At 43.0% G+C, this 72089-nt stretch overlaps 1 protein-coding gene across 3 annotated transcripts; it reads right to left on the bottom strand.

The window, feature by feature from the left end:
- Positions 1-36015: 36015 nt before the first annotated feature.
- Positions 36016-70482, bottom strand: SP3 (Sp3 transcription factor). Of its 3 annotated transcripts, none has more exons than XM_075284040.1 (7): positions 70217-70482; positions 69860-69984; positions 51953-52042; positions 46155-47490; positions 43839-44031; positions 43508-43704; positions 36016-40494 (listed from the first exon to the last, which is right to left on the bottom strand). In XM_075284040.1, exons 1-7 carry the CDS (start codon positions 70221-70223, stop codon positions 40181-40183), a joined length of 2262 nt encoding a protein of 753 aa, XP_075140141.1. In that variant the 5' UTR covers positions 70224-70482; the 3' UTR covers positions 36016-40180. The 3 variants fall into 3 exon arrangements, with proteins under 3 accessions (XP_075140141.1, XP_075140143.1, XP_075140142.1); XM_075284042.1 differs by having other exon boundaries at positions 46272-47490; XM_075284041.1 differs by lacking the exon at positions 51953-52042 and having other exon boundaries at positions 70217-70481.
- Between the last annotated feature and the right edge of the window lie 1607 nt (positions 70483-72089).

Raw genomic sequence — 72089 nt, 5'->3', positions numbered from 1 at the left:
TAAAAATTGTGGGTGCACGTAACCCCCATATATTCTTTGAATTCCCAGTCAGACAATGGCACTGTATACCAGTATTAAAAATTGTGGGTGCACGTAACCCCCATATATTCTTTGAATTCCCAGTCAGACAATGGCACTATATACCAGTATTAAAAATTGTGGGTGCACATAACCCCCATATATTCTTTGAATTCCCAGTCAGACAATGGCACTGTATAGCAGTATTAAAAATTGTGGGTGCACATAACCCCCATATATTCTTTGAATTCCCAGTGAGACAATGGCACTGTATACCAGTAGCAAAAATTGTGGGTGTATATAGCCCCAATTCTATTGCTAGGGGACTTGCAGGGTATTTCTGAGGTGAAGGTGGGGGGGCACACCGTTGGAACGGGGATTTGGGGTGTATATATGGGGTATACGGGAATACACTGTCAGTGTGTTCCATTCAGGATCCTGGGAAAGCTGGGTTGCGGCGATTGAGCCCGTCAGTGCCACGTTACACTGACAAGCTTCTCCCTGGAATTGAAGTTATATGTAAGCCCAATATATTCTTTGAATTCCCAGTGAGACAATGGCACTATATGGCAGTAGCAAAAATAGTGGGTGTATATAGCCCCAATTCTATTGCTAGGGGACTTGCAGGGTATTTCTGGGGTGAAGGTGGGGGGGCACACCGTTGGAACGGGTATCGGGGGTATATATCGGGTATACGGGAATACACTGACAGTGTATTCCATTCAGGATCCTGGGAAAGCTGGGTTGCGGCGATTGAGCCCGTCAGTGCCACGTTACACTGACAAGCTTCTCCCTGGAATTTAGCTCTTATAAGAGCTGTTGGTTGTCTTCTCCTTCCTATCCTAGCCTGTCCCTGCCTACCCAGAATCTAAGCCCTAGCTAGCTGGACGGAAACCTCCGTCCTCGGTGAATTGCAAGCTCAGAATGACGCGAAGCTGGGCGGCGCTGTTCTTTTAAATTAGAGGTCACATGTTTTCGGCAGCCAATGGGTTTTGCCTACTTTTTTCAACGTCACCGGTGTCGTAGTTCCTGTCCCACCTACCCTGCGCTGTTATTGGAGCAAAAAAGGCGCCAGGGAAGGTGGGAGGGGAATCGAGTAATGGCGCACTTTACCACGCGGTGTTCGATTCGATTCGAACATGCCGAACAGCCTAATATCCGATCGAACATGAGTTCGATAGAACACTGTTCGCTCATCTCTACTCAAAACAACTCTCAAATGATCTGAAAACAAAGATTGTTCAACATAGTTGTTCAGGGGAAGGATACAAAAAGTTGTCTCAGAGATTTAACCTGTCAGTTTCCACTGTGAGGAACATAGTAAGGAAATGGAAGACCACAGGGACAGTTCTTGTTAAGCCCAGAAGTGGCAGGCCAAGAAAAATATCAGAAAGGCAGAGAAGAAGAATGGTGAGAACAGTCAAGGACAATCCACAGACCACCTCCAAAGAGCTGCAGCATCATCTTGCTGCAGATGGTGTCACTGTGCATCGGTCAACTATACAGCGCACTTTGCACAAATAGAAGCTGTATGGGAGAGTGATGAGAAAGAAGCCGTTTCTGCACGTACGCCACAAATAGAGTTGCCTGAGGTATGAAAAAGCACATTTGGACAAGGCAGCTTCATTTTGGAAACAAAAATTGAGTTGTTTGGTTATAAAAAAAGGCGTTATGCATGGCGTCCAAAAAGAAACAGCATTCCAAGAAAAACACATGCTACCCACTGTAAAATTTGGTGGAGGTTCCATCATGCTTTGGGGCTGTGTGGCCAATGCCGGCACCGGGAATCTTGTTAAAGTTGAGAGTCGCATGGATTCCACTCAGTATCAGCAGATTCTTGAGAATAATGTTCAAGAATCAGTGACGAAGTTGAAGTTACGCCGGGGATGGATATTTCAGCAAGACAATGATCCAAAACACGGCTCCAAATCCTCAGGCATTCATGCAGAGGAACAATTACAATGTTCTGGAATGGCCATCCCAGTCCCCAGACCTGAATATCATTGAACATCTGTGGGATGATTTGAAGCGGGCTGTCCATGCTCGGCGACCATCTAACTTAACTGAACTTGAATTGTTTGTCCAAAATACCTTTATCCAGGATCCAGGAACTGATTAAAAGCTACAGGAAGCGACTAGAGGCTGTTATCTTTGCAAAAGGAGGATCTACTAAATATTAATGTCACTTTTCTGTTGAGGTGCCCATACTTTTGCACCGGTCAAATTTTGGTTTAATGCATATTGCACATTTTCTGTTAGTACAATAAACCTCATTTCAATCCTGAAATATTACTGTGTCCATCAGTTATTAGATATATCAAACTGAAATGGCTGCTGCAAACACCAAAATATTTAGAACTAAAAATGATTAAGATTAATAGGGGTGCCCAAACTTTTTCATAGGACTGTATAATGTAAAAGGAATCAATATAGAGTATCTGTCATCTCTCCCGACATGTCGGTCTTAGAAAATACTTGTATTCTGCTTAAGATAACAATTCGGCAGTATCTATCACTAGAACTTCATGTTACTCTTTTACTCTTCCTAGAATTTTTGGAATAAATTGACAAGAGGAATGGTATCGCTCAATTATCAATTTATTCAAAAATTTCTATGATGGATATCAATGGAATGGAACAATGGCCAGTTATGAGACAAAGGTGATCTAGGATTGTTATTACATTGGGTATCCAAGTATGTACTAAAACAGATATGTCAGGAGAGGTGACGGGTTCTCTTTAAAGGGATGTTACATTTACTTTTTTAACCCCTGCATACTCACCTCTCCCCTTAGCTGGGAATCCAATGGAGACTCTGTGTTCAGGTCCCTGATCTGTGTTGATCTTCCCTCATGAGCACGTCCATGTTAACAGATCTGCATGCTGTATCACTTGTGTAGACCGAGGCCCCGAATGGAGACTTTCCATTGCCGAACTTATTGGTGAGTTTGCAGAACTCTGCAGGGGTTAAACAAAATGAGTTGGTACACCCCTTGACGATCATAGGAGTGTATCAGGGAAAGGTTGTGTATGTAGTTCGCAAAGGTCACCGAAGTACAAGTAGAATTTTGCGAATTTCGGAGCACAATTATAATTCTTGTATTTTCTTATTCTTCCATCTCCGCAATCAGCGCCAACACATAAAGGCGAGGATGATATGCTAATCGACTCTATCATTTTATAAAGGGGATTAATTTTCACAGTAATAACACTCCAAATATTTATTTTCATGTGCACAATGTGAAGGGGGCTCAGCCAGGAAAGCTGGATCTGCCAAAGAGTAGAAGATTTTTTTTTTTATGAACAAACGTACTCAGTGGCTTTCAATGGAACATGAAACCAAGCACTTCACTCAGATGTGTGTCAGCTTTCATCAGGGCTCAATACAAGCGGCTTGACTCTTGTGTAGATAAGGTTTCAAGCACTTTCCAGAGAGCCTCTTTATCCAGTAAAAATGAAGACACATTATGGCTGTTATTAAACTATTGTGCCGCAGTAATATGCTGATAACGTGCAGTCAATGAGCAGCCAGCTATTTCACCACGCTTCTTCTGATTGCGTTTCCTTTGTAACAGGATGAGATGTTGCAGATTGCCGAAGGCTTTGAATGTGGGATGTAGGAGGTCACCGATCCTACAAGTACTTTGCACTAAACCGCTTGGCGACAATCTCTTTGTCAGCCTGTGTCCATCAAAACAAAATCATCTTCCAGAAATGTTTGTTCTATTTCAACAGACTTGGGTATGCAGCAATCATTTAGATGTACAGAAACGTTCAACATTTTAAAGTCGGGCGGCCGGGGGAACGTATCAGAAAAACATTCTCGTTTTTTGATCTACCTTTAATATGCTGCCTGGATAAATGGAGTGGTTGAAAGGGGAAGGAGAGTTCACGTCAACGAATTCAAGATAAGGATTTGGAAAGTCTTTGTAAGGATAAGGTCCCACGGGAGGATACGCAACGCTAAAGCGCTGCAGGAAAAACCGCGGCGAGAACGCATTGTGGTTCTTCCCGCAGCGCTTTGAACAGAAAGTTCAGAGTTTTTCTCCACAAACTTTCTTTTACCATTATATCTATTGGGAAAGCCTCCAGCATTTCCGTAAATATAATTGACATGCTGCAATTTCCAAAACTGAACCCGTTTTGGAAATCGCAGCGTGTCCGCGCTGTGGTTTGAAACATAAAGTAGTTATGGGATTCGAATGAATCCCACCCACTTTGCCTGTACTGTATAATGTCGCGATTTTTCCCGCATCGTTTCTGCCGTGGGCAAATCGCTGCGTTTCTGGCCTAAAACTGTTCGATGACGCGACTATCATGTGACCAATAACCAATAGGGTTGAACGATCGGGATCGGAAATGTTCAGATTCCGATCGGCGATCGAGTAAATTTAACAATCCCAATCGGAATTCCAATCACGATCTTTTCGGGTGGGATCGAGATCGGAGGTTATTTCCCACAATGCTTGGCTACTGGCCAATCATTGTGGGAAAAGCTTAGCACCCATAGGAATGAATGGAAGCGGCCGGCCGCTTAACCCCCTGTGTGCCGGCTGCGTCCATTCATTCCTATGGATTTACTGCAGCTTGCCACTCTTCTGCTTTGTCCCTGTTTTACCGTATACTCAGCTGAATATACAGTAAAACAGGGATGAAGCAGAAGAGTGGCAGGCTGCAGTAAATCACTGTGTGCTGCACTGCTCTGAGGACGATGAGGCAAGTTCGTGAGTAGATATATACTACTGTACATTGACTTGTCTATCTACTAGACAAGTCAATGTACAGTAATATCTATCTACTCGCGAACTTTGCTCAACTTACCTGCACAGAAGTGCTGCCGCTGCCCTCTTCTGGTCCGATCCTCTCTCCTTCACATGCCTTCATAGCGCCCTGTAGGACATGCAGGACTTTGTGTCCGGTTTAAAAGAAATGGTTTCGCCGCGGAGAGCATAAAACGCTCACCGGCGCTCACGGTCTGACAGGTTTCCGTCTTTTGTTTGCAGAAGACGGAAACCTGATAACGGAGACCCGAACGCTGGTGTGAACCCAGCATTAGTTGTACTTGCCATGTGACGACTTAGCCCAAATTGGTTTTTATTTTACATGGGTGACGCTGGTGGGTCCACTTTGGCACTACCCGGCAACACAATTATTTATGCCTGTTACCTCCTTAGCTCGCCCGTATTTAATTTGGTTCCTTATTTGTTTTTATCCTCTTCTAGGGTTGAGTGATCAGGATCGGAAAAGATCAGATCTCGATTGGCAATCGAGCAAATTTCACGGTCGCTATCGGGATCAGCTGGAAATTGGAATTTGAAACCCCAAGATCGGCTCCACCCTAAAAGTGACTTTTTCCATACAGAATTTCAATAAAAACTGATTAAACATAAATCCCATCCAGTGTGAACAGAGCTTTTGATTGGAGCTACATAGTGAGACTTTGTATTCGAGAAGCGGCAAAGGGTTGCATGGTGCAGCCTTGGAGCTACTAAAATGCAAAAGGGACATTTGCAAGAGGGCAAACATCACATGAAATCCCTAATAGGTCAACCTAAAACACTGCAACCTCATCTAATGTTGTGACCCTACAAAAAGACACCTCATTTGTGGCCACTACAGCCCTAATGTGTAACAAATGTCCAAATTGTATATCCCAATAACTTCTAATGTTCACAGTCCTTGTCTCTTAGCCTTTACCAGTCTTCATGGTTTCCTCTTTGTCCTTTATTTCTTTTTTTTTTCTTATTGTTCTTGATTTTTTTTTTTATGACAAAGTTTCTTGAAGTACAAACAGGAAAGATGTTACTTCTTGGGGTGAAAGAAAAGTTTTCTCCGGAGGATGTTATAAGGTTGATTACATAAGCCCAGCGCTGGTCCGTAACTATTACTTGTTGGTGATGGTTTCTTTAAAATGCTCATAATTCTGTCAATGACTGGCAGTGGAATTAGTGGGTGCTGGCGCATAATTCTCCTGCGATTGCTGCATTTGAAAGACAATCATTTTTTCCATTTTGTTTCCGATGCCCCCGCACCAGGTAAAAGGTTACTTACCTTTCTAAGAATGTACGCCTGTACGCGCGTAAAGCAAGGATCCCCCAGTCTTCATTATAAACATGCCAAGCTCTGTGGTCATACCGCCTGGACAGCCACTGTCCCGTCTACAATTTAATGATGATTTTAAAATGTCTCTGCTACTCTTGCAGCTGAATTCTTACAGCGTTGCCGGTAAAACTGTTTTTCACACAGTGGGATGTTGTCCCTGACAGCAATTTTCCCCGCTGTCATCCTTTTTATTTTCCTTATACTCCTCTTTTTACCCCTAGTGAGTCCCTTTTATTATGTTGACATTGTATTTTTTACTATGTCCTCTGCATCCCTTTTTGGAGTTTTATAAAACTATTCAACTCTTTACAATCTTTAGGCTCTGGGTAACAATCATATGCTTTATTCCGATAAAGAAAATATAGAAGACTGGTAACATTGGTTGTGCAGCGCCCTGACATCTTACCCCAGGGCTATAAGGTGGAGGAAGATGATGTGTTTGGTGCTATTAGGGTGAAGCGTAAAAAAGGTTATTTGTATATGATATTAATTGTAAAAATTTGAGAACATTGGGAAAAGCGCTGTTATTGTAACTGCAATTAGAGGGAATATATCACCAAAATATCGCTTTGCATTTTTTTTTATTAATTTTTTTATGGTAATTTTTTTTTTTTTTATGTAGGTTGTGAGCCCCATATAGGGCTCACAATGTACTTTTTTTTCCCTATCAGTATGTCTTTGTACAATGGGAAGAAATCCATGCAAACACGGGGAGAACATACAAACTCCTTGCAGATGTTGTCCCTGGCAGGATTTGAAGCAAGGACTCCAGCGCTGCAAGGCTGCAGTGCTAACCACTGAGCCACCCCCATGTTAAACACAATTATTGATGGTTTTATTTTTCAGTTTCCTTGTCATTATCTATATTAAAAAACAAACTAAATCCTGAAATTATGAGTCTACATACTGTAAGGTGGCCAGCAAAGGTAGTCTCCCTATAAGACATAGTGCCCAGTCTGACCACATCAGTGACCTGTACCCTGCTTCACCCTGATGAGAGGCAAGATCCCGGAAACAGCTGTCAGCAAAGAGGTCTCTTTACCTTTTGTAAAACATGTTCAGGTTTAGCTTTAATTCCAGATATGTCTCTAGGTTTCATAGACATCCTGAAGGTGATCCATAGGGAGCGACATTCCAAAAGGTGGCACTAAAATAATTTTTTTTTTCCTTTTCCATCAAGGAAAAATTATTTAAATATTCCTTTCCCGGAATACCAAATATATACACAAACAAATAAAAAAAAAAATTATATATATATATATATATATATATATATATATATATATATATACACTAGAGGGAGGACCCGGCTTCGCACGGGTATATTACATTTTATGTTTGTGTAGTGGCCCCATAAGAAATGTCCAATTTTGCACTGGTGTATTTTGTATGTGGTTTCTGTGTATGTCCATAAGCGTCATGTGGTTATGTGTATCTCATTTTGGATATCAGTGAAAAACCTGTGATCAGTTGTTATGGATACCTGGAGTAAAGCTGTATCTAATCCTTCCCCGTGTAGTACTGTGTTTAGACGCAAGTATCTAATCCTTGTTGGTGTGGTACTGTGTGCAGATGCACATATCTAATCCTCCAGCGTGTGGTACTGTGTGCAGATGTGTGTATCTAATTCTCCCCCGTGTGGCATTGTGTGAAGAGGCACGTATCTAATCCTCCGGTAAGTGAAACTGTGTGCAGACGTGCATATCTAATCTTACGGCATGTGGTACTATGTGCAGACGCGCGTATCTAATCCTCTGGCGTGTGGTACTGTGTGCAGACAGGTGTATCTAATCCTCTGGCGTGAGGTACTGTGTGCAGATGCACCTATCTAATCCTCCCCTGTGTGGTACTGTGTGCTGAGACGCGTACCACATAATTATCTGGCATGTGGTACTGTGTGCAGAGGCATGTATCTAATCCTCCAAAGTGTGGTACTGTGTTCAGACGCACATATCTAATCCTCCCCTGTGTGGTATTGTGTGAAGAGGCGCGTATCTAATCCTACGGCATGTGGAACTGTGTGTAGACGCACGTATCTAATCCTACAGCATGTGGTACTGTATGCAGCCGCGTGTATTTAATCCTATGGCGTGTACAACTGTGTGAAGATGTGCGTATCTAATCATCTGACATGTGGAACTGTATGCAGACGCGCCTATCTAATCCTACAGCATGTGGTACTGTGTGCAGACGTGCTTATCTAATCCTCTGGTGTGTGGAACTGTGTGCAGATGCGCGTATCTAATCCTCCCCTGTGTGGTATTGTGTGATGAGGTGTGTATCTAATCCTACGGCGAGTGGAACTGTGTGTAGACGCGCGTATCTAATCCTACGGCATGTGGTACTGTGTGCAGATGCGCGTATCTAATCCTCTTGCGTGTGGTACTGTGTATTGAGATGCGTATCTAATTCTCTGGCTTGTGGTACTGTGTGCAGAGGCTTGTATCTAATCCTCCAAAGTGTGGTACTGTATGCAGACACACATATCTAATCGTTCCCTGTGTGGTATTGTGTGAAGAGTCGCATATCTAATCCTACATCGTGTGGAACTGTGTGTAGACGCGTGTATCTAATCCTTTGGCGTGTGGTACTGTGTGCAGATGCGCGTATCTAATTCTCCCGTGTGGTACTGTGTGCTGATGTGCGTATCTAATTCTCTGGCTTGTGGTATTGTGTGCAGAGGCATGTATCTAATCCTCCAAAGTGTGGTACTGTATGCAGACACACGTATCTAATCCTCCCGTGTGGTACTGTGTGAAGAGGTGCGTATCTAATCCTACGGCATGTGGAACTGTGTGCAGAAGCGCGTATTTAATCCTCTGGTTTGTGGGACTGTGTGCAGATGCGTGTATCTAATCCTCTGGCGTGTGATACTGTGTGCTGATCTGTGTATCTAATCCTCTGATGCGTGTATCTCAGTTTGGATATCAGTGTTGGGTTGTGTATGTGGAGTGACCATGTGTATTGCAGTTGGAATATGAGTGAAAGACTTGCAGGTTTGTATTGGCTAAGGGGGGGGCATTATGTTTGGAATGCTGTATCTCAGCAACGGTACGTCCGAGCGAGTTGGAGTCTTGTCTTAAACCTTCCCGGATACCTGAAGTATCTCTGTACCAAATTTGGTGAAGATCGGTCCAGTCGTTTGGTTCGCATTAGAGCACAGACAGACAGACAGACAGACAGACAGAAATTCATTTTTATAATATAGGGAGATATACCCCACGTTGCAGAATCGCAGCTTTTTTTTGTAGCAGATTTTGTTGCATTTTTTCGAGCCAAAGCAAAGAATGACTCCATAATAAATGGAGAATATATAGAAAGTTCTTATACTTCTACCTTCTACAGATGAGCGAATAGTATTTGATCGAATAACTCACTCCCATAGGAATGCGTGTAAACGGCCGACCACCAAGGGGGTAAGCGAAGTGAATATTTGATGCACTTAACCCCTTGGTGTTCGGCCGTTTACACGCATTCCTATGGGAGCAAGGTATTCAATCGAATACTATTCGCTCAACACTACTACCTTCTGCTCAATCCACTCTTGACTTTAGCACAAAAAAACGCAGCAAAATCACAAAATCAGCAACAACAAAAAAGCTGCTTTTCCGCAACGTGGAGCTTTAGCCTAAAAGTAATTTCAGGATTTAAATTGTTCATTTTTATCATACAAAACAAATCATTCATGAACTTTTGTATCTGAAGCTTTTCACTTACCTTAAATGCAGACTCAAGGCCATTTGATTCATCAAAAGCCAAGTTCAATATTCTGCTCAAGTGGTGATCAAAGCCATTTATTTGTTGGCGATATTTCATGTAGTCGCTCAGAAAACCCTGAGAATTATTAGCATCAAACAACATGTTGAAGCAGAGGATCACATACAGATAATGATTTGACACAATGAATTATAAGCTATGGACACCTTTAGGCTGGGGCCCCACGTGGTGGAAATGCAGCGGAAAAATGGCAAACCCTGTCCATACATAGGCCCAGTTGACACACAGCGATTTCCAAAACCGACACGGTCTTGGAAATCACAGTATGTCAATTATACCTACAGAAATGCCAGCAGTAAAAACAGTGAGGCGTTTCTGTTGTGGTTTTTATTGCAGTGCTTTTGCCTGCTACATGCCTTAGCCATAGGGGTATTTGTGTTATTAAAATGCATGTATTTTCATTAAAACTCTTACTTTATTTGGATCTTACAGCTTCTATGTTTCACAGCATACCTCCCAACCATCCCGATTTCCGCGGGACATTCACGATTTCGGTGACGTGTCCCGCGGTCCCGGTTGGCAGGAGGTATGTCCCGATTTCAACTCAGATGTGAGTCTGGAGGACGCACATCTTAGTTGAAAATATACGTGACTACAGCATGGAGCTGTCACAGCTCAGCTCTTTGCTTTGCCGTGTCGCTCCAACTAGTGGCTGTGTAGACGCGATGTGATGACATCATATCGCACCTACAACTGTGTTAGCGAGACTGCGGAGAGAGTGGCAGGGAGCGAGGAAAAGGTGAGTGTAAGTGGTTTTTGTGTGTAGACATTGAGGTGGAACATGAAACTGGGGGCAGATGAAGGAGAGGACGGCATGACACTGGGGGCAGAGATGGGGGGACATGAATCTGGGGGCAGAGATGGGGGGACATGAATCTGGGGGCAGAGATGGGGGGACATGAGTCTGGGGGCAGAGATGGGGGGACATGAATCTGGGGGCAGAGTTGGGGGGACATGAATCTGGGGGAAGAGATGGGGGGACATGAATCTGGGGGCAGAGATGGGGGGACATGAATCTGGGGGCAGAGTTGGGGGGACATGAATCTGGGGGCAGAGTTGGGGGGACATGAATCTGGGGGCAGAGATGGAGGGGGGACATGAAACTGGGGGCAGATGAAGGGTGTATATGAAACTGGGAGAGAGATAGAGGGGGGACATATAATTTACGGGTGACTGTAGGAGGATTATACTGTGTGAGGGCACATAGAAAATGAATGAGAATTGGCAGAGTCAACATAAAAGTGGGTGGAGCTAAATTTGACGCAGCGCACTACGCGCGCTGCATATTTTATCCCTCTTTCAGTTCTTCAAAAGTTGGGAGGTATGCAATACATAGCAAACTGCACTATGCCATTTAATAGCAAATACATCAGGCTGGCTATCTAAGAACTTGGTCCCAAGCCCCTTTCTAAGCTTTGCTAATGAATCTTCATAGCTGATTTATGAACAAACCAAAGCTGGACTCTGATTTGGTCATAAATCAGCTTAGAAGAATATTCAAGACAGGAAAAATAACAGAATTCAATTGAATGGCATTCAGCAGCTTGCAATGTACTGTAAACAATAGAAGCTGCAGAGGCCAAATCTGCAAGAATTTCAATCAAACTCTAGTATAAAAACCACTAATTGTAAAAAAAAAAAACCAAACAAACATGCACTTCAGTAACTATTCCTATGAAAATAAAAAATAAATTCAACTCGGGGGTCTCTTCTAGGGCCAGAAAACGTAAAATCAGGGGAAATCACCAAATATCAATAGGGAACCCAGGAGAGGTGAGGTAAGATGACTATGACTGTTGACTTTTCTGCACCTACCCTGGGCCTCAGCACTTCAGTTTGGACTGAATAAAACTCGTGAGAGGACCTCACAAATGTTAGCTAAACAAATCTAGAGAGTTTTGTCTATCTTCACTAGTAATCCCCTGTCTGCAGCTAACCTCCGGATTGGACGTGTTGACATCCAACCTGCCAAATTCATGATTCCAATATCTGTTGTCAGGAAAAAGATGAGCAACCCCAATATATATTAGATATTCAGTTGTTCCTGCCATCAGTCATTAGAAAGTTGAAGAGGTTTTCTGTTTGCTGTTGTTGCATGGAAATATTCTTGCTTAGGCTAAGGCAATAAAAAAAAGTGCTGCAGGAAAAATCATGGCACACATGCATCGCAGTTTTTTTCTGCAGCGCTTTTCACAGAAAGTCCACAGAGGTTTCCTAGGCCGACTTTTTGCTTCAATTATTCCTATAGGGAAACTGCAAGATGAAAATCCAACTGTAGCAATGCGTATTCAGTATTTTTTGCTAGGGATCATTATCTTTTCATTATCATTATCGTGATCTATATTTCTGAAATCTTGTTTGCAAAAATACTTTTAGTATTAAACAGCAAAAACATACTTACTGCATTTCCATAATCCAGGGGGTCGTATTTACTCTCCTGCAACATTCTCCAAATTTCATTTGACTCCTCACTCATGATATGAATTTCTTCACTGAGAATTTTACCTCTGAATCCTCCAATTTCTATTTTCTCCAGTTTCAGGTAATCAATAGCTGCTATGAACAGCTCCTAAGATACATGAAATTAAAAGTATAAGGGTAAAATATAAGCTGCCCCACAAAGGAAGCCATTCCTCTTCTAGGCCGGAGTCCCACGGGACGGAAATACCACAAATCCCATGCCCACTTTGCAGTAAAAACTGCGGTGCAGACATGCATGGGGCGGTTTGTGAAATCACAGCATGTCAATTATAACTACGGAAATGCTAGCGGTTTCCCTACATATATATTTGTATCAGAAAGTCCACAGAGGAAAAATCCATGAACTTTCTGTCTAAAGCACTGTGGGAAGAACCGCGATACGTTGCCACCATGGATTTTCCCACAGCGTTTTTTTTGCTGTGGGACGTCCCATGGGGCCTTATCCCTAAATTGCTTTTAGGCCTACTACACACAACAGACCCTGATGCATGGATTTGTATGGCTGGCTGTGCACAGACATTGTGAGGCTCCTTACCACTGTTCTCAAGGTCACTCAAGGTCAGACTATGGGCCCTGACACTGCAATAGGTTCCAAGATGTCCCATTGTAGCCAACCACTTGTCGCTTTGGGCTGATTCATATATAACATAAGAGATATATATATATATATATATATATATATATATATATATATACAGTCCTATGAAAAAGTTTGGGCACCCCTATTAATCTTAATCATTTTTTGTTCTAAATATTTTGGTGTTTGCAACAGCCATTTCAGTTTGATATATCTAATAACTGATGGACACAGTAATATTTCAGGATTGAAATGAGGTTTATTGTACTAACAGAAAATGTGCAATATGCATTAAACCAAAATTTGACCGATGCAAAAGTATGGGCACCCTTATCATTTTATTAATTTGAATTCCCCTAACTACTTTATACTGACTTACTGAAGCACAAAATTGGTTTTGTAACCTCAGTGAGCTTTGAACTTCATAGCCAGATGTATCCAATCATGAGAAAAGGTATTTAAGGTGGCCAATTGCAAGTTGATCTCCTATTTGAATCTCCTCTGAAGAGTGGCATCATGGGCTACTCAAAACAACTCTCAAATGATCTGAAAACAAAGATTGTTCAACATAGTTGTTCAGGGGAAGGATACAAAAAGTTGTCTCAGAGATTTAACCTGTCAGTTTCCACTGTGAGGAACATAGTAAGGAAATGGAAGACCACAGGGACAGTTCTTGTTAAGCCCAGAAGTGGCAGGCCAAGAAAAATATCAGAAAGGCAGAGAAGAAGAATGGTGAGAACAGTCAAGGACAATCCACAGACACCTCCAAAGAGCTGCAGCATCATCTTGCTGCAGATGGTGTCACTGTGCATCGGTCAACTATACAGCGCACTTTGCACAAATAGAAGCTGTATGGGAGAGTGATGAGAAAGAAGCCGTTTCTGCACGTACGCCACAAATAGAGTTGCCTGAGGTATGAAAAAGCACATTTGGACAAGGCAGCTTCATTTTGGAAACAAAAATTGAGTTGTTTGGTTATAAAAAAGGCGTTATGCATGGCGTCCAAAAAGAAACAGCATTCCAAGAAAAACACATGCTACCCACTGTAAAATTTGGTGGAGGTTCCATCATGCTTTGGGGCTGTGTGGCCAATGCCGGCATCGGGAATCTTGTTAAAGTTGAGGGTCGCATGGATTCCACTCAGTATCAGCAGATTCTTGAGAATAATGTTCAAGAATCAGTGACGAAGTTGAAGTTACGCTGGGGATGGATATTTCAGCAAGACAATGATCCAAAACACCGCTCCAAATCCTCAGGCATTCATGCAGAGGAACAATTACAATGTTCTGGAATGGCCATCCCAGTCCCCAGACCTGAATATCATTGAACATCTGTGGGATGATTTGAAGCGGGCTGTCCATGCTCGGCCACCATCTAACTTAACTGAACTTGAATTGTTTGTCCAAAATACCTTTATCCAGGATCCAGGAACTGATTAAAAGATACAGGAAGCGACTAGAGGCTGTTATCTTTGCAAAAGGAGGATGTACTAAATATTAGTGTCACTTTTCTGTTGAGGTGCCCATACTTTTGCACCGGTCAAATTTTGGTTTAATGCATATTGCGCATTTTCTGTTAGTACAATAAACCTCATTTCAATCCTGAAATATTACTGTGTCCATCAGTTATTAGATATATCAAACTGAAATGGCTGCTGCAAACACCAAAATATTTAGAACTAAAAATGATTAAGATTAATAGGGGTGCCCAAACTTTTTCATAGGACTGTATATATATATATATATATATATATATATATACAGTACAGACCAAAAGTTTGGACACACCTTCTCATTCAAAGAGTTTTCTGTATCTTCATGACTATGAAAATTGTAGATTCACACTGAAGGCATCAAAACTATGAATTATCACATGTGGAATTATAGACTTAACAAAAAAGTGTGAAACAACTGAAAATAGTAGCCACCTTTTGCTTTGATTCCTGATTTGCACACTCTTGGCATTCTCTTGATGAGCTTCAAGAGGTAGTCACCGGAAATGGTTTTCACTTCACAGGTGTGCCCTGCCAGGTTTAATAAGTGGGATTTCTTGCCTTATAAATGGGGTTGGTACCATCAGTTGTGTTGTGCAGAAGTCAGGTGGAAACATAGCTGATAGTCCTACTGAATAGACTGTTAGAATTAGTATTATGGCAAGAAAAAAGCATCTAAGTAAAGAAAAACGAGTGGCCATCATTACTTTAAGAAATGAAGGTCATTCAGTCCGAAAAATTGGGAAAACTTTGAAAGTGTCCCCAAATGCACCTGACAGATCTGGACATGATGCTATGGCACCTATAAATACAGGACTAAGAAGCACTAGGATATAACCAGCAATAACCAGTAGGCTTTATTCAGTTTAGTCCCGCTTTAGCTGTTTTAATATCTGACACTAACACTGCAGTTAACCTATTCAACCCTGAATCCTAAAATGAACATAAAGATTCTGGCTGCAGTCAGCTGTGTGGTCAGTGAGTTTTAAACCACCTACCTCCACACAATTATTTATGAAGGGTGTTTCTATATTTTAACCTTTGGATACTAATAAAGGTTACTTTTAATATTTATATCCTCTTGAGGTGGATTTTGGACTTTTCCACTATTGTGTTTCTTTATCTATTTTGAGGGCAATACCTTATACTGGTCATATATTCTTTTTGCTGTCTCCAAGTGCAGTTGCAAAAACCATCAAGCGCTACAAAGAAACTGACTCACATGAGGACCGCCCCAGGAAAGGAAGACCAAGAGTCACCTCTGCTGCAGAGAATAAGTTCATCCGAGTCACCAGCCTCAGAAATCGCAGGTTAACAGCAGCTCAGATTAGAGACCAGGTCAATGCCACACAGAGTTCTAGCAGCAGACACATCTCTACAACAACTGTTAAGAGGAGACTTTGTGCAGCAGCCGGCCTTCATGGTAAAATAGCTGCTAGAAAAGCACTGCTAAGGACAGACAACAAGCAGAAGAGACTTGTTTGGGCTAAAGAACACAAGGAATGGGACCAGTGGAAATCTGTGCTTTGGTCTGATGAGTCCAAATTTGAGATCTTTGGTTCCAACCACCGTGTCTTTGTGCGACGCAGAAAAGGTGAATGGATGGACTCTACATGCCTGGTTCCCGCCGTGAAGCATGGAGGAGGAGGTGTGATGGTGTGGGGGTGCTTTGCTGGTGGGGATTTATTCAAAATTTAAGGCATACTGAACCAGCATGGCTACCACAGCATCTTGCTATTCCATCTAGTTTACATTTAGTTGGACCATCGTTTATTTTTCAACAAGACAATGACCCCAACACATCTCCAGGCTGTGTAAGGGCTATTTGACCAAGAAGGAGAGTGATGGGGGGCTACACCAGATGACCTGGCCTCTACAGTCACCAGACCTGAACCCAATCCAGATGCTTTGGGGTGAGCTGGACCGCAGAGTGAAGGTAAAAGGATCAACAAGTGCTAAGCATCTCTGGGAACTCCTTCAAGACTATTGGAAGACCATTTCCGGTGACTACCTCTTGAAGATCATCAAGAGAATGCCAAAGCAGTAAGTGTGCAAAGCAGGAATCAAAGCAAAAGGTGGCTACTTTGAAGAACCTAGAATATAAGACAGATTTTAAGTTGTTTCATACTTTTTTGTTAAGTATATAATTCCACATGTGATAATTCATAGTTTTGATGTCTTCACTGTGAATCTACAATCTACAATCATAGTCATGAAAATACAGAAAACTCTTTGAATGAGAAGGTGTGTCCAAACGTTTGGTCTGTACTATATATTGTAAGCCGATGGCTGGTCAGGTAGTGGAGGGGGTGTATATCTCGCCCAGACTACTCAGGTGGGTGAAATGAGAAAACTCCAGGAATGTTTGTTCTCAGCAGACAACTTTCATCTGCTGAGCATTTTGGTAAATGCTCAGTATTGGGCTAGATTTTTAGGAATGACAGGTAGGATTGGTAGTGGGACCTGTCATTCCACCCTCCTCCAGTCCACACTTTGGGGATGTTCCGGCAGCGACTCAGCTGCAGAGAGTCTCCTCGTCAAGGAGGCTTAAGAAGTTGCTCCAGCAGCAACACTTTGGCAGAGCTTGGCTGGAGAGCTGACAGAGAGGTCATATTTTTGGAGCTGTGTCCTGAATGATTCTACTGGCTTTTGGATTTCTGTTATTCTAGGTGAGTTAACCTATTCTATGTTTAGTTAGAGCCTAGCCGGGCACGGATTTATTTTTGTATTGTTTCCTTTGTTGCTGCACTACCTTTTTGAGTGAAAATAAACTGTACCTTTGTTTTGGACTAAAAGAAACTGGACTTGTGTGTCTATGACACCCCACCTAGCAACCCCAGACCCTGACAATATATATATATATATATATATATATATATATATATATATATATATATACATACACACACATATATCATATATACAGTGATAATAACAAACATTACAATGCAATTAAAATTGGACATGTCCCATGTCCTGTATATATTGAGTTTGGGCTCAAGAGATCTTGTTTCTATACTGTACTCCATACATCATTATATTCCTTTGGGAGCTCCAATAGCTCCAAAACACAGCGACCTCTTGGGTATGCCATAATCTTAATTGGATTAAAATTTTATGCTAAGAAACTTTGTATGAAAATCTTTTGGCATACGAAGATATAGAGGTTCCCTGTAAAAGTGTCTGAGTGAAGTATCATGGCTGAAGACAACTTAGTTGGCTTGTTCCTGCAGCCAAATGGAGTGGCGTGATGATCAAGCCCACTGGCGCTCCATTCACTACCTATGGCACTGCCAAAGATAACAAAGCACGGTGTCCAGGAATCTGTGCCATAGAGAATGACTGGAGAGGTAGCGCACATGCTCGGCCTGCCACTCCATTTAGATAAGGGAACAGGACCTCCTTTCTTGTTATCAGTGGGAACCCCATCAGTCAGACGTCTACCAGTCCGCATGATATCCCTTATCCTAACATTAAAGCTTGAACCAACCCCTTTAAAGGCCAACATATGCTCGTGATCACAAGACCATGCCTGATAAGCCCATAACACAAGGTCTTGTAACCATTTTCACCATATCCTACATATCGAAAACCCCGAAAGTATTTTGCGAATATCCTAATCTCTCTACGGTGTCTGTAAATCTATATGAGATATATATGTGTGTAGATACATACAGGGATACAAGTGAATGGAATAATAGTCTCTTGTGCAACAGATAATGGCACAGCACGTGGGTGTTCTTTGCTACTGACCCAGGCTTTATAAAATCAGCCCTCATTTGGACATTAGACTGGCCAACCAATCCTACATAACTTACAGAGCCATGAAAATCAGCCACACTTACAATAATTACTAAAAATGTCCTGGTGCTCCATCATCTCTAACTCATGTCTGTGGCTTAATAGACGTGCTAAGCATCATTAGCACAGTTAGAAATGCCTCCATTTTCATAAATGAATATTCAATGGGTGTGAAAGCCTCCATATGAATATGCAGCAGATGCGCAATGTCAACCTGGGGTTTAGAGATAGCTTTCTGATAACCATGTTAATAACTGGGACCAGCTCAGGCGAGGGATTCAGAGAATATATTACATGTATAACTGTCTGCAAAAACTCTAATCATGACTTACACGTATCGCTATACTGTTTTTAACATAATGGTAGTATCATTAGGATGTTGTGTAAGACTCGGAGAACATGGGCACAATGATGGCTGATATGTATTCAGTGCACAAGGGAAGTGATAGATGAGTCTGCCCCTGGGTATCTGCTGGTGGGTCCCTGCACCGCTTGTGTATTATCCTCCGGGTTCACAACTATCCTAAAGGTGAGTTATAGGCGTATATTATTTATCAACTATCCAATTGATTTCATTTTTGGCTAAGCTGTCTAGAAGGTAGTGAAAAAAGTGTGAACTGCTACACTACACTGTAAGGGCGAGTTCACACGGAGTTAACGGGCGCACATTCTGGCACGCAGGGCCAGCTCCAGGTTTTTATGGGCCCTTGGGCGACAGAGCCTCAGTGGGCCCCCTTGTAAAGGAGGCGGGGGAGTCGAGACACTGTGTGCCTCGGCAAATTTGGCTCCACCCACTTATGTTGACTCTGCCCATTCTCATTAATTTATCATGTGCTCCCACCCAGTATAATCCTCCTACAGTCACCTGTAAATTATATGTCCCCCCCTCCATCTATCCTCCAGTTTCATATACACCCTTCCTCTGCCCCCAGTTTCATGTCCCCCCTCCATCTCTGTCCCCAGTTTCATCACGTTCTCCCCCTTCATCTGCCCCAGTTTCATGTCCCCCGTCTCTGCCCCAGTGTCATGCTGTTCCACCCCCCCATCTGCCCCAGTGTCATGCCCCCCCCTCCATCTCTGTCCCCAGTTTCATGCCATTCTCTCCCCACCCCCTTCATTTTCCCCAGTGTCATGCCGTTCCCCCCCTCCCATTCATTTGCCCCCCAGTTTCATTGGGCCCCTCCATCTCTGTCCCCAGTTTCATGCTGTTCTCTCCCCACCCCCTTCATCTTCCCCAGTGTCATGCCATTCCCCCCCTCCCCCAGTTTCATGGGCCCCCTTCATTATGTTCCACCTTAATAATTAATACAAAAAAAACACTTACACTCACACTTACACTCACCTTCCATCACTCCCCTGCCGCTCCTCTCTCCGCTCTCACTCCGCTCTCACTCCATTCACATAAGCGATTAAAGCAGGAGCTGTGTGTGAGATCAGCTCCTGCTTTAAAGCTGCGGCCCTACTTGCGTCTGTAGGCGCGATGTGATGACGTCATCGCGCCTACACACGCACGCCGGGCCACAGCTTTAAAGCAGGAGCTGATCTCACACACAGCTCCTGCTTTAATCGCTTATGTATTTAATTCAGCTCATCGGCGTCCGTCTGACGCCGATGAGCTGATATTGGGACAGGCAAGTGCTGGGGCGGGCAAGTGCCGGGGGCCCCCCAGAGGCTCTGTGGGCCCCGGCACTTGCCCGACTATGCCGCGCGCTGACGCCGGCCCTGCTGGCACGTATACACGTGTCAGAATGTGAGCGCTCAAAACAGATCCCATTCATTTCAATGTATCGTTACGGGCGTATAACGCGCGTAATTTTGCGGCCGCGCCTGACGAGGCCAGTCTGGTGCCACCAGGATTGCAGGAACCCCCTCGACCTCGAGCTTCTTGAGAACCCAAGGGAGGAGAGGAAGAGGGGGGAAGAGATACAGGAGTTGAAACCCTGCCCATAGAATCACCAGGGCGTTGGCTGTGATTGCCTGGGGATCCCTGGACCTGGCTATGTAATGGGGAACCTTGTGATTTAGCCGGGATGCAAAGAGGTCGACCTCCAGAGAGCCCCACCTGGAGCACAACTGGAGAAACACCCCCTGATAGAGGGACCATTCGCCTGGATCGAGACCCCGCCGGCTGAGAAAGTCTGCGGCCCAATTGCTTATAATATAACAATTCCGGAGCACATTTTATTTTAACTTGTGCCTTTCCTCTGCTATTCCTCTTAGTAATGTATGAATACAGTGACAATTGGGTTGTCAATTCCCTGCACACGTTAACACGGCTGAATAGGTGCATCCAGTACACATCCCTTTGACACATGGAATGGTAATGCCTAGTTGTAAATGTATTCAGATATTTTTAGAAGAAATAACAGGAATGGCACAAAGTTCTAAGAAAAGATGCTCCAGAATTCCTGTCCACACATAAGATGCTGAGTCAGAGTGTCAGTCACATGACACAGCTGAGGACCTGAAGGAAGTGGAAAACTGGAAAACTTACAGATACAGCTACTGACAAGAAAATTACCTACTTTAATAATATGATATCTGTTGTTCTATGTATTCTATAGATGTTACAGAGAAACATCGCATACAAAAAGACATAGCCTACCTCAATGTGTTGTAGTCGTTGTAGGACACTATCAAATCTGAAAAACACCAGGTTGGATGGGAAGTCCCATACTTTTATTCGGTCACAGTTTGCAGCACAGAGGGCCACTTTCTCGACATATAACGTATACGTTTTCTTGAAGCACTTGAACATTTCAGTGGCCATCTGGACTCTTTCCAATCCTTCTTCTAACTCCATTTTAAAGATTTCTTCAGGAAGAAGAAAGTTCTCAGTCTTCCAGATATTTGCAATGATATTTCAGTTAGGAGAAGGGAAAGCAAAATATGAATGATAATTAACATAATAATAATAATAGTAATAATAATAAATAATTAATGAAAAATGTCATATACATTAAGAAGCATACTTATATCGGACATTTATGGTATATCGACTGGCTATGCCATAACTACACAGTCCAGTCATAATAATGTGACCACCGCCTACTTTTTACGCCAACATTAAATAACCAATCGCAGAAGGCACATGTCATCAGCCATCTGGGTGCACTGATCATTGTGGAAGGCACGATGGATCAACACAAGTATGCATCTATCCTAGCGGACCATGTTCACCCCTACATGCGAAATGTCTTTCCTCAGGATGATGGCATCTACCAGCAGGACAATGTGACGTGTCATAAAGCTCGCAGTGTACGTGCATGGTTTGAGAAGCACCAGAATGAGTTTACCGTACTCCCTTGGCCAGCAAATTCCCCCGGACTTGAACACAATTGAGAATCTGTGGGACCACCTCGATCAGGTTGTTTACGTCATGGATGCTCAACCGCGTAATCAAGCGCAGCTGACCACGGCACTGGAGTCGGCATGGCTCAACATCCCAGTGAACATCATCACAACATCCCCTCTCTTCCTGCACGTCTCACAGCGGTCCGCTCTGCCAATGGTGGTTATTCTGGATTTTGACAGGTGGTCTGGTAGATGCAGATCCCATCTCTGGACCTCCACATATTTCCAGATCAGGGTTCCTCATCCCTGTCCCACTTAGTAAGGTGATTGTTGTGTAAACCTCTCTCAATTCACTTCTAAAGGAGCTTTAAAAATAGCTGACTAAGCATGTTTGGCTATTTTTGGAGCTCCCACAGAGGGGAACATAGAGATACCCGCATGTGCAGCTACCTCTTCTTTTACAGCTGATGCTTTACCAGGCCCCATAGACATTGGACAACCACTATTTTATCCCAACAAAGGGACTTGCATCTATTTACAGTACATCCTGTAGATAGTAGTGTTGGTGGTAGGCACATATAGGAGGATACAAAATGGAGAGTGGCCACCTAAACCCTATGGAGGTATAGTAACAATTGAGCAAACACATTGCTGGCTCTCAAATTCAAGTCACCTCTACCTGCTCTTGGTTGCCATGTTGGGTCAGGGGATCTCATTGACCCAATAGATGGGTGGGCCTAGTCTGCATTATATGCCACTGGCAGACTCTAATATATTCCAAGCAGTTCACAAATGGTTAACTTAAACTCTACATTAAAATCCATTGAGGCATATGAGGACTGATAGGATATGAAACAACGGCTTTATGTAAATTGTATACGACCTGCTGTGTATACTGTGAATACAATGTGTATAATGGGCAGGTAAGGAATTATTTCAATAACTGCAAAACAGAGACGAGAACGATGATTGAATCTCTCCCTTGCCAAGTCTGTTATATACTATACAATTAATATGTTATTTGATATAACCATATCACTCAATCTTTTATATTATACATATATATATATATATATATATATATATATATATGTACACTCAGTCGCTAAAAGTCACGGGAAGGCATGTCCCAGTGCCGGTTGTGTTGGATATGACGCTCAAACAGTGTGGCGCGATGCGGCCTATGGCGCTAGTGTCGCCAGGATATCTGAGCAGTCTGATGCAGACAGGTGTCTCGTGAACATGGCAGCACGTCGCGAGTTAAGTGATTTGAATGTGGAATGATAATCGGTGCAAGACGCATGTGGCATAACATTTTGTGGATTACCCGGGAATTTGGGTTTCCGAGGTCAGCAGTGTCTCGGGTGGACCTGCAATATCACAGAGACAAAGTTGGCAGCCACGTAAAATGGAGAACCGGTCGGCCATGAGTGTTCGATGAACGGACGACACGTCACCTCCGCATAGTCGTACGGGGCTCTGCACAGTTTACTGTGGGTTATGTCACCACTGATTTGAATGTGGGGTGCCAGGACCCCATTTCAACCAGGACTGCATGCTGAGAACTGCACCGCATAGGCTTAAACAGTCAACGCCTGACCCGTGTCCCTTTGCTGATGCCGCAACACAGAGCTCAGTGTTTTCTTACCCGATCAATGAGAAGGTTGCAGAATTCTTGCAAGAGAACAATGATGCGTTGAGGGCTGCAGTACTGATGGCAATTGGTCCATATAAGAAAGATGGAATGAAAGAGAGGCCTGAAGAAGTCTTCTATGTCTGGGAAGTTAGATTCCTCCAAATGGGCAATGTAAAATTTTAAAGGCCGTAGATACAGCTCGATTTCTTGAGCTTCAGAAAGTGCTAAAGGAAACAATATCATATCAGTAGGTAAATGGTAAAAACAAAATACCTACTTTGAAATTATTTTTTTAGCGATTTAAAGGGAATCTGTCACTAAAAACTCAATATCAAACTAGCCAAATTACATTGCAAGAGACTTTATGCTGAGCACCATCACACACTGACATAGTCCAATAGTTACAAGCTCCTTTAAAAAGCTGTTTCTTGAAATTTACAAATTTCATCTGCAATGGGGGCATTTCTGTATTCCGGTTTAAAATACAGAGGCTCTGACACCCCCCGTTGCCCTTGAGCCTCATTTGCATTTTTCCAAAAATACCTTTACAAGGAATTGGTGCATCATTGGACTATGTAAAGGTAAGATGGTGCTCAGCATAATGTCACCTACAAAGCACCGTGGCTGGTTTGGTATTGAGTTTCATGGTGATAGACTCCCTTTGTAGGGAATCTGTTTAAAGGATAAGTTCACCCTTGTCATAATTTTTCTTATTTCGCCAACGCATGTGAAATTCAAAATTTTAAAATTTTGCCAAAGGACCTAATTAAAACTATCTTGCAGTTTTGTTAATACATTGAATGCAACTCTAAGCATCTCCATGGTAAGAGACAATGACTGACATCTTACAAACCCTGTATAATTCAGTCCTACAGATGTACTTTTGTCTTGGTAACCTACTTTTAGTACGTTAGCGTAAAGTTGTAAACAGATGGATGTAAGAATGGCTGCAGGTTAAGATTATACTGGGTCTGTTTGTTATTTTTTACCATGGAGATGCATAGGTCAGCACAGAGCTGTCAAACCAAAATTTTAATTAACACCTAATGCATAGTTAATTAATGGAGTTGTCGTATTTTAGCAAATAAATGTTATTGTTTGTATGATAAAAAATGATACAATTTTTCAATCCTCCAATGGACCAGAACAACGGACAGCCTGGAGCAGATGTGAATTTAGCTTTACTCTCATTGTGGTTGCAAATTATTTTTCCCACCGTTAGCATGTGTTGCTGTAGTATAGAGATGTTTTTGCTGACATTGATATATGTTATGTTTAGTAATATCCCACATACTGTATGTGTGTTTGACTTACCGTCATCCACGTTAGAAATGAGGTCCATGAAGCCGGTGTGATAGCTGCTCCTCATTACACTCAGTCTATCAATCACTTTCTGGAATTCAGCAGTTTGCAGCTACGGAGGATACACGAATATGTCAATATAATGTATTATATTGTATGGTCATATCTAGGGTTGAGCGAAAAAAACGGATTCCGATCGGCAATCGAGAAAATTTCACGATCACGATCAAAATTCCGAACACGATCTTTTTAGGTGGGATCGGGATCGGTAGTAGTTTTTTTAAAATTCTCTGGCTACTTAGTCCCTCCTCGTGTCCACTTACCTCCAGAAATGGCTGCGCCGCTGCTCCATTGTTCTTCACCTCGCTGCCGCTCCAGCTGCAGTCTTCTTCTCCCTTCACTGCCCCCTCCCTGCCAGGTTAGGAGAGTGTGGACGGGTTAGGAGAGGGTGGGCGGGTACTGGGAGGAGAGACGTGACGTCTCCCCGCCCTGTACCCGCCCACACTCTCCTAACCCGCCCAGACACTCCTAACCTGGCAGGGAGGGGGCCGCGAGGTGAAGAAGACTGCAGCTGGAGCGACAGCGAGGTGAACAGCAGCGGAGCAGCCATCTCTGGAGGTAAGTAGCTACGAGACATGTTAGTTTAGTCTCCCATTAGAATGAATGGAGGCAGCCGGCACGCAGGGGGTTAAGGCTGTGTGCCGGCTGCTTCCATTCATTCCTATGGAACCGCAGTGGAGCCTTCACACTGAGTATACACTATATATGTCATGAGGAAGAAACACAGTCCCGAAACGTGTAGCCTTTGTATGCTGATTCCCTAGTCAATATGTGACTTTTTTAAATTTGGGAATGAAATAAAAGTTAAATTTTATTGCACCACACATGTTTGGATCTTTTGGATATTGGAACCACAGTTGAAGCTGGAATTTTACTACAGTTATGCCTATACACTATATACTCAGTGTGAAGGCATTGTGGGAAATACTACCGATCCCAATCCCACCTAAAAAGATCGTGTTCGGAATTCCGATCGCGATCGTGAAATTTTCTCGATCACCGATCGGAATCCGATTTTTTCCGAACACGATCGCTCAACCTCAATCACTACGTATCACGAATATTAGAATATAGTCTACCTGGCATCGAACACTGAGCAAATTTTCTTTCCGCTTTATCCAAAATTCCAACTCCGCAGACGGCCCGGGATGTTCCCCTTGTAAAATTTTCTGGGCAGAGTCTCTGTTGAGTATATCAGTTATCTGGTGGGTCCACTGGATTATCATGGTCTCTATGTAGTGCAGGGAAATCCTCTCACTGCGACTGACGCTGAAGACAATAAAAAGGCTACTTACTTTGTGTACGCAGAATACTGATTTTGTGCACAATGGTTTTGGTTAAAAGACTGAAATGCTAAACTTTAGGGGTTGTCTCACAAAGAGAAGTGGATGGGACGTGACTTGGATCCATTGGTGGATCCACTGGGGAAGCAGTACTTACCTCTGCCTGGAGAGGTCACTGTACTGAACTTACCAGGTGGCAGAGATGAGCGGCGATCTCTACTGCTAGAGGCGTATTATGTTTATAAGGTAGACAGCAGGTTGGGGTATCAGGCTATACCTGACCATTGTCATGACACTGCAGTGGGAACCCCTCAATGGATAACCCCACTAAAGGACTATTCCAGTTGCCTGTTATTGCTGCCCTATCCTCAGGAGATCGGGGGGAGGTCCTACACCAGGGGCCTGTGCTGATCATCCATCTGAAGGAACTGCCGTGCTTGTGCAAATGCCGTGACCCCATCACTAGTTTCATCATCCAATGTCTGTTTTATAGTAGCCGTTCAATGTAACTACAGCCTCATCCTAAAGAAATGAACTGGATGTGAATATATTACATGGTCACTAACAAACACACGGCATGCAAAGTAACTAGTGAAGGGGTCACAACAAGCTCTGCAGATTCCTCAAACAGATGATCAGCAGGGGTTCTGGGTGTTGGCTTCCTACTAATCACTTTTTCATAACTTATCCTGAGAATAGGTCATCAACAGCAAGGAACTAGATAACTCCTTTAAAGGGGTTATCCACCTGACCTATGTTTAAGATTACTATCAGGACCGCCGCTGATCAGCTGTTTCTCAGAGCTCCCAACATTTTGTACACACCCATAATCTTGATTATGGACGTTGTGAGTACTATAGCTGTATCTCTTTCAAGTCAATGGGACACAGGTGCAGCACCCTTTTACGGGAAAGGAATGGAGCATGGGGCTCCGGGTGAATTTTGCATGGGGGCCTATGAGAGATAATAGCTAGTAGTTGTCACTCACATACTCATGTTGTCAACCTCAGGACAAGTGGGCAGCGTTAAGAAGGTTCTTCCAGATATGAGCCCTTGCAAATTTAGTATTTTACACTTGAGCTTCTCAATATGGCTTTTTAGGTCTTGAAGATAATCCTTTGGCCAGTCTTTATAGATGAGCGGGTTTGACAGAATCACAAGTATCACCTGGTAAGCAAATCAGAAATCGAAATAAGAAAAACCCGATTGAGAAAAATATTTTTCAGCCGTTCTCGAGGACGTTATCTTTGCTTAAAGTATAATCACATAGGATCCCATTCCCCGACATTATAAAAGTATCCATAAAATTCAGCCCCACTCAGTCATGATGTATTATTGCGGATGAAACAATTTATTCCAATCTGTATACAGAAAATGTTCTCAGGCTTGGTTAATAGCTACATGGTTACAATGGAGTGATTGATCCGAGGATTGTACTATAATCCTATAATCTGTCAGTGATTTCTGAACCATCTACGCACAGTAGGGCGAGTACGGCATTGATGGACATCAAACCGGGATAATGGGTCCTCTTAAAATTAGTTTTGCACATGTTAAGGAGTTTTCTGGAAATATATAAACACAGCTTCAAAAAGTAGAATTAGACTTGCTGCAATTTAGGAATATACCCTGGTAAAAAAAATAATTCAGTCCCACGAGGATTTAGGATGTAGGGGATCTTGGCTATAGAAAATGCAGGTGATGTACTTTACATAGGTTTCAACCATCCATAGATATGGCTATAGGATCGAAACATATGTCAATGAGAAGGAGCTCTCACCCAGCCAACTGCAACATTTAGAAGATCAACCCAAATGGATTGAATTTTAAAGAGACGGTATAGTAAGCATAAATCCAACGTATGAGGGATTGATATACGTTCCATAGATGCACTATCGCAATCGAACCTATGTAAATAAGCAGCGCCCCTTGCCCAACCAACTCAATTTTGACGATCAACGCCAATGGACTAAATATAAAACCCATTGTAATGTACAGTAATGCAGGCAAATAAACACATAAAGTTATTGAAACATTTTGGAAGACTAGACCTACCTCACCTACGAGGGCGGAGACCTGTTCAAGAACCAAGGATGACACTTCACTCATGACAATTTCATCCTTAAAATCGCTTGCTAAAATTTTCTTAGGCGTTTTCTTCAACAAGCAGAAAATTTTTGTTTTCCATGTGACTGATAACTGTGCGACAAAATATACTGAGTAAGAATCCTACAAATGTACGAACGATCACAGACCTAAGACGATAACTTTTTTTCTACCTATCCATTGGATGGGTTATAAATGGACGATTGGCTGCGGTCCAGGCACTAGGACCTTTGGCAAAAATAAGAACTGAGATCCTAAGGATGGGTCATCCATATCGGATCATGGGAGTCAAACTGGACACCCTCGAGTATCGGTAAGGGTCTGACACCTGGAACCACCTCCTATCCGCTGTAGCTGATACACAGAGAATGGAGCAGGAAGCAGACAGCACTGTTCTCTGTGTACTGACCGGGGGATGTTACTGCGGATCTGCTGACATTTACGCGGGCAGGATCTAAGCTGGAGTAACTGCACAGGGAATAGCGCTGTCTGCTTCCTGCTCCCTTCTCTGTGTATCAGCTGCTGAGAATAGTTTATAGAATAGGTGGTGCTACTTGTCAGTATATTGGAAAGTTGTAGAACCCCTGGACAACCCCTTTAAGCATGTGCCATCAATACTATTGTCCCTATATACAGTCTAGCAACTACCTATATGTGTAATGGATATAGGGACCCACTCACCAGCTGGTCAGTAGCATGCAATGTACCACCAGGCCCAGTAAATAACAGCATCTTCCGCTGCTCTGAAGACTCCAGGAATGTCAACAGCAGCCATTGGTTGTCCTCTGAGGATACGAAGCGGTTCCACTTTTCAGCTTTGAGTTTGAGGGACTTAAAAGCAAGTTCTTTAATAATATCTATGCGCTCATCCCCAACCAGGAGGCTAAGTGGGGACTCCGGCTGCAGGACATCGGAGGAGTCTGGGCCACTTTCACTCCCTGGACTGGAAGGAAAGGACATAATAGGTTATTTTAATATATTTCCATAACTGCTTCCTGTTCCTCGCTCTGGAAACGACAGTGCTGAAATCCTACAGACTGGGAAAGCAGCATTACAGGGAAGAGGCCTTATTATGTATGCTGTTAACTCTTTGCATTCCTAAGCCTAGCTTAAAGATAACACTGCATGATAGGTTAATATTATCCATCAGGTACAAGTCGTCCCTCGGTTTTGACTCACCTCTCCCTGTGCTGAGATAGCTCAGACGACACAATTCTCCTTATATCAGCCATGGCCGTCCCTGTGCTGTTCCTCCAGCTTTGTGAGTCACAGGCTGTGTAAGTAGAGATGAATTATAGAATGATCCGCTGCTGCCCAGCACCGGAGGTAACTTTATTCCCTTATTCTCATACACTTGTCACAGCCCTGCTCCTGTAACCCAACTCCGGCTGGGCTATAAGCCCTAGTCAGGTATGGTGAATGTTATATTCTCTTACATGGATGGGGCTCCCTATGTATCACATTGTGGCACATACACATACAGCGCTTTGCTTGTTTCAGACCTGTCATATGGTCATTTCTAGCACTTAAACACCATTACCCTATAGCGATACTCTAAATATAGAAGGGATTTCCTGGACGACTGGATTCACAGCATAATTTGCAGAGGAATTTGAGGTGGTTTTCCACCTTAGATTCCACTCCAAATTCTGGCTCTGCAAGGGCAACATGGTGGCTCAGTGGTTAGCACTGTAGCCTTGCAGCGCTGGAGTCCTGGTTTCGAATTCTGCCAAAGACAACACCTGCAAGGAGTTTGTATGTTCTCCCCGTGTTTGGCAAAGATCGGGAAAGCCAACAGTGCGCTGAATTTACTGGCTTTCCTGCGGTATATAAAACTGCCTGTGCCCAAATCCATGAAAGGTCCTCTTTAAGTACATAGGATCTGTTGTCTGTGGTTTTCATACAGAATTAAATTTTTTTAATTCATCTGACCACAGGACAGTTTTCCATTTTTCCTTTTCAATGAGCTATGACCCAGAGAACACAATGACATTTCTGGATTGTGTTGATACAGTATATGGCTTCTTCTGCTGTTTTTTTCAATGTAGATTGTGAGCCCCATATCTCTTCTTTGTATGATACAGCTGTAACTTGCATTTGTGGATTCATGCAGAAGTATCTCTGGAAATATTTTACATTGAGGAACATTTTTTTAAAAAATTGTTCTACAATTTAAAGACACAGTTTTTCACATATTGGTGAACCTATGACCTTTGCTATTCAGCCTCTCTAAGGCCGGGTTTACATGGGGATTCAATGGGAGCCGTTCACTTCTCTGCTAGCAGTTTTGGGCCGCTCGTGGAAAAAAGAAGCGACCTGCCCTTTCTTGCAGCGGATTCCACAGCAGAATCCGCTGCAGCGTCCACGGCATGACACCTCCCGACTAGGCTCATTTATTTGAGCCTAATCCGGAGTGGAATGCTGCGACTGGATGCTGGTGCACTGCGGCTTGCCATTTTTGGACCGGATTCTTTTTTTTTTTTTTTTTAATTATTTGTGAAATTTTTTAACATGTTCAATAACCAGTATCAGTCCAAAAAGAAAGAAAATAAAATAAAGAATACACCGCTAAAGTAATGCGATAATTAAATCAACACAGGTCATCAAATCAAACAGAAACACATTACACAATCAGAAGGACAAAGAGGAAATTAGTAAAGAAAGACAAGACAGGACAGGAGACGGGGAGAACACCAGTAAGGGTTGGTTCACACTAGTGCTTGTATTCTGTCCGCAAGGAGACCCCCCCGGACGGAATGCAATCGCAAGCGATGTGCTTGCAAAGCACATGGAGCCCATAGACTATAATGGGCTCCGTGTGCTTGCCGCGCATTGCCCGCATGAATGAATTGTGCGGGCTTAACTGCACAGCGCTTGCATTAGCGTTGGTATTCTGTCCAGGGAGGGGGGGTCTCCATGTGGACTCCTTGCAGACAAGTGCTTGTGTGAACCAACCCTGAGGGAAGTTTTGGCCCAGATTATGAAGCGGCCTCTGCATCAAAATCTAGCCCAAAAAACCCCATGTGAATAGAGATGAGCGAGTACTGTTCGGATCAGCCGATCCGAACAGCACACACACATTGAAATGAATGGACGTAGCCGGCACGCGGGGGGTTAAGCGGCCGGCATCAAAGCGGAAGTACCAGGTGCTTCCATTCATTTCAATGCGTGCGTGCTGTTCGGATCGGCTGATCCGAACAGTACTCGCTCATCTCTACATGTGAACCCAGACTTACATGTTCTTTCTATACAGCCTGGAGACGTAGTTGAAAACTGACCCTCCAAATTTCACTTTTCCAGCCTTTTGTCCCAATTTTTTTTTTTTTTTTTTTTAGAAGTGTTGCTGCCATCAATTTCTAAATGAGCAAATTTTTCAAATGAAATAGGAAAACGTCCAAGATGATACATTGTGATCCATGTTTTATTGTGAAAAAGAAAATGGTTACATATTTCCAAATCATTGTATTCTTGTTTTCTTTACACTGTCCCAATTTTTTTGGAATTGTGGTTGTATAATTGGAGGTACGCTTTAGGCTTTCAAGAGTGACTGCACATAAGGTGGGGACATGATGTTTATTTGGTTGTGGAAATACAATACCTTTTTGTAAGTCATCATCGCTCAGCCATGATCGTGTCACACCTGTTGGAAGAAACCAGATACGGCTTGTACATAATGGAAAGCTTATCGTTCTCATTTAGGTTCCATGACTAATGGAGAATATCTTCAAATGTCTGCTTTTTGAGCCAAACAGTGTCGATTCCGCATTGGAGAAATACAAGTCTTTATTTAAGTGTTCTCTTCTTTTTGGATACTTATTCAATCTTTTCAAATGTTAAAAGCCATGGGTGAAATTTACAGCAATAATAGGAATGCTGTGGGTTTGAGGCTAAGGCCCCAAGTAGCGAGTCACAACCATAAAATGCTGTGGAAAAGATCATGAAGGGAACGCATCACATTTTTTTTTTTGCAGCATTTTTCACAGAAAACCTCTGTGGACTTTCTGCCCCTATCATATCTATATGATATTTAGCTCCACCCACTTTTATGTTGATTCCACCCATTCTCATTCATTATGTGCTCCCACACAGTATAATCCTCCTACAGTCACCTGTAAATTATATGCCCCCCCCATCTCTCCCCCAGTTTCATATACACCCTTCCTCTGCCCCCAGTTTCATGTCCCCCCTCCATCTCTGTCCCCAGTTTCATCACGTTCTCCCCCTTCATCTGCCCACAGTTTCATGTCCCCCGTCTCTGCCCCAGTGTCATGCCGTTCCCCCCTCCCCTTCATTTGCCCCTTCAGTTTCATTGGGCCCCCTCCATCTCTGTCCCCAGTTCCATGCCGTTCTCTCCCCTCCCCCTCCATCTGCCCCAGTGTCATGCTGTTCTCCCCCCCTCCATCTGCCCCAGTGTCATGCTGTTCCCCCCCTCCCCTTCATTTGCCCCCCAGTTTCTTTGGGCCCCCTCCATCTCTGTCCCCAGTTTCATGCCGTTCTCTCCCCACCCCCTTCATGTTCTCCAGTGTCATGCCGTTCCCCCCCCACTCCCCTTCATTTGCCCCTCAGTTTCATGGGCCCCCTTCATTATGTTTCACCTTAATATGTAATACAAAACAAACACTTACACTCACCTTCCATCACTCACCTTCCCTCGTTCCCCCGACGCTCCTCTCTCTCTCCCTCCAATCACATACGCGATGCAGGAGCTGTGAGATCAGCTCCTGCTTAGCTCCGGACCAGCTTGCGTGTGTAGGCGTGACGCGATGACGTCATCGCGCCTACACACGCGAGCTGGAGCTTTAAAGCAGGAGCTGATCTCGCAGCTCCTGCATCGCGTATGTATTCCAGCTCATCGGCGGACGGACGCCGATGAGCTGAAATTGTGACAGGCAAGTGCCGGGGGGCCCCCAGAGGCTCTGTGGGCCCCGGCACTTGCCCGACTATGCCGTGCGCTGACGCCGGCCCTGGGGATAGGGGTACCTGGACAAAAGTTTGCACCAAAGCCCACAAGATTTTAGTTATGACACTGCTTTTAAGGGATTAAGGAACTAGTTTATTATACAAAAAGTGGAATACAAGAGCACCAACAGTAAGGGAATAATATTTGTACACACAAAATGCATGGCAGTTCTCCCATCTCCTCATTCAGAGGTGCATGTACTGAAAAATTCCAATCTGCCATCATTATGCAAAACAGATGGAAGGCCTTTCATGGAGATTGCAGACACCATGTATCATCACATGGGTCTTTTGGTATACAGTATTTTTACAGTATAATTCATGTGTCCTCTGGAGCAAGTTTGTATGTTCTCCCCCATGTTTGCTTGGGTTTCCCCTCAAAGTACAGACATACTGACAAGGAATGTAGATTATGGGCCCAGTATGGACAGTATCTGTAAAGCGCTATGGAATAGGATGTCACTGTATATAAGCTAAATAAATAAATTACCAGTTTGTGGGGCATTTCTTGACATTGTCCAACCAGTATTAGAGTGTTAGCACTTGGAACAGTTACTTTATGAATGATCAGAGGATCCTGTAATAATGCTCCAGCAGTAATACATAGGGAAGGCAAACACAGACCTACCTCAGCGATGACAGGTGCTCTATAGTGAGGGGGTATTACCCCGCACAACAATATGATAGATATGCAGATGTTCTGACTGCTCTGTGAATGTGCAGAAGAGGCAGGCAGTCCTTTAAGGAAATGTCTTATTAGCTTAAGGAGATGTCAAGCAAGTGACAAAACACGTTTCCTCAAGTATTTGTTTTACTCAAATACTCTCTGCTTTTCATCTACACCCATCAGTGCCAAGGACCTCCTGTATATTGTCTTCTTTCCTGCTGTTTAAGACAAACCATTGCAGTGTTTTTTTTTTTTAAAGGACACTAACCTGAGAAATGTGCTCATAATCTACATTAATCAGGATCTGTACACATTACTGAGCCTATGGAAAAAATTTTTTTGATGAGAACACAAGTGTTACTTTCTCCAGATCACATCCCTTTTCGCCTGCCAGTTAGGACAGGAATAGCTCCGAATTACTTCTCAGTATCTCCTGTCCTATCGAGGTTTAGGATCTCTCTACTTTACTCCATTTGGATGCCAATACACAACCTAGGACCAAATTATTGTTACTTTATCTTTTCATATCCCTCGCCACTGAAAAAGTGTGGCAGCCAGAAAAGTTGTAAGGTAACAGAGAATTCTCAAAGGTAGCATAATTATTTTTTTTAGTGTTTCCTCCTCACATAGGGCACATTGTATCTGTGGGGGGTCCATGAAATGCCAAAATGCAGTTTGTTCTCGGCTTTTTCAGGTGTTTGTTTCCTATAGACTATCCAATAAGAAAGAAAAAAAAAAAGTAACAGTCACCAAAAAACCTGCAAAGGATTCAAGAATTTCACCAGAAAAATTATTCAAGAAGCAATATAACCCCCAAACGTGGTATGCCTTATACAAGTGAACCATCCAATAATGTAACACATTAACTTTCTTTCCAGCAGAGGAAGTACGGACAATGAAATGTTTCTTCCATATAACAGGCCGTAAAATTTTGTGTCTTGGTGTTTTTTTTTTTGTTTTTTTTTTGAGAATTACCGTATATACTCGAGTATAAGCCGACACCCCTAATTTTACCACAAAAAACTGGGAAAACTTATTGACTCTAGTATAAGCCTGGGGGGGGGGAATGCAGCAGCTACTGGAAAATTTCAAAAATTAAAATGGTTTTTGGTTGCAATAGTTGCTGGGTGCTGGGAAAGGGGAGGGGGTGTTTTGGTTGTCTGTCTGCCCCTTCCCTGAGCTTGAGGACTGGAATTTTTTTCCCCCCACTTGGAATCCAGCCTGGCTGAATATAGGGTATCTGCAGTGCTCCTATTAACCCCTTCCTGATGGAACAGGAGCACTGCAGATCCTCTATATTCAGTAGACCGGGCACTGTCAGACACAGGGATACCTAATGTGTATGTGTTTAACAGTAATTTACAAAATTAAGTGTGTGAAGGTATTGTGTCATTACCAACACTGATGCCAAGTTCTCACTAGAGTTCAAATCTTGCACGAAGACCCTGTCCTCTTAAAAAAGTGGTTACCTGCAGAAACCCACAGACCCCATAGACTAGTCTGCCGGTTTTATACCAAGCCGAAGGAGAGAAAACTCCTTCCTCCTTGCAGGACTTTTCTCTCAGCTGATTTTAAATGGAATCTGCAGCAGTCTTGTATGGAGACCCCAATGCAGATGTGAACCTAGCCTTATCCCCAATCCTCAGGATAAAGGCCAAGTATCAGACTGATGGAACAACCAGTGATTAGGAAATTTCCCCCTGAGGCCTCACAGGGAATGAAGGAGCAATGTTCTTGTGCAGCCAGCACTCCATTGACTCTGCAATCTCTGGCAGCCCCATAGCAGTGAATGGCGTTAGTCACACTAGTGCTTCAGTCACACAGGCTTTAGGGCGGGGGTCAGCAACCTTCGGCTCTCCAGCTGCTGTGAAACTACAACTCCCATCATGCCCACCATTCACTTCCATGGGAGTTCCAAGAACAGCAAAGCAAGTATGCATGCTGGGAGTTGTAGTTTTACAACAGCTGGAGTGCCGAAGTTTGCCTACCCCTGCTTTAGGGGGTCATTCAGTGATCTGACAATTACCCACTATCCTGTGGATGGGAAATGAGTATCTGTAATGGCACAACCCCAAGTCAGTTTATGTACCCTAAAGAGTTGGAGTGTGTGAAACCTCTGAAGTCTGCCTTAATAATTAAATCCGTCTCCCCAAATAATCCCAGATCACCTTTTCTAACTAGGGCGTGTTGTTCCTCTGTTATTCCTCCTCAAACTTTATGAATAAATTGACAATTCGTTGTGGAGAACTGAAGAACAACACTCAATTTATTCATAGATTTCTAAGTACAACAGAGGAACAACTCACAATAACAAAAAGAAACAAAACTGCTCTTTTATGAGGAATACAAGTATTTGGTAAAGTAATGGCACAGACGACAGGTCACCTGTATAGTCAGAAGAGACGCAGGAGTTAAAAAAGAGAAACTTCGAATGCCGATATAAAGTAAAACGTTTACAGATTTACAGATTTGTACTTTATTTTTTCTTTAAATCTACCTATGCAGCAAAATTCCACCTACATGCATATTACAGAAATATACCATAACGAAACACATAGGAGCAAGTATAAAAATGCATTATGTTTAAACAAAGACAGAAATCTTAACCTATTTAATGGCAGAAAAAAAAATAAAATTCATGGGATTATAAATTTTAAACCAAGAAACAAACACATGGAATAAAAAATAAAGAAAAATTATTATTATTTTTTTTTTTTTTTTAGAAAAAAAAAAATAAAACAGACGCCAGATTCTGAGTGTACAAGACGCAAATTTCACATCATATACAACTTTTATAAAAGGTCGTTACAGCTTAATTGGGTGATCGGATCTGATTGCAAAAAAGTGCTGACATAACAAAAATGACAGTTCACAGTTCATATTAAAAAGGTGTCGATTTCAATTCTATCACATAAATGAAGATGGAAGTTCATCCGGGGCTCTCCTAAGAATTGAACGCTTGTGTAAAGAAATACAAAAAAAAATAAAATAAAAAATATAATAATAATAAAGCAGGTGCAGGAAGGACGCAGGGGAATGTTTAATTTCAGAAGCAGGACACAAACAGCTACAACATATTACAGGCCACCATCTTGACATTCTGAAGATACTTTTGTGTTTTTTTTTCCCTTCTCGTTCTAACAATCCAAATCTTTCAACATTTTATTTTGCAAACTGGTTTGAACATGTTTGGAGATTATATGTACATGGCCACGTCTTGGATCTACAAGACAGAACAATTCATTACTATGATAGTGCCATTCATGGGGTAGGAGTCATACAATACATCAAGGACTGTCAGCCGTTCGGACCTATTGAAACTATACAGGTAGTCATATAAACGTTCCTGGTGTCACGGTCATACAGGTTGCATGGCCGCCGGAGTCTGCTATCACATGTGCCAAGGATGCGGCCCAAGCAGAGGAAGCTTCACATCGCAGAGGGTCCAGGGCGCGACCCGTGGAAGAGCCGCCACTTGCACACCGGCAATAGCTTTGCATGGGAATTTTTGCACAAGCAACCTGCACGACGGTCACCCCAGAAACGTGCACACGACAGTACTGTCAATAGGGACCATAATGGCCGACAGACTTTATGCACTTCATGATGTGGAATCAAAGTAGAGATATTGGATAGATCCAGAAACATAATTAGCTAAAATTGAGGCTTTCGATTGTGTTATTTTGTTTAAACTTAGGAACTTTTGGGGTTTTCTAGCAAAAAACATTTGGAGATCTGAATGAGACTTGTAATAAAGGTCAGAGGAGCAGCCATGTCTGTTACTGGAAACAAAGAGGTGATCGGCTTCTAATGAAATGAAAGGCTGTTACAGAGATTGTGGTGTCAGAGCACTTGGCCACTTTTTAGGCAATTTCAGATGAGCGTATTATGGACATACTTCTGTACCAAAGCCTTGGCCAACCACAGGTCTACTGAGCCAAGCCAACAGCATCATAGGTATCCATGATGTTGTGAGTCAAGTCAACAAACCTGGAGTTGAGCCACAACACATCAATGATCTGCTCATCTGCAACAGGCCCGAAGCCTCATGCACATGACAGTGTGTGGGCAGAGTCTCTCGCGAAGGGGCTCCGATACAAGCCCTAGCCTGCTGGGTGGCAGCCCCATTAAAGTCAATAGAGGACACATGGCACTTGGATCTCACCGAGATCTTCAAGTGCATTCTGCTATGAAATCTGCCCCCCCCCCCCACCTTGGCACGCACACTTGATCGTGTACATGTTGCCTAACACAGACAATGGGGCAATTTTAACCCTGGCTTATCATAGGCCCAAACGATGCAGGGAACAGGAGATTTAGGAAGAGGCTGCTGCCTCTTTATAAATATGTCCGCCATCCCCGCGCCAGGATGGAAATCTATACCAGTTATGAACAGGAATAGATTCCCACTTGGACTCCCGTTGCGAATTATAATAAATCCGTAGGGCTGAGGGGTGGACATCTCAACCCACCCCAATCTCCACCCACATTAACACCATGTGGCAGCCAAGGCCCTGTCATGCACCTCGATATCATCCCTGTACGCCATCATTCCCCAGTAGAGGGAACGATGAATTTGCTCCGATAGGGCATCAGATACCTGATCCCTACAGTCCTGACTTTTACAACAAGTCATACAAGCCTTATTTTTTATACTTAGAAATGAACCCGTGTTTCTTAATAAAACTGTCCATTTTACGAGTGATTTTTAAAGGGGAAGAAAAAAAAAAAGTGATTAAATTCCAGTAGGTGTGGAACAAAAAAAAAACAAAACAAAAAAACTCTTGCTATAAAATGTAAAGCGATCTACATGTGTGATCTATACTTTGTTCTTATTATACATACATTCAGTGATTTAAAGGCAGTTTAACTTCACCGACTGTGCTGAAGCCAACGTGTGAGAATAGAATATAATGCTAGATGGATTTTTATATTTTGGAACGGACAAATATATTTCAATAAGTATGAAAACCGCAAAGTCAAAAAAGAAAGAAAAAAAATAGTGTTTTTATTAAACTACCACACTGTTATAATACACTTTTAAACATACACTTTTTTTTTTAAATTTTTTTTTTTTTTTTTTAAAGGTAGCTCTCTTTAAATCGGAGGTGGTCATAACAATAAGAAATAGACCCAAATGAAGCCGGTAAATAGGTGAACTGTTGTAGGTGCTGCAGTTTTTATTTTTTTTTTTTTTTAATTTTTTTTTTCTTATTTTTATATCTTACGCTACGTCTTAGAAAAAAATGGTATAGACCATACATACCTGCAATGTAACTTTTTTTTTTGTATTTGTACACTTTCTATAGTCGAAAATATAAACAATTATTAAAAAATAAAAACGAAAATACAGCAACATAATAAAAAAAAAAAAACATATACATATTTATCAGGTACATGTATTAGATACATACAATTTTTTTTTAATGGGTAGAAGCAAATAGGTTGTGTAAATGCTGATTCACCAACTAAATTTAAAATAAAAAACAAAAATCCCCACCCTTTTATTTCCCCCCTCCCCACCCCCCCTTTAACCCATGACTAGTATTTGTATGCCTCGTATTGTCACTACGGAAAGGACTCCGCTCATGTTTGCATATGCTAGACTACTTCATTTACAACGCCTTGGATGTCCGAGTTACTCAAGATGGATAGATGTGCTGCTGAATGACAAACAGTTCGCTATTTTTTGGTCCACCGGTATTCGATAACGCGGGTGCTTCATCAAAACGATTAACCATTCCAAAAAACAAAAACAAAAAGAGAAAGCAAATAAAAAAATGCGTCAACCTACAAAGTCTTTCTACATTGGTTATATATTGCCTCCATGACGTCAACAAACTTTAGCAAGATTTGGTTTTGGCAAATTATCGTTTGCGCATGGCTTTTTTTTATTTTTAAACAATCCAGACAGTGGCGCCTGCCAGGTTAAAAACCTTGTTGTAGATTTATTTTTTTATTTTTAAAACTGTGTACATAGGGTTCACCTAGTTAAAATAAATTGGTTGTTAAATTTGGTAAAGTTGGTGAAGCTGTTGGCGAAACCAAAGCCGGGTGTTTTTTTTTGTTTTTTTTTTAATGGGTGCTGGGAAACGTGATTTGTCAGTTATGCATAATAAAAATTCCAGTCATTTGAGAAAAATTACAAAAATTCCATACCATAACATAATTTCATTTTTTTTGTTACCCCCATCAACTTTGTTATCTTACAATAGATAAATACCAACGTGTTCTTAATTTTTTCTTGTTTTTGATTTTTTTTTTTTCCGGTTTTTTTTTTTTTACACTAAACCACACAGGATTGATGCATTTGGTTAGACTACCATATCCGTCTGTCAAATATTATTTATACTCGTATGTGTCATGGTAAAATTTCATCCAGTCTAGATTCCAAAAGTACCTACAAAAGCCATGCAATTTTACCATTTCTTCATACGTATGGAATAGCATACAAAGTAAGGCATTTCAGTGTCATGTATAACCAAGTTACTGTCAATCCAAAAAAGTTTGCACATCAATAAAAAGATATCTAAGAACTCAAGAACAAGGTTGTTTTTTTCATTTGTTTTTTTTCCCCTCACTACTGTATAAAAATAACCACAATTAATAGGTGTTTGTGTGATATTTACTCAATTGTCTCATTTCCAGAAACTGTGACAAGCTGTAGGGGAATCTCTGAATTAGAGAGGAGATCTTGACCGCTGGTGCCTGTATTTACAGTCCCTATGCCGGATACAGCCCCCTGTTGAATGTTTGCAAGGATAAGGGTTGTACCTTCAGCAGTTATCAATGTATCATCAGGTTTAGCTTCTATGGATGCCAAGACAGCGCTGCTGGCATGAATGCCTTTCTTATTTTGATGGGTTTTAATGTGTTTGGCAAGGTGATCGCTTCTCATGAATCGCTTGGAGCACTCTGGGCAGACAAACTTCTTTTCGCCTGTTGATTGAAAACAGAGGTTAATGCGAATAAAACGGTATCAAAATAGATTACTGGAAACAAAAATTCTGGTTTTAAGTCAAAATCTCCAAAGGAAATTTCATATGGTAACACTGTTGGTTTATTACTCTTAAGTCTGCTCCATTAAAGGTACAGACACAGCATAACATAGTAACAATTCTGGTTTCTACTATTGATTACCTATCCTATCAATATTAGATCTGCAGGATGCCTGATACCTGGGACCCCCACAGATCAGCTGTACAGAGACAGCACGGCTTCTGGTATGGTTTACATTTAACCCTGTGATGGGTTGATGGATGACCTCCAAAAATTAAAACATTGCAAGGCCTAGTCAATATTACACTTTCCTATGAAAGAATAGTATATATCTGGTGCAAAAGTTTCAGAACTTCTGGCTGCAAACATCTACCATGACAGAAGACCCTTCCCCTGCATTGATCACTACCCTACAACTACCTTAAAGGGATCCTAACATTGGATACTGCAGATGAGCTAGTACTATTCAAAACTCCCGTTTCAAATAGCATGCACCCATAGGAATGAATGGACGCAGCCGGCACGCAAGGGGTTAAGCGGCCGGCCACCGGCAAAGTCTGTGTGCCGGCCGCCGGCAAAGTCTGTGTGCCGGCCGCTTCCATTCATTACTATGGGTGCGTGCTATTCGAAACGGCCGTTTCAAATAGTACTCGCTCATCTCTATTGGATACTCTTTTTTTCTGACTAACACATAGGAATAGCCTTAAGAAAGACTATTCTTCTCCTACCTTCAGATGTCTTCTCCGCACTGTCGTTCGGTAGAAATCCCGGTTTTCTTTGGTATGCAAATGAGTTCTCTCGCAGCACTGGGGGCGTCCCCAATACTGCAAGAAAATTCTCCAGTGACGCCTCCATTTTCTTCTGGAACGCCTTCTCCGTGTCTTCTTCCGTTCTGCATTTTCAATTGCCTAGGCCTCGGGCAGAGCCGACTGCGCAAGCCCAGGCCACAAGAAAATGGCAGCTTACACTGCAAGCTGGTATAAGCGGCTATTTCCTTTTGGCCCGGACACGCGTAATTGGCTCTGCCCGAGGTCTAGAAGATTGAAACCCAGGACGGAAGACGACACAGGGAGAGGACGTTCCAGAAGTAAATGGAGGCGTCACTGGAAAATTCTCTTGCAACATTGGGGACGCCCCCAGTGCTGCAAGAGAACTCATTTGCATACCAAAGAAAACCGGGAATTCTACCGAACGGCGGAGCGGAGAAGACATCTGAAGGTAGGAGAAGACATCTGAAGGTAGGAGAAGAATAGCCTTTCTTAAGGCTATTCCTGCGTGTCAGGGAGAAAAAAAAAAAGGTATCCAATGATAGGATCCTTTTAACACGAACCATGACTGACTTTGATAGCATTTGATGCACCCTGCCATATTCCATCGCACTCTCCCATAAGTCTGGCATCATATTGTTATCTAGACCATTATATTGTCTTCCATTAGATCTTTCTTAGCCATACATGAACAATATTATGCTTCCTCCGGTGACATCTGCGTTTGAACTCCCTATGTGTCATGGTTCCCTCTGAGTTTTGACCACTGCTCTCCCTCCTCTTCCTCCATATCATATTGCTGTTTGATTTGCAACAAATGTTCAGATTCCTTGGACTTTATGCCATATTGGAATTCTAAGGATCAAGATTCATGCGGTCTTTATATCCTAATGTATATATGCCAATTTTCTTTTAATAAATAAAAAAAAAGTTGTGAAAATCTGCTACATAAATTAACATCTCAATCACTTTGGTGAATATTATACTGTAATAGGATGTGAAGCAGATGCGTTCCTATATAATTCTCCTCTCGACTGACATCAAAATGGCAGATGTGAAGGCACTTCGGGTACTGCTAAGATTAGAAATGGCAACTAAGCTGCAAGGTTGTCTACAATGTAAAGTAAGTCTGAGGTGTTCTTAAAGTGCACCAGAAGTCCAGGGTAGAGCTACAGGAAACCAAGTCCCCAGACAGAGAACATCAAGCAGCATTGCACCTAACATAGCCAACGGGGTTGCTCCAATTCCCCTTAAAATACATGCTCAAATTAAAACGAGTATGTCCACAGGATATACCATACATGTGAGTCCCGTCTCTAGGACCAGCATATATTTCCGAATCCCTGCTTCGTGGATGCAGGATAAGAAGGAATGCATCTTCCTTCATTCACTTCTGAGATTAGTCAAGCCTGCCTACAGCCATAAACTTCCTGAATGTGAATACCCCTTTAAAAGGCAAAGAGATGCCGATTATACAAGATTGAGATATCTCTCAAAACTAAAACTAGTAAAGGCTCTCCTAGAATATTAGCATTATACACACACGAGTACAATCATCAATAAGTCTGGGAAAGGATTTAAAGGGGTTATCCAGCTTCCAAAAATATCTGCAAATACATCCAAAGCAGTGCTAAAAATACTATCTGTTCCCTTGTGCAGCCTTTTCTTCATGGGAAGTGTAGCTTATCCACAGATTCTCTGCATGTAAACAAGTACAGTAATACAAGGGAGCAGCAAGTAAAATAAAGCCAAGCAAAAGGTGAACAAGAGAACAAGAGGGATTTGCTGTGGATGTATTTGCAGATCATTTACGGAAGCCGGAACTTTGTAATTTAACATATATGTTGCCATCTCCATTAATCAAGTCAGAAGGGAGGGGTAGAAGGAGGCTGCTGGAAGACACAAAGATAACTGCTGTGGTGGGGGGCTCTCTTAAAAGTGCCATGCTAGAGATAACAGGCAATAAACCAATTAACAACCCCCTCCTTCCCCCATAGAGCTCCTTGTGTGAGCAGGACAGGGCTGATAAGGAGGAGAGGAAGAGCAGCTTAATAAATGGAGAAGGAAACAGATATCCTTAAATACGATATATTACAGGGTTTCTTATAGTCACTTGTACTATTCATTTCTGAAAATTATTTCTAGCTTTAATATAAAAACTGCACACAAACCCTGCCAGCCCTTACCAGTATGTGTCCTTCTATGTCGCTGTAGTTCATCGCTTCGCGTAAACCTTTTGCCGCAGAACATCCAAGTACAAACAAACGGACGTTCCCCAGAATGCCAACGCAGGTGAGCTCTTAGATGAGACGTTTTACCGTACACTTTACCACATCCTGGGATATGACAGATGTGCTGCTTCTTCTTCCCCAGGTTGGTACCCCTGAAGTGGAAAATTGGAGACGGCCATAAACAAATAAAACAGCTAAACTCTGCTTAGTGTGCGTTACAATGTAATAATGAACATAACCTAGTCCAATAACCTGTTTCAGGTTATCAAATGCTCAGGGTACAAACCTTCCAGCTCCATCTTTACAGTTGGGACAAGTACATGCCACTCTTCTAAGTCTTTTTCCCTCTTGATTTGGTTGGTCGAGTTCATCATCAACAACTTGGACTCTCAGGTGGGTTAGATCATTGGTATTGACTGTAGAATCGCCAGTAAGTTGCCACTCTTCTGGATCAGGTTCTTCTTCCTTAATTCGTATCGCTGTGGAGAATGTCAAGAAAAGAAATAAAGGAAAATTAAGTTTTTAAACATAATACTTTTTTTTTTCTCAGTACAGACACAATAAAACAGCTACACTAAATGCAAAGTGTGAAATGTGGCAGATAAATGCAACACCATAGTGATAGGGTTGCACCTATTTGCTTCTGGAATTTACAACATTAATTTTTAGGTATTTGGCATTTGTAAGTCAGAACCAGGAGTGTGTGCAACACAGAAGAAGTATAATACTTTAGTTTTTTTTGGATAGAATTAGGTTTACAAACACCTACAAGAAATTGACCATGTGAACGGTCCCCTAAAGCTATGCCCACGTAGGACGTACAGGCTGTGGAGTTTGTTATGCCGCGCTGATTGTTCAGCTGCTTAGCACGCTTGCTAAAAAAGTGCAGTTTTCGTTGTGGATTTCATGGTTAATCGTAGAGCTATGTGGCCGGTAACAAGTTAATTTAAAGTAATTAATGAATGTTAACACTGCGGTGTCCTGGCCCAGTGCTGAAGGCTATGTTGTCACCTGAGCGGTCTTGATATAGTCCCATTCTAAAATTGAGAATCACTGCTTCTATGGGAATAAACTGGTGCAATACTTCATAAAATGAAACACTTTTTTTTTTTTTTTTTTTTTATTGGCGGGGGAAGGGGGTAGGAGGAGCTATTGCAAAATGTCTGGGGAAAAACAACTGTAGAGATCAGTGCATGGGAATAAGGAGTTTTACACACCCCATTCATGAGCTAGAGACAATTAGCAAAGGAACTGCTGTGAATGTCCAATATCCCTATATTAGATGTCACCAAAGGGTGTGAACCGCTGAATCCACGTCCTCACAATGCAGGTCTATGTAGACCGCCAGGCTACTTTTTTTTCCCGTGAGCGGCATGTTGCCACTCATGGAAAAAAGAATCAACATGCCCTTTCTTCAGGCGGACTCCGTGGATGATTCAGTCCCGGCGTCTGCCTCGCAGCACCTCCCTCTGGAGTAGGCCCATTCATTTGAGCCTACTCCGGAGCGGAGAGCCACGAAGGGATGCCGTGCCATCGCGGCAGCTGCCCTAGAATATGCACACGCGTAATTGCGTGTTAACTTAGCCTAAATGTTCAGACTGTGGGTAACATCCAAAGCTAAACATACACAGCTCTTTCTGCATCTCTCATTGCTTGGATGGGAACAGATCTAATAAATCTAAATGATTATTAAGACGTTCTTCTATCTTCCCTGCTGGTTGCTGAACCAGCAGCTTCTTAAGATTTTTAAAGGGAATAATTGTTATTGTACTGAAACGCTACTTGTTTTTGCAGTTATTTTGCTCAATTTAATTTAAAATCTTATGGCTTTGTGTGTACGGCTCCTACCCAGATTTGGAGCTCAGACTAATCTACGTGTAGCGCGATCCTCAGTCATGTGTCTGCCCTTCTACTATTGTCCATCGTTAGCAGAACTCACATGGAAGGAAGTGACCATTTTGTCTTTCTGTTCTTAACCCCAAACACCTGTGTAGTATCTGCACGTACAATATAATGCGGCATCCAAAGTACCTAGGATCTAATGGCCTGCAAAGGAGTAGATGCCCATCACTAGCCAGATATTACTACAGATCAATAACTAATTTACTAGGAACCAGCTGACCAGGTATCTCCAACAGGGGACCCCCCTCTCTGTGACAGGGCAAATGGAAAGGGGATGTCTTAGTAGGAAGGCAATGGTAGAACCACTTATTTGCCCAACCCATTCAGTTTTAAGGTATGCGGGCAATTTTTATTCTACATTTCCAGCTCTCGAGCTTTCACTTTCGTCAGCGCTAATTTAAAGGATCTTTGGATAAACTTTACGACAGTCCAGCTGCTGCTCAACCCCTTTTTGCGAAGAAAATGAGAATTTCATGTTATCCCTAATTGAATAACCAAAGAGAGGATCTGTCATAGCTCTAGGGTCAGCCACAGCCAAAACACAAACTCAAGTGTGCCAGCACAGTTCCCTATCTCCGTTGCCAACCAGACTGCAACCCTCGCTGCAGGGAGGGTGCCTCGTTTTGGGATTTGACCAGATCTAAATTTAGGACATTTTTAGGACCCTCAAATCATGATGGGAAGGAAAAATGACACATACCTGTAGGGCTATCGGAGTGCTCTCCGTGCTGCAGATGGATACCTGCAGCATCTACAGAGTTTACTGTAACAGTCTGTAGATTTGGCAACTGACCAGTACTTAAACTAACTGGCGTACCTCCTCCGGCAACTTGGCCAAGCGTGAGTGTCTGCACAGGGGTCAATGTTATCTGCTGAGGAGACGAATTCTGAATCTGCAAGTTTTGCAAGTTCTGTACACCTTGAACTTGAAATGTTTGCCAGGCAATTTGGCCAGAAGGAGTCACTGTTTGGGCTTGAATTAAGAACGTTCCGGGGTTCAGCTGCAGCTGAAGATTTTGCAAAGCTTGTGACGATATGCCTTGACCTCCGGCCTGAACTGCTTGGATTGCTTGCTGTGCGATGCTCTGAACAAGTTGGGCTTGACTGGTGTTCTGCTGACTATCTTGAAGCTGGATTTGCTGTACCATTGGTTGTGACGTGGAGACCTGAATGTTCTGCGAATCATCAGAAATTGACGTTTGGATGTAGTTTCCCTGAAGATCAGATGTTTGCACGTGCCCAGATGGACTGTCGGCCATATTGTTTCCACTCTGCTGAAGCATCCCAGTACTGTCAATAGTAACCGGAAGCTGAGATGAAGAAGAGGTTGGCACAAACAAATCTGTTTCCGAGTTTGTTTCACCAGCTTCAGGAGAAACATGCTCTTGCTCTGCAGTCCTGTCAGAAGTATCAGAGCTATCTATGGCTTGCCCTGCACTTATCAAGTGTCCATCTGCAGTAATGCCAGTCATGGCTTCTGAGCTACCGGACAGACCCAGAGAATCTAGGTCAACACTATTTATAGGGACAAAGGTGATGTTCCCGGGAAGACCAAGTGGGACGTTCGCAACAACTTGGGTTTGTCCTCCATATGTCGAGCCACCAATTGTAACTCCTTGGATCTGCTGAAGCTGACCAGCTTGTGTTAATATATTTGGGTTGGATGACAAAAGACTAGAATTTCCAGGAATAATCTGAATCTGCCCGGATTCTTGATCTAAACCACCGTTATCAGAAGACGTGGCGAAGCCAAGCTGGACCTGTTGGCCGTCGGATGTCTGAAGCTGTGGTATAACTTGATACTGCACATTAGAAAGCGTGCCATTAGCAGTGTCTGTTCCCTGTGCTACAGAAAAGAGATGCTGATTCTGAAGAGTCTGAATGGGCAGCACATACTGTCCACTTGATGTTACTGTAGCACCGCTGGGAAGCTGAACTATATTTCCAGCTTCATCTTTCAACGCAGCTTGGGCTGGAGTCAAGACCTCCCATCTATTTGGGCCTCCGGTCAATTGCACCGATGTCAAATCTTCGGTCTGTACAGAAAAAGAATAACAATTAATATTGGACAACAGTGACCTACAGCAGCGCAAATGAGAGCAACAGATTTACTAGCTGGGAAAGCTTCCTAAAAAACAAACAATGCCTGCCGTTACATGTCCCTTTTTTATTTTCTCCAAACTGTTACCAAGACTATTCTAGATCACTTTTCGGAAATACCTTCAAGAAGAGCAGGCCAAGACGTTAAAGGGAATTTCCTACAAATGACATTTGGCACCGAGAATTTAGAAATTCTTAGAACTAGGCGTGCTGTGTGGGCTTTAGTACAAATTTTACTGCGTTATCCAAAAGATGGATAGAAGAAATGTGCTTGGGTTTTTAGGACTAGTTCACACAGGACCCGCGTGAACACATTCCGTCATGGCTGCCGCAATGGGATACTGGTGTTGCGGTTTTCCGCTCCGGATAAGGCCCAAATGAATGGGCCTAGTCCAGAGGGTGATGTCACAAGGAGGATGCCACGGCTGAATCAGCCGTGGAACCCGCCTGAAGAAAGGGAAGCTCGCTTCTTTTTTTCCGTGAGCCAGAACAAACCGCTCACGGAAAAAGGAAATGACCGGCTCCCATTGACTTGAATGGGAGGCGGCAGGTTTTTGACACGGACTCCGCGTCAAAATCCTGACCACTTTGCCCCATGTGAACTACCCCTTAGGTTCCTCTTTGGTAAACCGTGGTTGAAATCTGCCAGGGTAACAGGCACAAGGAATTTCTCCCCTATTTGAAGAAAGGAATAGGGGCTCGGAGACAGTCACATGTAGTGTGCTTGTACACAGCTGAGGAAAGAAGCCAAAGGTTTCATTATTGTTAAAAAAAAAAAAAAAAAATACCTACAAGAGCTAAAGAAAGTGCCTCAGAACTACAAATACAAGGTGCCCTATTTAGTACTGAGTAAAGCCAACCCAACAACTGCAAAACAACAAAGCAGATATTGACGGAGAAAACCATTACATTGTGTGATATTGAAGAGCTAGTACAGTAAGGGCAGGTTTACACCAGCGCCCAATCTCCATGGCGAAAGGTTTTTTTTTTAACCGGACACAAAGTCCTGCATATCAGACTTTGTGTCCAGTAAAAAAAAAAACAAAAAAAACCTGTTTTGCCGCAGAGAGCATAAAACGCTCACGGCTGGACATTTTGCAAACCCATTCAAATGAATGGGTTTGAAAGATGCCTGCCGGTTTCCGTCTCCTGTCCAGTTTCGGGCAGGTAACAGAAACCTGCATAACGGAGACCGGGGGCAGGTGTGAACCCGGCCTAAAGCCAGAGATTTCTTTTAGATCATCTGAATCTCCTGAAGAGCTAAATATCAACATTAACACTTTAGTTCTCGTGCCTGACCTGGGATAGGGTCATACATCACAACAGAAGTGGTAGAACATTGATGGTGGGGGTCAAATATTAGTCACAATTGCTGTAAAAGGGCAAAAGGCGTCAGTGATAGCACACAAGCCATTTTGCTCACTACAAATGATGCAGAAACCCCATACAGGGCAACAGGATCAATGAACACAGACCTAGAAGGGTTAATGTGTGCAAGTGAAATGAGCCAAACCTACATTAGTTAAAGCCTAAGGGTATGTACATGTAGCAGATTTTGCATGTTTTACTGGAAATCTGTGCTGCAATGCATTAAAAATACACAGTGCTAGAGGGAAAACAGATTTGTTGGTGCTCAAAAGTAATACTGCATAGGGATGGCTCAATATATTGTATAGAGCAGCACAGGAACATAGGCAAGCACTAGATGACTGTATTCAGTCAGTATGATGCTCTGTATTCAGTCTGAGGAATGCAACCGATATCTGATCTGTATTTCAGGGACTGAATACACTCATGTGAAGCCAGTTCTAGGAGATCAGTGTGTGGATCTGACACCCGGATCCTTCACCGATCAGCTGTCTGAGCAGACTGCAGCATACAGGAGAACACGAAATACTAGGAAAAGCATCGTACATGGCAGACTGAACTGCTAAACAGGATAGATGACGAATGAACACAGTTACTGGCCTGAGACAGGGAAAGGGTGCTTGTGCGTAAGAAGATGATGATCTGCAAGAGCCCCTGGACCCCTGTACAAGTAGATATTCATGATCCTCTATATGTAACTCCCAGAAAACGCCTTAAAACTCCCTAAAAAGCCACAATTGCAAAAGCCCTCCCTATATAGTTATGGGACAGGTATAGTTATTTCAGCCATAAATTCGAAATCTACTCTATAAATATATGTGTGTGTGTGTATATATATATATATATATATATATATATATATATATATATATACACACACACACACATATACTGTATATTTATAGAGTAGATTTTGAATGTATGGCTGCAATAACTCTACCTGTCCCATAACTCTAGTACTTTATGTGCACTGTAACCCATATTAGTAAGCCATCATATTTTAGCCTTAAACCAGTAACCTTTTATCCCTCTGTACATTCTCGCTTTCATAACTTTTTACATTTTGTTTCAATATAGCTTGACGAGACCTTGTATGTTGTGGGTACGTACGGCTTTCTGATCAGGTTATATTACTTTTTGGTTTTGAGAGGGGAGATAAAAGGAACTCAGCTCTGGCATCTGAATTTTAAGATCCATGGTGTTTATCATGTGGAGTAAATAGGGGGATGTTATGGATGTAGTGATGCTATTTATGTGGGAGGAAAAATAAATAAATCTATTTTCACTCCCCCCCCCCAGCATATAAAGGGGTTAAACTGTAGTATGCCTTTATGATTATTAAAGGGGGAGGGGTGAGATTATGAAGAAAGGTTCATGGTACCCCCCCACACACACACACACCTCTACCTGCACTGTGTGAGCTGCTGACACTGGGTTCACACTAGCGCCCAGAGTCCATTCTCAGCTTTCCGTCTTCTGCATGCAAACTTGTCAGACCGGGTCTGGCCGCGAGCGCCGGCGAGCATTTTATGCTCTCCGCCACGAAACCGTTTTTTTGTTTAAAACCGGACACAGAGTACTGCATGTCCGACTCTGTGCCCGATTTAAAAAACAAAACAAAACTGGTTTCGCGGCGGAGAGCATTAAACGCTCACTGTGCTCACGGCCAGACACCTTTCAAACCCATTCAAATGAATGGGTATGAAAGAGTCCTGCAGGTTTCCGTCTCCTGCTCAGTTTTGTGCAGGGGAGAAGACATCTAAAGGTAGGAGAAGAATAGCCTTTCTTAAGGATATTCCTACATGTTAGTCAGGGGGGAAAAAAAAGGGTATCCAATGATAGGATTCCTTTAAAGGGAACCTGTCAGCTTTTTCATCCCCCCCCCCCCCCAGTATATCTTATGTTGTCCCATGTCTTTATAATGTCAGACCACTGCCATCAGTCACAAGAAAATTTAGCAAATTAGGTTCTTCATATCAAGAGCTAAGCAGGTCTTCCGCTGTAAGAGACATCCCGCAGTCCTGCTTACATCACCACAGGTAACTGGACTTGGCTTATGGATATCATTCACAGCGGATGAGCCAGGTTGTTGAGAAGCTGACGTCTTCTGTTACTTCTCTACCCCATGACTTCAAGGACCTAATTTGTATACAGAATAAATAGTGCGACAGACACTGGGGGACTACACAAGAGGTACCGGTGCAGATTTAGGTGGTTAAAAGGAGTCAGGCACCGACTTATCTGTATTGGTGTAAGCAATAAATGTAGTATTTCCTATTGTCACTGAAGAGATTGGAGAATATGACTGTAAAGGTCTTATAGTCATGTGTGACAGCTCTATACCCTTGCAGAATATTCCCATTCATCTTCGGTGGTCATCTCTGGCCGTGTCCATTAGCGACTGCTGCTCTACTCAGGCGGGGAATCTGTATCCCCCAGGAGTAGGGCGCCCACCGATCAGAAAGTCATGACCTATCCTAGCAAAATATATATATATATATATATATATATATATATATATATATATATATATATATATATATATATATATTTATTATGAGCCTCAAATAGCCCTTTAAGCAGCACAAGTTCATGTCCCAGGACCTACAAGTCCCACTTCATAGGTAACAGATCATCATCCGTCTGAACACTGTGACAATCATCATCTAAGAGGTCAGACAGACAGGCAGACAATGAAGCTGTCCGTCTCCCAGGAGGGAAAAAATAAAGAGCGGTGTCCGGCATGAAAAGGGCTCTAAAAAGCTGAAAAGTAACAAAAGGGCAAATTAATGCACTGGATCAAAGAGGCCGTCCGACAAAGACAAACCGCTTACAAAAGGAAGCCGGGTCCAGCGTCTCTAACTAGACAATTGGCTGTTACTATCGGAGAAGCCATGTTTAGTGATACGCTGCGGCAGAAGGTGAAACGGACCAATACGTAGCATTCTAGCTAATACAAATGCCGACTGCGTCCTGTCTAATGTGTATGGGCCATTTTAAAGGTGCGGTCCTGCAAACCACAGCCTTTACCTGTGGCATAAGGAGTTGCTCCTGTGTCATGGTGGGGCATACTTCATTAATAAGGTTGGCGAGCTTTGACAAATGCTCTTTAGAGGTGACCTAACGAAAGAAATGGAAAGAAAGGAAGAAGTTCAAAAGTTTAAGTTTAGTGTACAGAAAAAAATGTGAAAACTTTTTTTTTTCTTCTTTTTTTTAAGAATTCTCGCTGGAAATGACAAGCCCAGAGACTGAGGAAGCGTTACTAAGAGATTCTGACAAGATGTCTTCGGCTTCCCATCAGACTGAATTACCAACTTCACCAATTTTCACACTTATACAATAAACACAGACTTAACACTATCCAAGCCGGTAAAGATTTAGATATTTTTCCGTATTTGATCATGCGAATGACAACACTGGGATACATCAGACACAATAGACATGTTGAATCTCTCAGTAGTACGGCCTCAGGCTTTGATCTCGCAACTTCAATCTCGTCTCAACATTAAACTAGACATTAAACAAGGTTTTTCACATTTTTAATGTGCACTGTTTAAATTTTTCTTAAGGTAGAGCATATATATATATATATATATATATATATATATATATATATATATATATATATATATATATATATATATTTTTTTTTTTTTAAATACCCACCACACAAGAAATACCTGCAGTGGAATTTACTGTCTCTTCTACACCAGAAAGCTGCACATCTTAGGGGCCCTTTCACACGGCGAAAAATGAGGAGGAATTCCTCTTCACTTTCCATCCACCATCTCCGTGTGATAGAATGTCGAATGGGCCTAACAAGTGGGAAGTTTCAAGCCGTGGACTCCAATGCTAAATCAGTTGTGGGATTTGCAGCAATATCAAGTAGGGAGCTTATGTTTTCAGTCTCCTACATTGATCTCTGCCTCCCGCTTAAAATAGTATCGGCATATTGTGCCAAGACTCCCTTTCTGATTTTGGAGGTGGAATCTGTCCCCAGATTACCATCAAATTCCTATGTGCAATCGGGCAACACGGCGGCTCAGTGGTTAACACTGCAGCCTTGCAGCGCTGGAGTCCTGGGTTTGAATCCCGCCAGGAACAACATCTGCAAGGTGTTTGTATGTTCTTCCCGTGTTTGTGTGAATTTCCTCCCATTCTACAAAGACATACTGATAGGAAGAAAAATGTACATTGTCATCCCTATATGGGGCCCACAATCTATATTAAAATAAATAAATTCCCATGTGTGAACCACCTAAGGCATATACTAGGTGCAAATCAGGTACCTAAGACCAGGGTGGGAATCTAGGAGGGAAAGACATAACTCCATCCATCACATCTACTTTAACACATGCCAGAAAATGGACGTAGATTTCAGTTCAGGTGCGAGAGATCTCACAAAGTGCACCAGAATTGTTAATAGGCTGGAGAATAATTCACCAATAGGGAAGAAGAAGAAAAAAAAAAAGACTGGAGTAAAAAACATCAATCTTACTAAACCCACCCTCAATCTCCAAAGATTAGATTTACTATGGATTCACCATGTATACGTAAGCTACAAAGACAAATGAAGCTCCTCGGCAGGAAGTGGTCACTAGAAATTCTAAAGTATATGTCACACAACTGAGATTGCATGTGGTTCAGCACTCTGACCGTCTCTTTTTAGGAGGGGATATTTTATCAGGCTAGGGAGAATTATTCGCCATGTTGGCTCCCATAGAAGCAGCTGTCTGTGGATGGACCTTTTATTCTTTTGAAAGATTTTGTGACTTGGCCCATAGCCCAAGTCATGTCTCAAGACTCCTTTGAAAGGTGATCTTTGAATTACAGGGCTCTACTTTCCAAAAGGTAACGCTAGAGGCATAATCTTCCTTTTTCAACTAGGAAAGCTAAATTTGTGTCCCTGAATCCAGAATTCCTAGGGGAACATACATAGGTTATAAGTCTCCCTACAGTAATACATCGGTCTCTTCAATGACATTATGTACCACCTCTATTGTCTCACATAGATCGCTTCTCACCTATGCAACTAGTACCCTGCTGTGCAAGGACGAAGGGCAAGAAACCTTAAAACAGCCTGCCTATACCATTCACAGACTATGCAATGCTCGATGAGTACTGTGTATACAGCTACAGAAGCCGCCATGAAGCGGCTTTTCTCATGTCGGGCAGTCATACGATCTGCTGGGTCCTAGAGCACCTGGAACAGCTCTGCGGTAAACGCAAGGAGGCGAAATTTATCAACCCCAGTTGCAGGGGAAATAAACACTCACATGAAAAAAACAGTATTAAAGAGGACCTTTCATGGATTTGGGCACATGCAGTGTGATATACCGCTGGAAAGCCGACAGTGCGCTGAATTCAGCGCACTGTCGGCTTTCCCGATCTGTGCCCCGGGTGAAGAGCTATTGGTCCCGGTACCGTAGCTCTTCATCGTCAGAAGGGCGTTTCTGACACACTGTCAGGAACGTCCTTCTGCACAGCAGCGCCTATAGCACTGTACTGTGTGAGCGGGGACGAACGCCCCCTCCCCTCCTGATAATACTCGTCTATGGACGAGCACTGTGAGCAGAAATGGTCACTGTCATCACTCACATCAGCCTCACAATCTCACTTCCTTATATCACACACAAAAGAAGAAGCCAATAAGCCATCACAGGGGTCTGGATGTTCGGCTATTATGCATACAGTTGGGATGGGATTTGTAGCCATAATACACTCGACATTGAAATTGCAACATCAAGAACGAGCTGAAAGGTTTTACAAATTGAGGAAGTGTCACTAAAGTCTGCAAACAGTCACATTTTACGCCCCTGCTCCAGTCCAAGGCATGTGGGAGGGGCATAAAGAGAGATTGAAAGAAACATTTTTAGCCACATGAAATCTAAAAATCTTATGAAGTGGGGCGATCGGCATATTGATGAACAGGAGGCTTTGCAGTTATTGTTACTTGTCGCAATTTGAGGGGGACAGAATCCTTGACCTTGACAATGTGGCAAGTTGCTAAGAGCCCAGCAATGTTAGCGGTGTCCAACACTGTGTGCAACGGAGGCTGGGTGAACAATGACAAACTGGAATGACGGCAAGAGGTTGCACGGAGACAAACAGATGAGGAGAGTGACGTGTATTGGTTCATTAGGTCCTGCAAGGTGATATCATATCCCACCCTAGGCCGCCAGACACAAACCATCATGAGGCATTGACAGACATCAAGCTACACTGATCCATTAACCTTAAGTCATCACCATCAAAGGCCAACATAGTGTACAGCAAAACTGCAATGGAGGCTGGAACAGAGGTCTATTGTTTTCAGTGATGAATCCCACACATCTCGAACACAAATAGCACCTGGACAATAGTGTGGAGACCATGTTCATTTCTCCAAAATGTCCTGTCTCAGCAGGACAATGCCAAGTACTAGGTTATGTTGCTAGTGCTAATGTGAGCAGCCCGTGTGGCCTAAACCTGCTACCATGGACTGTGGCGTCTCTGGACTGGTCTCCCATCGAGTCTGGGACATCACTGACTGGCAAATACAAAGGGAGATGCCGGAAGCCAAGTCGTGGTGCTCATGCGCTATACTGAAGAAATAGAGATTTATTGAATATTTGGCTTCCAATCATTTGCAGATCATAAACATGTCTATCGATCCTGTGAATCCCATAATTCCAAATCTTTTCCTTCTCGGGGCTGGAATTTTAATGTTGAGATTTGGACCACTGTAAAATACAGCTGCATTACCGCTGTCTGAGTGCGGCAATTACCGACTTACTGAAACTAAAGCCATTATTCCATTACGCTGTGTGCTGAACTTTCTATCAAGCAATACCAGGACCACATGGTACGCGGCCTTTCCTTTTTACTGAAAATGACATTTAGAGTACAAACATTTACTGCTGAGAATTAACCATGAGGTTTACATTCATACGAAGGAGCGGAGGCTCGGCCCTGGGAGTGCGGGATCCTTGTTGCACCCTTTTATTTCACCTCAATGGATGAATCGTGTCTGTGAATACTGTTCTGATAGTGTATGTACTATTTTTTCATGGGTCACAGGCACCTCACGCACTCAGTCATCCTAAAAATAAAAATACAAACACACTCCGCAATCCACCATAAAAAGCACAATACCATTTTCCCTCTTTCCATTATTACATTTTATCCGTCACTTCTGGGCTCTACCACACCAGGAGGCGCTGTTTCCTTTTACTCAATAGTAGTAGCCAATGGAGCGTCCATTACTGACTTAGGACTAAGTGGCGTCCATGAGCATTGGCCTAGTCCTGATATCTAGAAAAAGAATCAATTATAGAAAATGTAATGATAGTAATTAGTGGGGGTTTAGGCTTGTTTCACATCTGCACGTGGGGTTTCATTCAGGGAGTCCGCTTGGGGACCCCAAAACAGAAACCTAATCCACATACAATAGTGGTTATCTTAGGAAACCGGCAGACCCCATAAACTACAATGGAGTCCGTGTGGTTTCCGCATGAAAAAAGCGGAGAGAAAAGTGCTGCTTGTAGGACTTCTTTCCACATTTTTCACGCAGAGAGGGGAACAGAATGGCCGAACGCAGATGTGAACCGGGCCTTAGGCGGAAATGCTGAATATCTTCCAATACCATTGTCTACTCTCTACCTTCATCTTAGATAGAAAACAAGACACAATATAACTATCTTCCCACCAATACTCTACCGATATCTAACACGCTGCATTCAGCAATAAATATTTTACATCTGGTAGAAAATCCATCATCCACGTTATATCATGGACACACCTAGAATTGAGGACATAACAAAGGTTATTGTTGCATGTTCAGTCTCACGGTTTTGGCAGCACCTTCCCACTTAGCTTAAACAGCTGTTCAGCCGCTCCCCTCCGCCATAATCCTCATCCCTTACGTAGATGCACAGTCAGCCAGTATTACACATCCGCACAGATGACACGTTCACCATTAACATTCAGCAGGTGACTTCTAGGCACATCTGGCTCATGCAGATCTGGGTTTCCAGAATGAGCACATACCAAGTCAAAATCTGATCATTTTATTCAATAAGAATTGTGAAAGTCTATGCGAAACCCGTACATACTAAAACATTAAGCAGTTGTCCAGCTGGGATATTCTATAGAATAGGTTTAGTGGTTAGCACTATAGCTCTGCAGTGCTGGGGCCGACCCCTACCAAGGACAACATCTGCAAGGCTGTCGTATGTTCTTGCCATGTTTGCATGGGTTGCCTTCAGGTTCTTTACTTTCCCCTCACAGTACAAAGACAAACTTAGACTAGGTTGTGCTGGACTTTTTGTTGTTCAGGTCCACCAGGAAACCCAACCAACAGAGACCCAAAGGTAAAGCACTTATCCAATAACTGGCCAATGCAGTGACCCTCCCTGGCATTTTACAGTGTTCTAAGGAGGACCATGAGGAAGAGACCCACAAGGGACCCTGTACGACAGAAAACCAGGGCATCACTGAACAATCCCTTTAAAAGACAACATGTTACTTATGTATTAGATACAGTATCACCTCAAATGGGTGTGACCATTTCTCATTACGAAAAGGGTTGTGCCTGCAGTAAAATTATGGCATTACCTCAATGTCAATATTTCCTCTGGCAAAATAAGTTGCGAGCCACCTCATAACATCGAAATCTGACAATGGATGCAAGGTGGCTTGCAACACTCAAGACATGTGAACATCAAAGCAGTGATGCCAAGTTACTGTGACTCACTAGTCCGCAATACTGTAATGCCCCAACTGAAAAAGGTCTGCACAGAAGAACCACCGCACTGAAGAACAGCTCTCCTCTGGACTCATTCAGGACTACTGCTTCTGCTAATATGCCATAGCAAAATAAATTAACCCTGTGATGACCAGTCTGTTTTAGGCCTCAATGACCAAACCATAGCTACATTTTTTTTTTTTTTTTGCATTATTCCATTATCACATACCAAGCCAATATTTTTTTTTCTTTCAATGTGACTGTATAAAGGGCTGCAGGACAAATGGATGTGTTTAATGTCAATATTTTGGGGTAGATGTAACTAATTGATTAATTTATCACTTCCTTCTCAGAAAGAGTAAAAAAAAACAAAAAAAAAAAACACAGCAAATTGTTTCCCAAGGAATATTAAATTCTCTACAGTACAACTGTCTATCAGGCCAGAGAATTAAGATTTTTGTCAGAGTGCTACTTTAATGCCTTGTGTTGTATAGAACAGTAGGCTAGAGTAGGCTATTCCACCGCGCTTTACAGAGATCTCTTCCCAAGTGGGGCTCAGAAACAAAACCCTTATCAGTACGTCTTTGGAGTATGGGAGGAAACTGGAGCAACCGGACGAAACCCACACAAACACAAGGAGAACATACTTCGAACCCAGCACTCCAAGGTAATAGTGCTAACTAGTATTGAGCGAATAGTATTCGAAACTATTCATCTAATACCTCGCTCCCATAGAAATGCGTGGAAGCGGCCGAACACCAAGGGATTAAGCGCAGTGAATATTTGATGGCCGCTAACACGCATTCCTATGGGAGTGAGGTATTCGATGAATACTATTCGCTCAACACTAATGCTAACCACCACTAGCGTGCTGTCATCAACTTTTTTGGAAAGGGTTTCTACAAGAGTTTGGTGCTTGTCTGTGGGAATTTTTGATCATTCATCCAGAATAGTATTTTTGAGGTCAGATATTGACTGATGTATGTTGGACACGAGGATCAGGCTCACAGTCTCAGTTTTAGCTTGGGGTCAGGACTAGAGATGAGCGAGTAGTATTCAATCAAATACCTCCCCTGCACAGTTATTGGTGCAAAAAAGCACCTGGGAAGGTGGGAGGGGCATCAAATTTGTACTGCGTTTACCACGTGGTATCGACCGAGTACACCAATAACTATGCAAAACTGACAGAGCCGCAAACACGGAAAGGACCTGCTCCATATTTGTGGCTCTTTACTATGGCCTGGACATTTAACTGAAAAAATGTATGGGTCTGGATTTTTAATTTGCAATTGCAGATAAAAAGTAGTCATGTGCCTAAGGCCTTATGGTGTTGGTGACTATGCACCTCAGCGACCCCGATTTATATGTACTTAGGAGGTTGGGGGTATTTAGTACAGTCGTAATAATCTCTGCACTGAGAGGGTGTGCTTCATTTATGACAAGTTACTTGCCTCATCATAAAGAGGACCTGTCACCAAATACAGAATACTAAATAACATAAACCCTTTGATTCTTGTTGTATTTCCTGGAGAATGTGCAGATTATCTTTAGGGATCGTTCACAAAGGGCAAGAGGGGGCAGATTTTGGTGCTGAATCCATGGCAGAATCCGCCCCCTCACAATAGAGGTCTATATAGACCGCTAGCGATCTTTTTTCTGTGAGCGGCAAGTTTCCACTCATGGAAAAAAGAAGCGAGCTTCCACAGCTGAGTCAGCCCCGGCGTCCGCCTTGCAACAGCGCCCATTCATTTGAGCCTACTCCGGAGGGAGAAGCCGCGACTGTCGGAAGCCACGACAGTCATATTTTGGTCCAATTCTGATGCGGCTTCCTGCATCAGAATCAGGACCAAAATGCGCAGCGCTTATCCCCATGTGAACTAGCCCTAAAAATCAATCCACCCATTCAAAAAAATATAGCCCCTCAAAGATCATATGTAAATTAGTTCCATGTGGGTGGGAACCTTTTATTTTCCCATAGAAACACATCAGGTTTCACAACCGCCCACCTGGAGAATCAGCGTTAGTTCACATGTAATCTCTAGGGGCCATATCTTCTGAATGGGTGGACAACAAACTGTCACAGGGAACAGAAAACTGGCACAATTGATCATAAATCCAATAAGTCTGGTGGTCACGTCCATGCCAACTTTCAGCAAAGTTTAACAAAGTTGCACTTTTTTTTTATAGCAAAAATTTTCCATGCGTTGTGTACCAGAAAGCTAGCGCACAAGGCATTAACAATTTTTCCTGATGTGTCTCAGTACTTCAAGACCCTTCCCCTAAATTCTCCTGTGACTGGGTAGCTGTGGTTCTAAACACTTCCACATTTCAATAATATCACTCAAAGAAGATTGTGTAATATCTAGAATGGAAAAAATGTCACAACCTGGTGGCCACGGCGGCATCCTATAACATTACCATGCGGGTCATTCCATATCAAGTGATCCAAATAGGAATATTTTTTTTACCTGACGTCTTTAGATTTTTTTTATTTTTATGAAGTACAACTTAAGTTAATTACAAATAAAAAGTTTTGATTTTTTTTCTTCATCAGTTAATTTTTTATAGACTTCTAAAGTTTTGAAAAGTGTGAATTTTGGCCTGGTATGGCTTTACATTTTTTAACATATCTTGGGCTAGAATTAAGATAAATAGGTGGGAGAGGCATCATTTTTCTCAGAGCAGTACCGGCTTTCATTTGATATGTCACAAGACGATGTTTCTTTATATTTTGTTTTGGAGAAATCAAATTCAAAATTTTGATGCGCAATTGTGAAAAAAAATGTATGTTTTAAAATTGTGAAAAAATGCATTTGTGTTACTTGTGTTCTTGGTTATATTTGTACAGGTTTTCAACTTGGGACCAAATTGGGATAAAAAATTTTTTTTTTTTAAGCCTTGAATCATCTGATTTTATGTTTGTGTGAGCTTCTTCCTTTTTTCTTTTCAAATTACAACTTGCTGAATTCAACATTTATATGCAACAATAAAAAAAACATAAAAAACAAATACTGTAAGTGCCAGAACAAATACATCTTATCATCAGAACACAGCTTGTTCAGCATTTTCAACCTGAATGTATTGAACAAACTGAAAGAAAAAAGCTGCTCATATCCTCAAGTGCGATTTTCTAAATAGTCTCATCCTAATTATATGTTACCAAGAGTGCAAGAACCAATATTCATAACACCTATTTCTACATGTAACAATTGTTTTTATTATATCACTAAACATGTAATTTATTAAGAAAAATAGTCCAGTAGATAAATCCTCATTCTATAAAATATGAACTAATCAAACAATTAATAGGACATTTTTAAACTACTGGCCTTTTATCATCAATTTGTCCTTTCTAGTGAGTGAAATGTAATCTTGTCCATAAGCGCTTATTAGCAATGGCCATTTCCTTTTGTGTCAAAGAGTATGTACGGCCTGTCATGGTGTTAGGCTCCACCTGAGTTAATATCTGATTTTTGTTGACCCTTCTTGTGGTTATCTGAGGTGAACTACAATAAGTGTCCTACCAGAAACACACCTCTGAGAGAGATGTCCCACTCTAGTGTCATATTACAGGCCCTGTATACTGCTAGTCTGACACTAGTTAACATTAAAATTTTGTGAGGTGGATCATTCTCTGTACATATCTCACATATAGACCCCACACTTTAAGACCACAGGCTGGACAGATCTAAATTCAAGATTTTCGGAATGACACTGTAATAGTTATATTTTAAAATATGATCCCATCGCGATCCCAACTTGAATTTTGGTACAGATGTGGCTAAGGGCATAGCAGGCCCATGTGCATTTTTTAGAAATTTTTAAATAATACGTTTTTTTCGGAAATGCGTTTTAAAATTTTGCGTTTGCGTTCACATGGGTAAAACATTAACAAAGATACTCTTGTGACATATTTGGTGAAAGCCTGTATAGTTCTGAGTAGAATGGCGTTTATTTTGTTTCTCTATCTTTTTTCTAGCCTAAGTTATGAGGAGAAATGTAAAGGCAGGCAACACAGAAATTCGCACTTTTTCTGAACTTTGAAAATCAATTAAAAATCAAAAAAAATTTCTAGAAATTTTTTTTCTTCACATTTTGCATTCTCTGACACACTATTACCAAATAACAAAATCTCAAAAGAATTAAAAATAGAGGGAAAAATCATTGGTTCACTTGACACGGAATGACCCATGCTGATATTCAGTCAACTCTTTAGAAGGAGCAATTCTTTCACAAATGTTTGTAAGGGTGGTGACACCTGACATACCTGGCTGTGGGTATGGCCGCATCCAGCCCCTTCTATGTAAGTGAAAGAACAGACTACTTTCAGCAGTATTTAATCGCCGTCTGTGAGATTTTGCCGTTACCACATGACCAGAAAATAGCTGGTGAAAGAAGTGAAAGTACAAGTGACGGGGATTGGATGCAGCTATAGGCGCATCCAGGTACCCAGTGTGTCACAACCCTAGGTTTTGGATTTTATACATTTGTGGCAATGGGACTGAATATAACACTTATGCCCAATAATCTTCTCCATATAGTGCAGACTGAACCTGGCCATACACATTCAATATTTATATACTGCACTGGCAGATTTAGCTCATATTAATAGCATCTTACATGCATGGCCTTCAAAACCATCAGATTTTACCAAATTGAGTTGGATCTGCCATAAGTCTAAAGATAAATATCTTATGTGTATGGCCAGCTTATGGGGTATAGAGTAGTTTGTGAAGTTAACTTTTTCTGTCCGTGACAAGGACTCATCCTTTGCAAAAGGAGATATATACCATGAGTGTTTGACTCAACCTTTTGATCAAAAAGTAATTTGCGCAATGTAATTTTATACCCACATCAGAGTTTGCACTGTCTGAACGAATAATTTTTTTTTTTTTTAATGTTTAACTAGTTTTATATGTATAAACTGGGAGAGTAGGCGATTTAATATTTTGCTAAGTGTTTTTTTTGTTTTTTTTTTAATAATTGCCATAGGGAACATAAATGTGATTTTATGTATTGTCATGTATTATCCATAGTCCAATCAATCTAATATATAACAAGTGCACAAATATGGCAAGCCTGGAGGCCTTCACTGGTCCCCAGACATGGCAACTGATCCCTCACACCGTGACTTTATCACACGGACCAATTGGAGTGCAGCGTCTTAAGGGTATATTGACAGGGAGGAAAAAGTTGCGGAAACCTTTTCCGCTGTGTGAACATTCTGTGCCACTCGCTGTGACGGAATGCCGGTGCAGCATCAGCATTCCGTCGCACCATCCCGCTCCAATGTAGGCCCGAATTAATGGAATATTACATGGTACCCACAAAAAAAAAAAAAAAAAAAAGACAACCAAGTCATGCATAGACAGGCCAGCTTCCATTTCTAGCTCATGTCTATAAGTATACAGCATAGTAAAAGGGTTGGTATAACCCCTCTAACAGCTCCTGCACTGGTACAGAAGATGAACTTAACACTTGCTGCCACTTTTGCCCACAGATTAGAGTTTATCACTTAGGGCATGTTCACATTAGCATAATAGTCAAATTTACAGCTGTTGGTTCACACAAATATTTAACCCCAATTTACGGAGAGGCCACGTGCAGATAAACCTCATGTGTGTGAAGACACGCCAAAAAAAAAAAAAAGGCACATTCCTTCTGTATATATGTATGTGTATGTATGTATGTATGTATATATATATATATATATATATATATATATCTATATATCCATGTATATAAAGATTTCCACTGAAATCAATGGAACTTTAAAGCTGAGATACTTGCCATGGATTTTGGAGTAAAACCTCCACAGGAAAAAAAAAAAAAAAAGTGTGAGCATACCCTTAGGGTCTTAGGATATTGTATATAACAAAAGCACTGTCCAGAGCAGATAACCCCGCTTAGGGATCTTGGCACTGATATTTAGGCCAATTCCTAATCAAAAACCAGCATCTAATTATGCCCTGAATCTGCCTCCCATTTTCAATGGAAGACACAGAATGAAGAAGGACATTGAAAAAAAAAAAAAAAGTATCCTGTTTGATCTTACCCTTGATTCAGCCTCAGAAACCCGTGTGCAAGCCCCTCCGCTGATAAGGCTCATTCATCTGAGCCCTGATTAGGGGTAAAAGCTCAGTTGGAAAGCCAGAGGGGCAGATATGGGAGAGGGTTAAGAACACACCCTTAACCTGCCAATAAAAATTACAATTTGGCCTAACCCAGACCATTATTATCAAAACATTTAACTGCTTGGTCACTTCATAGTAAAGGGGTACTCCCATCCTAGCTGGGAAATCGGCAGAGAGCTTGCAAGACTTTTCTCTCTGCCTATTTTAAGCGGTATAGGGGACGGAGAGAACCCAACCAATATTCATCACTCTTTCTGTAACGCTCACAGATCTGCAGTATAGCACAGTAAACAGGACTGTTTCCATAATTGTGATCACCTCTGCACCTCAGGGCACCCATTCTGAATACAGGTGGGGCATGCAGAAGCATCATCCATATCTATCAGACACATGTCTGACATAGGAACAAGCATTTAAGAAAAGCATATACAATTGTATCCGCCATGATATGAGCTACTTCATCCATATAATAGCTGCACATACTGATTTCTCCCCGCCCTGGATAGCTTAGAAAACAGAACAATTGTCTAATGTAAGAGTATTGAGAGCCTTCTAGTCTGAGAAAACAATTCTCATTGATCAGAACCAATCATTCAGTGCCACAGACACATGTGCTATAAGGCTTCATTCACATCTGAATGATTTTCGTTTTCCTGCTCCATTATTGGAATACAAGGAGCGCTGAGCCCATTGCACAGCAGGCTGACCGCTCTGACTAACACGGGTTCTGATGGGGTCTCATGATAGGACCAAATATCTTACCAGTGCTCAAAGTGTATCATGCTACACTACGGACACAGTTGACCACTCCGCCTTGTTAGAAACGCTCTCATCCCTTGGTATGGCAGACCTGGCCATCTCCTGGATCTCCTCATAACTCACCGACCACACATTCAGCATCTCCCACTTACATAGCACCTCCTCACCACGCCCTCTTTCTGTAGGAGTCCCCCCCCAAGGCTCCGTCCTAGGACCCCACCTGTTCTCCATCTACACCCTCTGCCATGGCCAACTCATAGAATCCCATGGTTTTCATTACCATTGTTATATTGATGACACCTAAATACATCTCACTGGACCCAACTTAACCTCACTGTTGTCCAGAGTTCCAAAGTGTTTGGCGGCCGTAGCCTCCTTTTTCTCCTTCTGCTTTCTCAAACTCAACATGGAGAAAACAGAGTTCATCTTCACCCCAGCTCATACAAACCCCCTACCTCACCCATCTATCAGTTAACAGAACCACGCTTACCCCTGCCCCATGGCTCCATTGCCTTGAGATAACCCTGGACTCTGATCTAGCCTTCAAGTCGGACATCCAAACCCTTAACACCTCCTGCCACCTCCAACTCAAGAACATCCATCGAATCCACTCCTCCGCTGGTCCATGCACTCATAATCTCCCACTTAGATTACTGTTACACCCTTCTCCTTGGCCTCCCAGTGAATTCTTTCACCTCCCTTTAATACACCTTGCCCCCCCATTCTTCATCGCCGCTCCCCTCTGCCAATCCCTTCACTGGCTAACCATTGCCCAGTGAATTGAGTTAATGTTGCTAACGCTGACATACAAAGCCATCCACAACCTGTCCCCTCCATATATCTCTGACCTAATCTCAAGCTACCTACCCACACGTAACCTCAGATCCTCCAATGACCTCCTACTCTGCTCTTCACATAACTGTCTCCAAGATTCCTCCCGTGCATCCCCCATACTCTGGAACTCCTTACCAAGACACATAAGGGTGCATGCACACTACGTAACGCCGGGCGTGTATGAGAGCCGTACACGCCGGCGTTACAGCAGGGCTGCCGAACACTTCCCATTCACTTCAATGGGAGCGCTCGTAAACGCCGCTGTTACGAGCGCTCCCATTGAAGTGAATGGGAAGTGTTCGGCAGTCTGCTGTAATGCCGGCGTGTACGGCTGTGATACACGCCCGGCGTTACTCAGTGTGCATGCACCCTAAGACTGATCCCCACAATCACAGACTTCAAGAAGGCCCTGAAGACTCTCCTATTCAGGAAGGCCTACAACCCCCAATAACACTACTGTCACCACACCACCATCTGTACAGTCTCTCCCCTCACCTTCCTCTTCCCTCAGACTGTAAGCCCTTGCGGGCAGGGGCCTCTACCCCCCTGTGCCAGTCAGTCATTGTTAGTATTATATTTGTTTGTATATTTTATGTACTGTATGTAAATGTACAGCACCAAGAAATTAATGGTGCTATATAAACAATAATAATATTTAGTCTGGCATTTTTAACAGAATCTGCAAGAGCCTCCAAAACAGGTGAGAAAGACGCCTATAGCGAATACACAGGACACCTGCTACAAGCAAAATAACAACGACAACTTATAAGATACCAAATGTACCAAAACGGCAAAGAGATACCCCCCCCCCCCCCCAGATAAAGACCTCCAATATCTTCAGTAAGAACCACCCCTCTGGCCAGGTTACAAATCTCTCAATTTAATTACATGAAATATTCATGTAAGATGCAGCTGTAAGGGGTTGTATGTGAATAATGGCTGAAAGAACAAGACATAGGATGGAGATATGTGTCCGACTGTTTAGGGTTACATCACCGGGATACCCACCTATCCAGAGATTGTACCCATTTCAATGGGGTGATGGCGTGCATGCAGGCTATATTCTGCTATTTCTCTAGAGATGAATGGAGAGACAACATGACCGACTCACCAAACTGAGGTAAACATGAATCCTATTCTCATAATGATGGTGACCCCATAGATGGGACCCCAAGCAGACACATATCCTCTACCCTTCTTTCTAGGCCTAGTAACCACAATATGGGTTGTATGAAACTGGGATGTAAACAAAAATGCTCCTGGACAAACGAAATGAAATACAAGCCATAAGAGAAGCCTGCAGAACTTTACAACATATAGTGAATATCACGAAGCTAGAAGATGCTTGAAAGAACATTAACCACAGTGATGTATCTATAAGAAGTTGTGGAACTACAAAACTCAGCATAGAGGGCAACAAGAATGAACTTATCAGAAGTGCTGGAAGTGAGCTCTGCCAAGCCTTATCAGCAGGCTGATATCAGAGGACAGAAGCTCATAGCCACCATTATAGCACAGGGGCTGATATCAGAGGACAGAAGCTCATAGCCACCATTATAGCACAGGGGCTGATATCAGAGGACAGAAGCTCATAGCCACCATTATAGCACAGGGGCTGATATCAGAGGACAGAAGCTCATATCCACCATTATAGCACAGGGGCTGATATCAGAGGACAGAAGCTCATAGCCACCATTATAGCATAGGGGCTGATAACAGGGGACAGAAGCTCATAGCCACCATTATAGCACAGGGGCTGATATCAGAGGACAGAAGCTCATAGCCACCATTATAGCACAGGGGCTGATAACAGGGGACAGAAGCTCATAGCCACCATTATAGCACAGGGGCTGATAACAGGGGACAGAAGCTCATATCCACCATTATAGCACAGGGGCTGATATCAGAGGACAGAAGCTCATAGCCACCATTATAGCACAGGGGCTGATAACAGGGGACAGAAGCTCATAGCCACCATTATAGCACAGGGGCTGATAACAGGGGACAGAAGCTCATATCCACCATTATAGCACAGGGGCTGATAACAGGGGACAGTAGCTCATATCCACCATTATAGCACAAGGGCTGATAACAGGGGACAGTAGCTCATATCCACCATTATAGCACAGGGGCTGATACCAGGGGACAGTAGCTCATATCCACCATTATAGCACAGGGGCTGATAACAGGGGACAGTAGCTCATATCCACCATTATAGCACAGGGGCTGATACCAGGGGACAGTAGCTCATATCCACCATTATAGCACAGGGGCTGATATCAGTGGACAGTAGCTCATATCAACCATTATAGCACAGGGGCTGATACCAGGGGACAGTAGCTCATATCCACCATTATAGCACAGGGGCTGATATCAGGGGACAGTAGCTCATATCCACCATTATAGCACAGGGGCTGATAACAGGGGACAGTAGCTCATATCCACCATTATAGCACAGGGGCTGATACCAGGGGACAGTAGCTCATATCCACCATTATAGCACAGGGGCTGATATCAGTGGACAGTAGCTCATATCAACCATTATAGCACAGGGGCTGATACCAGGGGACAGTAGCTCATATCCACCATTATAGCACAGGGGCTGATATCAGGGGACAGTAGCTCATATCCACCATTATAGCACAGGGGCTGATATCAGGGGACAGTAGCTCATATCCACCATTATAGCACAGGGGCTGATACCAGGGGAGAGTAGCCCATATCTACAATTATAGCACAGGGGCTGATACCAGGGGACAGTAGCCCATATCCACCAGTATAGCACAGGGGCTGATACCAGGGGAGAGTAGCCCATATCCACCAGTATAGCACAGGGGCTGATACCAGGGGACAGTAGCCCATATCCACCAGTATAGCACAGGGGCTGATACCAGGGGAGAGTAGCCCATATCTACAATTATAGCACAGGGGCTGATACCAGAGGACAGTAGCCCATATCTACAATTATAGCACAGGGGCTGATAACAGGGGACAGTAGCTCACATCCACCATTACTGTACAGGGGCTGATATCAGGGGACAGTAGCTCATATCCACCATTACAGCACAGGGGCTGATACCAGGGGACAGTAGCTCATACCCATCATTATAGCACAGGGGTTGCAGTAGCTGGTATTCATTCTCTAGAGCATATACAGAGGGCTGATAACAGGGAACAGTAGCTCATATCCACCATTACAGCACAGGGGCTGATAACAGGGGACAGTAACTCATATCCACCATTATAGCACAGGGGCTGATACCAGGGGACAGTAACTCATATCCACCATTATAGCACAGGGGCTGATAACAGGGGACAGTAGCTCATATTCATTCTGTAGAACATATCCAGAGGGCTGATAAGAGGACAGTAGCTCATATCCACCATTGCATCCCAGAGGGCTGATAACAGGGGACAGAAGCTCATATTCATTAGTAGAGCATATACAGAAGGTTGCTATCAAGAGACAGTAACTAATATCCAGCATTACAGCAGAGGAGGCTGATAACAGAGAACAATAGCTCATATCCACCAATACATCACAGAGGGCTGATATCAGGGGGCAGAGGTGAATATTCATTAGTACAGTATATAGAGAGGGCTGATAACATGGGGAAATTGCCAACATTCATGCATAGGGCTGATAACAGAGGACAGTAGCACACTGACATCAGTGCAGAATACATTGGGCTGATAACAGGTGACAGTAACCAATATTCATCAGTAGAGCACACAAAGGATTGATAACAGAGGACAGTAGTCAGTATAGCTCAGCACAGCAGCCATAGAGGACATCGTGTCCCTCTAAGCAGATACAAGGTCAATGCACCAGTCTCCTGTCCTATATACAGAGCAGCTGTCCTATACACAAGCCACACGTGCATGCTATACCATAGAGGTATCCTACATGCCAGATGCCCCCTCCCCCACCCTAGACGTGCAGGTGCCCGGCTACCACCCGTACAAGACACAGCACCGGGCAGGGTAAAGGGGGCAATGATCAGGAATGGGGTGACCCCCTCCAGAGCCGGCCACCAGGGAGGAGGAGCGGTGGGAGGGTGAGCCGAGGAGGTAGAGGGGTGGGGGGTTCAGGAGGACATCTGCCCTCCCTCCCCCTAGGGGGGTTGTCTATGATCCAGCCGCGGCTCATTACTTACCGCTCCCGCATCCTCCGCACCGGCACCGTCCTCCACCCGCACCGAGCCCAGAGCTGCAGGCACAACGAGCGCTGACGGCGGAGCGTCCTACCCACAATGGGCGGGCACCTCTACAGAGAAGTGGGTGGCCGTTCCTCCGGAGCTGACACAGGAAGTAACGCTTCTTGTGGGCTTTATTTTGGTGTCTTTTAGTGTCCTGTGCCCTCTACACCCTGCCTGTGCCCGTGTCATGTGCCCGCCGCCCACGCCCGGGAGTGGGGGGAGAGGCGCAGACGGAGCGGCCTGGGCCGACATGATGCTGCTGAGGCCTGTGGGGCCTAGTCCTTACCTGGCCGCCTCCACCGCCGCCGCCTTGGTCGCTCTCGTCGCTGCTGTTGCCGTGCTGCAGATACTCGCTCTGCCCGTCAACCTCCATGGCGGCCATTTCCTCTCTCTTCACGGGCTGTTCAGGAGCTGAGGAGACACAAAATGACAGAATCAAGCGCCATGACTGAAGCCTGCGGGGTTTCCCCCTCCTCTGTGTCAGCCTCTGCCTTCCTCACCTCCACGGCCCCGCTTCCCTCCCTCACACTCTTCCCCCCCAGCGCGCGCTGACAACCCCCCAGACCAGCTCTTCGCGCTCTTTCCCGTCGTCGCTGAAGACGTGCGGGCGGCTGGTTTTTTTTTTTTTTTTTTGGTTACGTACCGGTCATTGTGTTTGTGGCAGGATATTAGGAAAAAAAAAAATTACAATCCACAAGATGAAAGCCACCAGGCCCGGGCGGGCGGGCGGGCAGGGCTGCGCAGGCCGCGGTCGCTTTATTAGACGCGTAACATGATTAGAGTATAATAATCACAGGCGCGCTGCGGACGGAGAGAACCAGGCGCGTTTTTTTTTTCCTATTTTGATTGACGGTGCGGGAAACACAAAAGGTGGGGCTTGCAGCCAGTACGGGGGACGTGTGACGTCAGACGTACGGAAGGTCCGCCTTTCTCCTTGTGCGTCATTGGTCGTGGAACGGTAGAAGCGCGACGCTCATTGGTCGAGCCGCTTGTCAGTCAGCGAGCTTTTTTTTTTTCCCCCGAGGCTACGCGGGCTTCCTGTGAGGTTTGCGTGACGTGCGCGCCCCCTGTGTTTACTATCGCAGACAATGAGAACGATGGGCGTGCACGAGCGCGGCCGAAGGCTCCGGGGCCTGCGCTAAAGCTTGGCTGACAGGCCCCGTGTGCTCCCGCTCTGACGGGCCTAGTGCTGCTTGCACGGTTAAATAAAGAATAGGCGTCCAAAATGGCGGGTGCCTGTCACCCTTATGAGGACTGATATGGTTTTCATCAATAAAATAATAAAAATACCATATAAGGCTATGTTCACACACATTATTTTCCCACACGGATGTAGACGTGTTTTTTTGTGTGCTGGAATCCGTGAGGAAAATGATGAATTCTGCCTCTTATTGTTCTCTATGGGAATCTGCCCCATAGTGGAAACCATCAGTCACAGAGTCCACTTGGAATTGGCAAAGGGTCAGATTAAAAACAATGGACCCCCTTGTAGTAGATGTGTCCGTTGGGCTACGTGTATGTCACCCCTGTTTTATTAGCCCACCCCTCCAATGTTTAGGTCCTGCAATGGATGGCTTTCCTCCTAGATTCCAAAAATATACTGATAGGTAAATTGGGTTCCTGTAACACAACCCTGGTGTTGGGGTGAGTGCCTGTATGGCAGCCTCTATCTCTCCTCAATGCCCCTTTAAGTTTGAGTCCCTTGTGTTAGAAAAGCACATTAACAATGTTTGTTATTGCCAATACATTTTATGAATTCCATGGGGCTATTCATGTCTATTTTAACAGACCATCAAAAAATAATTTGCATGCTATTTTTGCCTTGTTTTTTCGATCTGTCAGTAGACTGCTTTGAGGAATCAGTGCAAGTGGCTGGCCTAAAGATGCAAAACAGCCATGGATGATAATAGACATTGCATTTGTTTTATGGCCGTTTTATACAACATTTGTGTGCATGTAGCCTTATACAATACTTCTCCATTCTGCTAAATCCTCCCCTGGCTTTGGCTCAAAAGTTTACAACAAATCTGGGACCAAATACATGGCATTTCAACAGCATGTGCCCTCACCATAAGGCCCCACATAACAGGCTGCAGCCAAAATCTACTGCGGGAAGAAAATGGTTGGAAACGCATTGTGGTTTTTTTCCCGCAGTTCTTTTCACCAAAAGCTCACAGAGTTTTCCTCTGCAGACTTTCATATTCAATTACACCCTTAAGGAAAATGCCAGGGTTTCCGTAAGTATAATTGGCGTGCTGTGAATATTTTTATGCAATATGTGGATGGGATGAGCTACTTTGCAGGTACTGTAAAACTCCACTAGTCATGCTAGGTGGGATATCGGACTAAAGAGTGTTCACATTTAGGGTCCATTCACATGGAGAAAAATGGTGAGGAATTTGTTGCGGAATTTCAGCGCTCACAAAAAAGCCTACCATTGAATTCAGTGGTTTGCTAGCAGAAAAAGGAATCCATCGAAGTCAATGGGAGGCTTTTTTCTCAGCACTAAAATTCCA

This window comes from Leptodactylus fuscus, chromosome 8 (assembly GCF_031893055.1).
Source record: "Leptodactylus fuscus isolate aLepFus1 chromosome 8, aLepFus1.hap2, whole genome shotgun sequence".
Classification (NCBI taxonomy): Eukaryota; Metazoa; Chordata; class Amphibia; order Anura; family Leptodactylidae; genus Leptodactylus; species Leptodactylus fuscus.
This window is presented reverse-complemented; position numbering and strand designations above follow the sequence as displayed.

Coding starts and splice junctions, on each gene's coding strand:
- SP3 (XM_075284040.1), bottom strand. Junction 47,491..51,952: donor AGCAACTCCTTATGCCACAG/GTAAAGGCTGTG, acceptor TTTTCTGTACAG/ACCGAAGATTTGACATCGGT. Junction 43,705..43,838: donor TGTAAAGATGGAGCTGGAAG/GTTTGTACCCTG, acceptor TTTCCACTTCAG/GGGTACCAACCTGGGGAAGA.